Here is a 71,597-nt window from a genome sequence, read left to right on the forward strand (position 1 = left end):
TGGTGAATTTTACCAAACATTTAAAGAAGATTAGAGGGGGAAAAAATGGTATAGATGATAGAGGCTCCATTCATTCCTTTTGTGATCAAATCAAAGTTGTGACAGAAACAAGGAGCATACAGTAAGGAAAGTAGCCTGGAATCTAGAGGAACAGAAACACTACAACTAGGGAGAGAAATAATTAAACAACCTGCAACAGTAGAAGATAGGAGGGGGAGAAGAAGCGAGACTCCCCAGTCCCCAATGCTTGAGTGGAACAGAGGCTGCGTCAGCGAATGCTGGCAGCTCCAGACACCTCTTAAAAGGACCGTGTCTGTGAGCTGACTTTCAGGGTGATGGACCTGCTTTCACTGGGCACCAGTACCAGATTAGCTGCTCTGGGATCACCAGGGACTTATAGGGGTACACTGAGTTGTCGAGTGAGGGCTGGAGCGAGGCTTGCTCTGTACAGAAGTCCATCAGTATCCATTGTTTCTCTGTTGAGCCTTCCCTGCTCCCAGTGTGCTGACACAGTGCAGCCATAGCTGAGATATCAACAAATGGGATAACAGAGGTCGCTCTGCCCAGAGATTCCCTAAAACTCTGCTTCCCCCAACTCGTGGCCCTACCCAAGCCACATCCAGGTGTATCCTTGGCCAGTCAGGTGCTCCTTACTGAGCAGTGCCTAGACTCACATTGGTGGCACCTGATCATGGTTTCTGATGTGGCCTCTTGAGGCAACTATAAGCATACCATCTGTGGATTGCTTGCTGAATCTTAACAGGTATCCCCAGAGAGGCACAGTCTGGGGCTAAACATGACCTACAGCTGAACTTCTCTCAGGACTGTGCCTCTGGACACCTACTACACAAAGCCATGCTAATAAGACCATGAGACTTAGGAGCTTTGCTTAGTACATAGAAACAGAAACGGAAAGGCAGACAAAATGGGAAGACAAAGAAGCAGAAACCATAGGAGAGAACAGAACAGAGATCCAGGAATGATGGAGTCAAGCAATCTAACAGATGCAGAGTTCAAAATACTGGTTATAAAGATGCTAATGAACTTAGGGGAAGTGTAGATGAATTCAAGGAAAACTTTAACAAAGAGATAAAAAACATAACAATGGAAATGGAAATGGAAATTATAAAAGGGAACCAGTCAAAAATAAAGAACACATTATCTAAGATGAAGAGTATATTAAATGGAATGAACAGAGTGGAGAAAGAAGAGGACTGAACGACTGATATACAGGATGGAGAAGCCAAGAACACTCAATTAGAATGGCAAGAAAAAGCAGCCGAAACTATAATAATAATTTAAGGAGCCTATGGGACTCTATTAAATGTACAAATATCCATGTCATAGGTGTACTGGAAGGAAAACAAGAGCTAATTGAAGAAATAATGATGGAAAACTTTCCTCACCTGGTGAAGGAAGTAGACATACAACTTCAGGAAGCTCTGAGAGTCCCAAAAAAGATGACCCCAAAGAGGCCCACACCAAAACACATCAAAATTAAAATTACAAAAGTTAAATACAAAGAAAGAATCTTAAAAGCAGCAAGAGAAAAGCAGTTAGCTACCTACAAGGGAGCACTCATAAGATGGCAACTGATTTCTCAAAAGAAACTATGCAAGGCAGAAGGGCTTGGCATGAAATATTCAATATGATGAAAACCCAGGATACTTTATCCAGCAAAGCTATCATTTAGAGTCGAAGGACAGATAAAGAGCTTCCAAGACAAAAATAAGCTAAAGGAATTTATCATCACCACAAATGTTGGAGAGACTTCTTTAAGAAGAAAAACCATATATCAAAAGCAGGAATAAAGAATGGTAATAACTACATTCCTATCAACAAATACCTCAAATGGAAAAGAATTAAGTGTTCCAACCAAAAAGTAGAGTGGCTGAATGGATAACAAAACAAGACTCCTACATATGCTGCCTTTAAGAGATTCACAGACACACACAGACTAAAAGGAAGGGGATTAGAAGAGATATTACCTTGATGGACCTAGAGGATATTGTGCTGAATGAAATGGGTCAGGTAGAGAAAGACAAATATCGCATGATTTCATGTACATGTGGAATCTAAAGAACAAAATAAACAACAACAACAACAACAAAAAGTGGAAATATATTCATAGATACAGAGAATATTTGGAGGACTACTACATGGGAGGGGAGTTGGGAGGACAGCTAAAAAAGGCAAAAGGATTAAGGGGTACAAATGGATATTTGCAGAATAGTCATGGAGATGTAGAGTGTAACATGGGGAAGATGGTTAATAATGTTGCAATAAACACATAAGGGTGAAGAAGGGTACTAGATTTAGTGGGGTGATTGCTTTGAGAGTCATATGGATCTCTGATCACTAGGCTGTGCAACTGAAACTGGTATGTTATTGCATGCCAACTATAACTGAAAAAAACTCATTGAATTGTACAATGTAAATACGAGCATCTAATTGTCTATTATATTTCAATAAAGCTGGGGGTAAAAAAGCCAAATTTTCTACACATAGTCCAGAAGGCCCTCAATGATCTGCTATCTCTCACCCCACGTATCTGACCTCATTTCCTGCTAATCCTCTCTAGTCACACTGGCCTCTTCTTCAAATACGAGAAACACTTGTGCTTACTGTTCCCTCTGCCTGGGACAGTTTTTCCTCCAGATATCTACATTATTGCTCTTGTCATTTCCTCCAGGTCTGTACACAAAGTCACCTCTTTGGTGATGTCTTCTTCCCTTTTAAAACTTCACCTTTTTCCTGATAGCCCCTATCCTCCTCCCTTGCTTTATTTTTCTCTTTAGTACATTTCACCATTTAATACCATGCCTTTCATTTATTTATCATGGGTCCTCTATTAGATATTAAGCTTCATGAGAGTATGTATTTTTGTCTGTTTGATTCACTGCTCTATTTCCAGGATCTAGAACAGTGCCTGACACATAGCAGGTGCTCAAATAAATATGTTGATTTAATGAATTAAGCGATGGAGGGCACAGGGCTTTGTTAAAGCATTAGGTGTTCCTGCCAACTGAAGATCAGTCAAAACACTGGACCAATCATCCCCAGAATTATGGTGTAGGTCGATGGGAACACATAATTTTATTTAAATATTCAAATACTGTTTAGCCATCTATTTATTCTGCAAAATGAAATGTACCCATATTTTCAGTTTTGATTAAAATTATGAAATGCCCTCAGCTTAATCTCCTTTGATTGAGCCACACTCTGTCAGGCACTGGGTCAATAAAACCATGATTGGAATACAAAAAAAAAAAAAAAAAAAGAATTAATGTCAATCCTTCTCAAACTCTTCAAAAAAAATGAAGAGAGAACACTTCCAAGCTCATTTTACAAGGTCATCATTACCCTGATACCAAAGCCATATAAGGACACTACAGAAAAGGAAACTACAGATTAATATTCCTGATTAATATGGATACAAAAATTCTCAACATAATACTAGCAAACTGAATTCATCAACACATTAATAGGATAATACACCTACAAGTGAGATTCATTCCTGAAATGACAACATATGCAAATCAGTAAGTGTTATACATCATATTAATAGAATGAAAGAGAAAAATCATATTTCAACAGGTAAAGAAAAAGCATTTGGCAAAATTCAACATCTATTTATGATAAAAATAGTCAAGAAATTAGGTAAAATAAGAATGAACCACAACATAATAAGGCTATATATGAGAAGCCCAATAATAACATTATACTCAATGGTGGAAGTTTAAAAGCATTTCTTCTAAAGTAAAGGACAAAACAAAGGTATCTACTTTTACCACTCTTATTCAGTATAGTACGGGAAGTCATAGCCAGAGCAATAAGGCAAGAAAATAAAGTAAAAGGTATCAGAACTAGAAAGAAAAAAGTAAAGTTGGATTTATTTGCAGATGACATAATTTTATACATAGCAAATTCTAAAGACTCCACTAAAAACCTCTGAGAAGTAATAAATAAATTTAGTAAAGTGACAGGGTTCAAAATCAACATACAAAAATCAGAAGCATTTCTATACACTAACAATGTAACAATAACCTGAAAATAAATAAGGAAAACAATCTCACTTATAATAGCATCAGAAACAAAATCCTTAGGAATAAACTTAACCAAGGAGGTGAAAGATCTTTACACTGAAAATTAAAAGATATTTATAAAATAAATTGGACAAGACATAAATAAAAAGAAATCCTATGTTCATTGAATGGAAAAATGTATCTGTGTTAAAATGCCTATGCTACCCAAAGACTTCTATATATTTAGTGCAATCTCTACCAATATTCCAATAACATTTTTCACAGAAATTGAAAAAAACAATCCTAAAATTCAAATGGAACACAAAAGACCCAAAATAGCCAAACCTATCCAAGGAAAGAAGAACAAATCTGCAGGCCTCACTCTTCATGATTTCAAACTTATTATAAAGTTATAGTAATAAAGACAGCATGCTACTGGCACAAACAAAAAATGGACATATATACCATGGAATAAAATTGAGAATCCCAGAAATAAGCCCATGTATATATGATCAAGTAATTTCCCAGAACTATTTATTGACAGTCTTTTTAATAAATTGTTCTGGAAAATTATATATTGTCAATCAAAAGAATGAAACTAGACCCTTTGCTTATATCACTCACAAAAATTAACTGGAAATGGACTCAAGACTTAAATGTAAGACCCAAAACAACGAAATTTCTAGAAAAAAACATAGAGACAAAGATTCTTGATATCACTCTTAGCAATGATTTTTTAGTTACAAAACCTAAGCAACAAAACTAAAAATAAGTTAGAATATATTAAACTAAAAAGGCTTTGCACAGGAAAAGAAATATTAACAAATCAGAATGGTTAAGATGGCAGGCTGAGTAAAGCGAGGTTCACCTCCTTCCAGGATTTCATTAAATTACAACCAAATTATAAAACAATCAACGTGGAGAATCACCTGAAGTCTAGCTGATCATAACACATGCACCTAAGAATATAAAGAAAAAGCCACACTGAGACTGGTAGGAGGGATCAAGATGTGAAGTGGGCTGGTCCTGCACCTAAACATGGCTGTTGAGCAGAGGAGGGCGATTGCAATTTCAGAAGTCCCCTGAAGGAATGAGAAGCCCTAACCCCATGCAGGGGCTCCCCAGCCCAGGGTTCCAGTCCCAGGAAGAGGAGTAGCCACATAATCTGACTATAAAAATCAGTGGGAATTCTGGCTCTCTGGGTGAGATGGAAGGAACTTAAAAACCCAGACATCCCCTTGAAGCTTCATGCACAGACTCACTCACTCATAGACACTCACCCTGGGCCCTGGAGGAAGGTCAGCAGCTCAGAAGGGACAAGAGACCTACGGGGACCTATGGGGAAAGTTGTGTGGGATTGAGGTGAATGCTGGAGAGATAGCCGCCATTGTTCCTTTGTCTGGCTCTTCTCCAGGGCAGTTTACAGATGCATGGCATCTTGCCTGTGTTGAACTCTTCCCCTGAACGGCCAATTCTGAAGCTGCATTGGCTCAGTGAGATTGGCTCACTCCACCTCATGTCTCTCTGAGACCCTTCCCCACCCAACCCACAAATTGCCTGCAGTGGGCCCATTGCCAGGCAGCCAGCCCCATCTTGTTCTTTCCCTGGGCTGTTCATTCATTGCAGGAAATGGCTCTCTACTTGGGGGGTAAGTGTGCGGCCCACACATTTTGGGGGAGACATTTGGTGGTGAGCCACTGGTGCCAGCACAAGCTGCAGTGTCTGTTGGGAGGACTGCAGGGATCTAAGGGCCTGACACAGATGACTGCTGTTCTCATTGTGATCTGTGACTTTTGTGGAAACCCATGGACTCAGCACTGACAACAATTCTGATTCTGCGTTGGCCTGATGGAGTCCGCTACACTCCATGTCTTCCTGAGACCCCACTCCACCCAACCCACAAATTACTCACAGCAGGCCCATTCGCAGGCAGCCAGACCCACCCTGTGCTTTTCCTGGGCAGTGAATTTGACAGCAAATAACATCTTTTAGCTCATGTGGCTCATGCATCCTGGGAGAAACTTTTGGTTGGGGACCATAAACCCTGCCCTAAGCTACAGTATTTCTTGAACAAGTCTTGGGTATCCACAAGCCGGAGGTGGGCAGTGGCTGGCCTTCCTGAGACTTTTAAGGAAAGTCACAGATTCAGCACTGGCACAAAAACTGATTCTGCACTGGCCAGGAGGAAATCTACTCATTTTACCCCAGTGACTCCCTGGGTCCATGTACCACCCACCCCATGTACCACTCAAAGGCTCTTCCAGCTGTGGAGACTGATAGGCAATTGGCAGGTAGCCTCAGGCCTTGAGGTGCACTGGTCCTTTTGCTAAGCCACCCCAGGTCTGGTACTGGGGGTAACCAGACCTTGGTTTGTAGCATTGTCTCTCCTATTTGCCTCCAGATCCAGCACAGGCAGCAATCATCAGTGGACTGCTTGGTATCCCCTACCAGGCAGCCCTGAGCAATCAAAGGTAGTAGCTGGCCTTGACCTACTTGGAAACCCCACCCAAGGGGCCGCAAAACCAACACACCTGGAGTCTGGCATCAGACCACAACAGAGCGAGCACCACCTGACTAGCCTCATAAGCGGAACACCAAAAAGGTAGTCTCAACAGGTACGCAAGCCTGCTGGAGCAATCCCACTCCTAGAGTTCAGCCCTATACAGCAATTCATACACTGTGGGCATGGCCAATCCTCACAGCCAGTTAGCCCAAGAGTCAGTTCCATCCACTGACACACTAACAGCAATCAAGGCTTAGCTACAATAGGGGAACACACACAACACACACAAGGAACACACCCAGAGTCCCCAGTGCAGGAGATTAGGGAGCTTGTACCACTGGGCCTCACAGGGCATCTACTACATAAGGCCATCTGGCCAAGGCTGGAAGATTTAACAAATCTTCCTAATATGTAGAAACACACACAGAGAGGCAACTAAAATGGAAAACAAAGAAACATGCTGTAAATGAAACAACAGGAGAAAAATCTAGAAAAAATCTAGAGGAGAAGTAGCTATGAACCCCATAGAAATTTAAAGGATTATAAGAAAACATTACAAGCAATCATATGCCAACAAATTGGACAATCTTGAAGAAATGGATACATTCTTAGAAGCATAAAGTCTCCCAGGACTGAGACAAGAAGAACCAGACAATCTGAACTGACTGCTTATCGTCAATAAAATCAAACCAGTAATCAAAAAACTTCTAAAAAACAAAATCCTGGACCAGATAGCTTCATGTTGAATTTTATTCAACATTCAAAGAAGAATTAATACCTCTTCTTTCTGAAACTATTCCAAAAATTCATGAGGAGACAAGGCCCTCTAATTTTTTTATGAGGCCACCATTTCCTCAATTCCAAAACTAGACAGACATTACAAAACAAACAAACAAACAAACAAAACTATAGGCTGATATTCCTGATGAACATAAATATAAAAATCTTCAACAAAATATTAGCAAACCAAATTCAGTAATATATTAAAAATATCATGTACTATGATCAAGTTGGTTTTATTCCTGGGATGCAAGGTTTGTTTAATATCTGCAAATCAATTAATGTGATGCACTACGTTAACAAGTTGAAAGATAAAAATTATATGATCATGTCAATAGGTGCAGAAAGTGACAAAATCCAGCATCTATTTATGATAAAAATCCTCAGCAAAGTGGGAATAGATGGAACATATACCTCAACATAATAAGACCATATATGACAAACCTAAAGCTAATGTCATACTCAGTGGGGAAAAGCTAAAAAGCATTTTCCTTACGATTGGGAACAAGACAAGGATGCCTGCTTTCACCCCTTCTATTCAAGATTGTATTGGAAGTCCTAGCTTTAGCAATCAGCCAAGAAAGAAAAATAAAAGGGATCCAAATTGGAAAAAAAATAAAACTGTCATTATTTGCTGATGACATGACACTATGCATAGAGAACACTAAAGATTCCACCAAAAAACTATTAGAACTGATAAATGAATTCAGTAAAGGAGCAGGATACAAAATTATATTTAGAAGTGTTGCATATTTATACACCAAGGATGAACTATCCAAAAGAGAAATTAAGAAAACAATCTCATTTACAATTGCATCAAAAACAATAAAATTCCTAGGAATCAAAATAATCAAGGACTTAAAAGAACCATACAGAGAAAATTATAAATTGTTGAAAAAAAATTGAAGAAGATATAAATAAATAAAAGCATATACAGGTGCTCATGAGTAGGAAGAATCAACATCGTTAAAAAGGTCATACTACCCAAAGCTATCTATAAATTTAATGCAATCTTTATCAAAATATCAATAGCAGTCTTCAGAGAACTAGAACAAATAATCCAAAAATTTATATAGAATCATAAAAGACTCTGAATTGCCATGGCAATCTTGAGTCAGAAGAATGAAGTTGGAGGTATCATACTACCTGATATCAAACTATACTACAAGGCTATAGTAATCAAAACAGCATGGTACTGGCATAAAAACAGATGCATAGATCAATGGAACAGAATGGAGTACCTAGAAATAAATCTACACCTATATGATCATTTAATCTAGGGGTCTCCAACCCCCAGGCTGCAGACCAGTACTGGTCTGTGGCCTGTTAGGAACTGGGCTGTACGGCAGGAGGTGAATGAGTGAAGCTTCATCTATATTTGTAGCTGCTCCCCAGTGCTAGCATCACCACCTCAGCTCCACCCCAGATCATCAGGCATTAGATTCTCTTAGGAGAACAGGTCTCTAGTGCCAAAAAAGTTGGAGACTGCTGATTTAACCTATGACAAAGGAAGCAAGAATATGCAATGGGGGTAAAGACTTCTCTTTAACAAATGATGATGAGAAAACTTGATGGATACATGCAAAGAAAAATGAAACTGGACCACCTTCTTACACCATATGCGAGAATAGGCTTAATATGGATTAAAGACTTAAATGTAAAACCTGAAACCAGAAAACTTCTAGAAGAAAACATAGGGAGCAAACTCTCTGATTTTGCTATTAGTAATGTTTTGTTTTGTTTTGTTTTGTTTTGTTTTTCTTTCTGGCATATATCATTGGACAAAGGAAATAAAAGAAAAAATAAAATGGAACGACAAGAAACTAAAAAGTTTTAGCACATCAAAGGAAACTATGAACAAAATGAAAAGACAACATACTGAATGGGAGAAGATATTTGCTAAAGATATGATACATCTAATAAAAGATTAATATTCAAAATTAAAGAACTTATACAACTCAACAACAAAAAAAAAACAAACAATGCAATTAAAAAATGGGCAGAAGACCTAAATAGGTAGTTCTCCAAAGAGGAAATATAGATAGCCAATAAACATATGAAAAGATGCTCAAGATCCCTAATCATTGGAGAAATGCAAATTAAAACCACTGTGCGATATGACCTCACACCTATCAGAATACTTATCATCAATAAATCAGAAAACAAGTGTTGGCGAGGATGTGGAGTAAAGGGAACCCTTGTACACTGTCGGTGGGATTGCAAAATGGTAGTGCCACTATGGACAGCAGTTTTGGGTTTCCTCAGAAAATTGAAAAATAGAACTACTTTATGACCCAGCAATTGTATTTCTGGGTATTTATCTGAAGAAAACCAAAACACTAATTTGTAAAGATCTATGCATCCCTATGCTCATGACAGCACTATTCACAATATCCAAGATATGGAAGCAACTTAAGTGCCCATTGATAGATGATTGGATAAAGAAGTTATGGTTCTTGTAAACAATGAAATAATACTCAGCCATAAAAAAATAAAATTTTACCATTTGCAACATCATGGGTGGACTTAGAGGGTATTATGTTGAGTGAAATAAGCCAGAGAAAGATAAAGACCATATGATTTCACTTATATGCAGAATCTAAGGAATGAGAGAAATGAACTAAATGAAAACAGAATCACAGATACAGATTCAATCTGATGATGGCCAGAGGGGAGGGGGTTGGGACTGGGTGAAAAGTGTGAAGGAATGAAGAAGTAAAAAGCAGTAGTTGCAAAATAGTCACAGGAACATAGAGTACAACATAGGGAAGAGTCAATAGTATTGTAATAGATATGTGTAGAGCCAAATAGGTGTTAGAGTAATTGGGGGGATCACTGCATAAACTATATGAATGTCTAAACAATATACTGTACACCTGAAACTAATATAAAATAATTTTTTTTGAAATGAAAAGGCAACCTGCAGATTGGCAAAAGCATTTGAAAACATATATCTGATAAGGGGTTCTTATCTAAAATACATAAGCAACTCACAACTCAATTACAAAAAAAAAGTCCAATTAAAAAATAGGTATAGGACCTGAAGACACATTTTTCCAAAGAAGTAATTCAAATAGTCAAAAGTTGCATAAAAAGATGCTCAATATCACTAATCATTAGGGAAATTCAAATCAAAACCACATTGAAATATCACCTCACAACAGGTAGAATGGTTACCATCAGAAAGACCAGAAATAACAAATACTGGTGATGATGTGGGGAAAATCTACCCCATGATTTTGCTCAGAAGCTGGTGGGCTGGGCATGCATACCCCACAAATCATCAGTCTCCAAAGAGAATCAGAGGAATCAGAGGCAGTATATCCTGAAATGTCGGAATGAGGGCAGCACAGACAACCTGAGTCCTGTCATCACTACCAGCTTTTGGGCTACTTTATCCAACATCTAGTATTTGCCCCCTTTCCAGAAGATTGAATATAGAATCACCTTCCCTACTCTACATCCCAGAATTGTTTTGAGGATGACAGAAGTGCAGCGAAAGGGCTATGGAAACTGTAAGTATTTCAACAATAACTATGGACCGTCATGCCACTGTTAGCCATTAAGTACGATTTATTCAGCAGAGGAGTTAAAAATTGAATCAAGGCAATCTTTTAAAGCCTGAAGCCCTGCCCCTTGCCTTCCTTCCTTGAAGGCCAGAAAGTGCCCAATGCACAGCTCAGCTTCCCAGGGACACATTCAGACAGAACAAACTGTTCTGAAAGTGCACACAAACTGTAACGTGGGTCTGTTGAAGAAAGAAGCAAAACACTTATAGTAATAAAGCAAAAGACTTTCACTATTTAGTGAAACATCTCAGAGAAGCACACAACAATCTCTCTGGAGTCCAGTAAAAATGGAAGTCATTTGGGTGAAAAACAAATCAGCACAGCAAAATGAAACCCAAAACCCACAGTGAGCTTCTAATAACTCTTGAGAAGGCAACTCTTAGCAATCACCTGCCCCTCCAGCTGTTTAAGGGGTATGCAGGACACAAATCCTGGCCAACTTTATAGCAAGTTGAGAGCCATCCAGAAACTCTATGGTGTCCTTTTTTCCTTTCCAAATGAGAAAGTCCCAGGGAATAAAATCTTGGGCATTCCTTCTGCCTTAGGAACAAGGAGGCCACAGAGACCTTGTTACTTGGCCCTGTCTCCCCATTCAGAGGCTGCAGTTCCCTTGGATCACTTCCTGCCAGCAGTGACACTGGGGAAAGAGGTACTCTGAGTGGCACCTATGGCCAAGGCAAGAGGGCCACTCACATGTCCACGACAAAGTAGAGATCAAAAGCGCTATCGCAGGATCTTATACTCTCTTCTATGCTCCTATAGTGACTGTCACTGTGGTGGAAGTTCCCAAGTCTTGGCTGAGGTGGTGGTATAAATTTCTCCAGCCCAGAATGCTGTACTGGAAGCCACCTACCCTCAGCAGGGAAAGTGTCATCACCAGCAGCAAAAAGGGCAAGGGTCCCAGCACCCGGGGGGGACCACTTCCCATTTTCATGGCCATCCCTGTGGACCCACTGGATGCCAGGTCACTTCAGTCACCTCCGGTTGCCACTTTTGCTGCCTCTTCTTGTGCCCATGGGTATTGGCCCCTCAGCCCTTTCACCAAGGTGCAATGCAAGCCTCCACCTGGTACTTGCCTAGTGGGCAGAAGAGTCCAGCTCCTGACTCTGGGGCAACGATGCCCACTAATTGCTTGGCCCTTCTCTGGCCCAGCAGAGGCAGAACACCTGCTGTTATGATGGATAGTAAGGTTGGCATGGTGACTTTGTGACTCGTAGCTCTGCTCAGTGTTCTGCATATGACAATCACAGGTAGGAATCATGGGATCTTTGTGGGGTAAGAGGCCTCCATTTATTCCTTATCTCAAACATTCACAGTTGGCCATTAAAGTTCTAGAGAAACCCTGCCTTTTTGTAAACTGAAACTGAAAGAGGGCAGCTGTGGTGAATTAGACAAGGGCATCACTGTGGGTGAGAATGCTAAGGACTTGAGAGACTAGAGTGTTATAATGGTCATTCATATGAAAAGCAAAATCGACCAAGGGATGGAAGGGTCTTGAAGGGAGGAGGTCATGCAAGGATGCCAATATCCTTTGTGCATGAGGAACATTCCAGTTAGCTATTCTTATGAAACAAATGTTCCCAAACTTAGTACCATAAAAGAACCAAATTATTATGCCCACAGGTTCTGTGTATCAGAAATTCAGAAAGGGCTGAGTGAAGATGTCTTGTCTCTTCCCCAAAGAAATACATGGGCATAGAAATTTCGAGTCAAAGTGAATCAAAAACTCAGACTGGTAATGTTAAAAGTATCTAATAATTCCTTAACCAGTTTACTTTATTTTTCCTTTTTTGTATGCACAAATGAAGTGATATGTGCTAAACATCTTTCTTTAATAAGTCTAAACTACATCTTTCAGCGCGTATAACTAAAATTACAAGTGATAAAAAACGTGTGTTGCCTGGGTTTTTCTTTTCCAGTGGTATTTATAATGTAATATTTTAAATAAATGATATATTGGAATTGATGAAATTAGTAAACATCGCTATTAGCATATTTTTTCTTCGCTTCACATCCTTCATGACACTTGGTATCATCGTATTTTTATATACTTGCCTATTAATTAGATATTTCACTGTGGTCTTAATTTGCATTTCCCTATTACTGATAAGATTAGTCTGTTCAAGAACTTTGGAGCCACTCATTTTCTTTTTTGTGAAGTGCCTATTCCTGCCTGTATCCATTCTCTGATTCAGGTGTTTGTCTTTTTCATATTGAAACTTTAACATTCCTTATGAACTCTAAATACTAATCTTTTATTAACTGTTGCTTGTTTTTCACTCCATTTTTTGTCTTTTAATAAACCAGAAATTTCTTATTTTAATTTAGTTGATTTGTCACTTTTAAAAACTTAAGATTTGAACTATTGTGTACCCTATGTAAGAAAAATTTCCTTGTTAAGTTGAAACAGATTATATCTGAAAAGTTTTGCCTTTCGCATTGAATATTTAATACATCTGGAATAAATTTATAAGTGTGGTTTGTACCAGGGATCTGATTTAATACTTTTCCATATAGAGAAGAAATTGCCACAGCACCATTTGTTTACTATTCCACCTGTTTCTCAGTGATATGCATTCCACCTCTGATGTGTTTCGAATTCCATAGGTATGGGTCTGGTTCTGTGGTCTGTTCCATTTCTTTCATCTCTCTTTTGGTTTATTTAGTTAATGTCAATCCCACAGTATCTTGTTATAGTGTGGGTCATTGTATTACTGTTCCTCACTGCCCCTCCCTCTTGTAGGAAAAGATTATGCTCTTCAGCCACATTCATGGCAGACTTGAACTTGATTCCACCAATAAAATGTTAATAGAAGTTACATGTGCTATTTATAGACAGGATGTTTAAGAATTTAGGTATGGTTCAGGTGGACCCAACAGCCTTGTACCTGCAACTATGATATAGAGCATGTTCTTGGGAACCTGGGATGGATAGTGCATATAGTACATACAGGATAATGAGATATATGAATGGGAAATAAAGTTTGTTGCTTTTAAGTGATTGACTTGGGGGTTTTGTTACCATAAGATAACCCAGCAGAATCTGATTCACACAGGGTATCAATTACCTAACCTAACAAACACAGACTTTCACAGCAAGCTTGATAGTGTTGACCATAAGAAAGAAGATACCTACTAAGAAAAGCTCCTGGTAGCTATTGGGCTCAAAGTTAAGATCAGAGCCTAGAACGCATTTCTAAACAGGGGCCTCTCAAGTAAATCACACTTCAAGGAGAAGACTGCAATGACCTGCCTGCTTCTGCATTGAGCTGCCTGCCTGCACTGTGTTCCTGTCATCCAAGCCAACCCTTATAAAGGAGTTTTCAAAATTATATTTTGACCAGTACAATTGAGACTTTCCATGTCCAATCAGAGCTGCACAGCTATATCCACATTAGCATCTTCACTAATCAATCAGAGTGGCTCCATTCTGACCAATCAGGATAGTGCTTATTGGACCAATCAAACTGTGAGTATTTGGAGTCTTCATTTGCATGAAGATGGACCAATAGAAACTAGAGGCAGGGACTTCTCTCCATATAAGTCTGCTTCCCTCTGGCTTGGGGAGTGAACTTTCTCTTTCCACTGAAGACTGACGGATGCATTTCCCAGGCTGAAGCTGAAACACTGAAGATGTCTTATTGGACCAGAGTAGAGCAGATTAGAGTGGAACAGAGCATAGCAGACCAGACAGACCAGACACACCAGACAGACAAGAGCAGAGCAGAGCAGAGCAGAGCAGAGCAGAGCTGTCTCACCCCAAAGCAGGATTGCCCCAGGGCTGCCTCATAGCCCTGCTGTTTCATGACGGTGCTGTTTCATAACTGAACTGTATCACCACTGAGCTGCTCCATAGATGTGATGCTCCACAACTGTGTTGTATCACAGTCGAGCTTTGTGCAACGAATGAAATTTCCTTCTTCACTGCACCCCAAAATGGCCATTCCTATTGGCATTGAATTGGCACGAATGACCAGGTCACAATAGTGTGGGCAAATCATCCACCTCATTTTTCTTACGGAAATTGTGGGACATTTCTTTTTCATGTAAAATTGAGAATCAGCTAAGTCTCCACTCCTCCTAAACCCTCTTAATATTTGATTACAATAGCATTAAATATGTATATACATTTGCGGAGATTTGATATCTCTATTGGGACTCCTCCTGTCAGTGAAAATGGCAATGTCTCCATTTATTTAGGTCTTTTTCAATGCCTTTTATATAAATTTCCCTATGAATATCTTGACTTGTTGTGTCAAGTGCCTTCCCTAAATACCTTGTATTTTTTCAACTATAGTAAGTGGCATTTTAAAAATAAAGTTTTAAAGTGTTTATTGCTGTCATTAAGAAATGTTTATATTTATTGATACATTCACCCAACTTGCTAACTCTTTAATTCTAAAATATCTGCAGAGACATTTGGATTTCTATGTAAAATTAAAAACAAAACTCGAAATCATTGTGGTAACTACTACAATGAGATGTTAACTAGAAGCTATGATGGAGGCATTCTTGATTTTAAAGAGAATACTTCTGACACATCACCGTTAAAATATTTATTGAAGGCTTTTGGTAGAAATCCTTTATTAGATTAGAAAGTTTCCATACTATTTTTTTATTTTTTATTATTGAAGTGTAGTTTATTTGCAATATTACATTAGTTTCTAGTGTACAATATGGTCATTTGATATTTACATACCTTAAAATGGATCATCACAGTAAGTCTAGCAACTATCTGCCACCATACAACATTATTATAATATTATTAACTATCTTCGCTGTGAATTATTTATTTTATAACTGGAAGTTTGTAGTTCTTATTCCCCTTCACCCTTGCCATTCATTTCCCCACCCTCCTCCTCCCCCTTGAAAACCATCAGTTTATTCTCTGCATTTATGAGTGTCTTCCTGTGTTTTTTTTTGTTGTTGTTCATTTGTTTTGCTTTTTTAGATTTCACAGGTAAGTGGAATATGTCTTTCTGACTTATTTCACTTAGTATAATAGTCTCTAGCTCCTTTCATGTTGTTGTTAATGACGAGATTTAATTTTTTTATGACTGAGTAATATTCCATTGTATGTAGGTATGACATCTTCTTTATCCATTCTTCTATTGATGGACACTTAGGTTGCTTCCATATCTTGGCTATTGTAAATAATGCAGCAGTGAACATAAGAGTGCATATATCTTTTCAAATTAGGGTTTTTGTTTTCTTCAGATAAATACACACAAGTAGAATTGCTAGGTCATATGATAGTTTAAAAAAACTTTTTTTGAAGTACCTCTATATTATTTTCCATAATGACTACATGAATTTACAGTCCCACTTAACAGTATAGGAGGGCTCCCTTTATTCCACATCCTCACCAACATGTATTATTTGCTGACTTTTTATAATAGCCATTCTGACAGGTATGAAGTGTTATATCATTATGGTTTCAATTTGCATTTTTCTGGTGATTAGTGATATTGAGCACCCTTTCATACTTTTGGCTATTTGTATTTCTTCTTTGGAGAAATAACCATTCAGATCCTCTGCCCATTGTTAAATTGGACTTTTTGAGATGTATGAGTAGTTTATATATTCTGAATATTAACCCCTTATTGGATATATCATTTAAAATATCTTCTCCCATTAAGTAGGTTGTCTTTTTGTTATGTTGATGGTTTTCTTTGCTATGAAAAACTTTCTAGTTTGATGTAGTCCCATTTGTTTATTTTTGCTTTTTTTGCACTTGCCCAAGAAGTCATATCCCAAAAAAAATATATATTGCTAAGACTAATGTCAAAGAGTTTACTATATTTTCTTCTAAGTGTTTTATGGTTTCAGGTCTTACATTTAAATCTTTAATACACCTTGAGTTTATTATTTTTCTATAGTGTAAGAAAGTGGTCCAGTTTTATTTATCTGTCCAGTTTTCTGAAACCCATTTATTGGAGACTTTTACTCCATTGTATATTCTAGTTATGCAAAAAATTCCATTGGTATTTTGATAGGGATTGAATTAAATCTGTAGATTGCTTTGGGTAGTACGAACATATTAACAATGTTAATCATTCCAATCCATGAGCACAGTATGTCCTTCCACTTATTTATGCTGTCTTTAACTTCTTTCATCATGTTTTATAGTTGTCAGACTACAAATTTTTCACCTCCTTGTTCAAATTTATTCTTAAATATTTTATTCTTTTTAATGCAATTGTAAGTGGGATTATTTTCTTAGTTTCTCTTTCTGATAGTTTGTTATTAGTGTATAGAAATGCAACAAATTTCTGAATATTAATTTTGTATCCTGAAATTTTACTAAACTCATTTATTGTTCTCATAGTTTTTCGTGGAATATTTAGGGTTTTCTATATATAGAATGTCATCTGCAAATAGTGACAGTTTTACTTCTTCCTTTCAAATTTGCATGTATTTTTATTTCTTTTTCTTATCTGATTGCTGTGGCTAGAACTTCCAATACTATATTGAATAAAAGTGGTGGGAGTGGGCATCCTTGTCTTGTTCTTGATCTTAGAAGAAAAGATTTCAGCTTTTCACTGTTGAGCATAATGTTATCTGTGGGTTTATCATATATAGCCTTTATTATATTGAAGTATATTTCTCCTATACTCTCTTTGTTGAGAGTTTTTTTTTTATCATAAATGGATGTTGAATTTACTCCAATGCTTTTTCTGTATGTATTGAGATGATCATAAGATTTTTATCCTTGGTTTTAATAATGTAGTATATCACATTGATTGATTTATAGATATTAAACTATTTTTGCATCTCTGGAATAAATACCACTTGATCATGGTATATGATGTTTTAATGTATCATTGAATTCAGTTTGCCAGTACAGTCATGTACCATATAACAACATTTCAGTCAGTGATGGACCACATATATGACAATGGTTCTATAAGATTATAATGCAGCTGAAAAATTCCAATGACCCATGATGTCACTGCTGTCATAATATCATTGTGCAATGCATTACTCACATGTTTGTGGTGATGCTGGTATAAACACATCTACTCTATTGCCAGTTGCATAAAAGTATAGCACACATAATTAAAGTAGTAGGCTTTACCATTTAGGTTTATGTAATTTCACTCTATGATGTTTGCTCTATGATAAATTTTCCTAATAATGCATTTCTCAGAATGTATCCTTGTAATTAAGTGGTGCATAATTATTTTTTTGCTGAGAATTTTTGCCTATGTTCATTAGGGATATTGGCCTCTAATTTTCTTTTTTTGTAGTGTCTTTGTCTGGTTTTGATATTAAGGTAATGCTGGTCTCATAAAATAAGTTTAGAAGCATTCTTTTCAATTTTTTTTGAAATAATTTGAAAAAAATATGTATTCTTTAAATATTTGATAGAATTCACCTTTGAAGCTGTCTGCCTCTGAAATTTAGTTTGTCGGGAGTTGTGTGATGATGATTTAATTTTGTTACTAGTAATCACTCTGTTCAGATTTTCTATTTATTCCTGTCTAAGACTTAGAAGATTATATGTTTCTAGAAGTTGAATATTTCTGCTAGGTTGTCCAACTTGGTGTATAATTGTTCATAGTATTCTTTTATGAGCCTTTATATTTCTGTGGTGTCAGTTGTAACTTTCATTTTTGATTTTACTTTTACTTAGTTCTCTCTCTCTCTCTCTCTCTCTCTCTCACTCTCTTTCTCTCCCGCTTCCTCTCCCACTCCATCTCCCTCCCTCCCTCTCTCAATATATCTGTCTACATGTTCATTGATGTTGCTTATCTTTTCAGAGAATAAGCTCTTAGTTTCATTGGTCTTTTCTATTATTTTTTTTAGCCCTTATTTTGTTTATTTCCACTCTGATCTTTATTATTCCCTTCCTTCTACTCTGAATTTTATTTGTTCTTTTTCTAGTTTCTTTAGGTGTAATGTTATATTGTTCATTTGGGAATTTTCTTGTTTCTCAAGGTCGGCCTGTATCACCATGAACTTTCTTCTTAGAACTGCTTTTGTTGCATCCCCTAGATTTTGGAAAGTTATGTTTCCGTTTTCATTTGTCTCAAGATATCTTTTCATTTTCTCTTTGATTTTTTTACTAACTCATTTGTTGTTTAGTAACCTGTTGTTCAATCTCCATGTGTTTGTGTTTTTCTTAGTTTTCCTCTTGCAATTGATTTCTAGTTTCATTTCATTATGTTTGGAGAAGATGCTTGATAACATTTTGATCTTAAATTTATTGAGATTTGTTTTGTGGCCTAACATATGACCTATTCTAGAGAATGTTTTATGTGCACTTGAAACATTCTGCTGGGTTGGGATTTAATGTTCTATCTCTGTTGTAATAAGTCTAACACTTAAGGCTAAAATTTTATGTCATTTTAGGCTAATGTTACCTTACTGATTTTCTATCTGGATGATCTATCCATTGATGTAACTGGAGTATTAAAATCATCAACTCTTATTGTAAACTCTTCCTTTATGTCTGTTAATATTTGTTTTAAAATATATTTAGGGGCCCCTATGTTGGGTACACAAAATTTACGAATGTTATATCCTCCTCTTGGATCGATACCTTTATTATTATGTAGTGCCCTTCTTTGTCTCTTTTTATAGCTTTTGTTTAAAAGTCTATTTTGTCTGATATAACTATTGCTAACTCAGCTTTATTTTTTCAATTTTTATTTGCATGGAATATGTTTCGCATCTCTTCTCTTTCAGTCTGTGTGTTTTTAGATTTGAATTGAGTCTTTTGTAGGTAGCATATAGATGGTTCTTGTTTTAAAAATCCATTCAGCCACTTTATGTCCTTTGAGACTGAAACATTTTGTCCATTTATAGTTAAAATAATTATCACTATGTATTTATTGACATTTTGTTCATTGTTTTGGTTGTTTTTGTAGTTCTTCTCTGTTCCTTTTTTCTTTTCTTGGCTCTTGCCTTTGGTTTGATGATTTTTATTAATGTTGTCTTTGGGTTTTTTTCTCTATTTTTGTGTATCTTGTAGGTTTTCGGTTTGTGGTTACTATGAGGTATAATATATATATTTTAAGCTGACAGGCATTTAAGTTCCAACATATTCTAAAAGTGCTACATTTTTACTCCCCTTTCTATGCTTTAAATTTTTGACATATCCCCTACTTATTGTAGTTACAATTGATTTTGCTAGTTTTGTTTTTTATCTTCACACTAATTTTTTATTTGGTTTATTCACTACCTTTACTATATATTCCTCTTTACTAATGTGAGTTTTCTTTCATATATATATATTTATTTCTGGTTTTGGTCTTTCGTTCTCTGCTTATAGAAGATCCTTTAACACTTCTTGTGAAGCCAGTGTAGTGGTGATGAACTTCTTTAGTTTTTGCTTGTCTGGGGAAACTCTTAATCTCTCCTACGATTTTAAATGTTAATCTTGCCAGGCAGAGTATTCTAGGTTGTAAGTTCTTTCTTTTGAGCACTTTAAATATATCTTGCCATTCCCTTCTAGCCTTCGAAGTTTCTACTGAGAAATCAGTTGATAGCCTTATGGAGTTTTCTTCGTATGTGAGTAGGTGTTTGCTGTTGTTGTTGTTTTCTTTCTTTCTTTGTTTTTTGGCCTTTGCTTCTTTCAAGATTCTTTCTTTATCTTTAACTTTTGCCATTTTAATTATAATATGTCTCATTGCGTATCTCTTTGGATTCAATTTATTTGGGACTCTCTGTGCTTCTTGGTTCTGGATATCTGTTTCCTTCCCGTTTATGAAAGTTGTTAACCATTATTTCTTCAAATATGTTTTCTCTTTCTTCTCTCTCTTTTCTCCTTCTGGAACCCCTATAATGTGAACTTTAGTATGCATGAAGTTGTCTCAGAAGTCTCTTAAACTCTCATTTTTTTAAAAAAATTATTTTTAATTCTTGCTGCTCTGATTAGGTAATTTCCATTATTCTGTCTTCCAGGTCGCTAATTCATTCTATCTTCTCTAATTTGTCCCTCTATTGTATTTTTCATTTTAGTTGTTGTATTCCTCAGCTCTAATTTTTTTTTTATATATATTTCTAAGTTTTTGTTAAAGTTCTCACTGTGTTCCTTTATTCTTCTCCTGTTTGGTAAGCATCCTTACCAAAAATTCTTTATCAGGAAAATTAGTTATCTCTGTTTTACTAGGTTTCCCCGCCCCCTTGTGATTTTCATGTTCTTTCATTTGGAATACATTTCTTTGTTTCCTCAGTTTATTTGACTTTCTTTATTGGTTTCTATGAATTGGACAAAAGAGCTACCTCACCAAATCTTGAAGGTATGTGTTTGCTAAAAGTAATCTCTATGTAGACTGCATGTTTAGAGTGGCTTTGGCAGGCCAGCTGGAATCAAAGCAAGTCTATGGTGCCTAGGGTTCCCTCATGGGCTGGCTGGCTGGGTCTAGGGTGGGCACAGGTCCAGATGCCCTGGGTGCACAGCTCCTGGGGTCCTCTGGTGAGCTGACTGGCTGGATCAACAGCAAGTACAGGTTGATGTACCTCCTGTCTGTGTCTCCGGGGGTGCCTTGGTGGGCTAGCTGGCTGGGTTAGGCACTGGCCAAGAGAGGGCACTGTGGTGATCTTGCAAGGCTGGATGGAGCACTTGAACTGAATTCCGGCCTGTGTTATCTAGGTGTAGGGGGAATGTAAAAATGGCACTCACTGGCACCTTCAATTTTGGAAAGTTCCTGTAGATTCCAGAAAGTTCCTGCAGTTCCCCACACATTTGACAGGTTCCTTGGGGACAATAAATGGATTTTTTTCATGTATAGTATATGTGCCCTTTAAATTGCTATTTTATCACTGTGCCCCTGGGCAAATAAGTCTGAGTATGGGCCTCTCAGTGATATCTCTCCCATTGTAGGTGGCCCCTTAAAGGTAGGGTTCCCGTGGTTACCACATCTCCAACTCTTTTACCATTCTCTGTGTAGTCTCTCTGTTGTTTGTTGTGAAGAAGCTGTCAATCAACCTTCAATTGTTTTCCAGGATAAATTGCTTATATGTAGGTGTATAATCAGTGTGTCTGTGAGAGGAGGTGAGCTCAGGGTTTTCCTATGCTACCGTCTTCTACAACCAGATCGCTACTATTCTTGGTTTGCTACAAATCATGGAATGCGTGTTGAATTTATCTAAATCCTTCTTCTGCTTATAGTGATTAATACGTATTTTACTTTTTAAAATTTATAGTACATATATTTCCAGTAATATATTAAAATGATTAATTACATTAATGCATGTAAAACCAATTTTAATATTTTATATTAAATCCAACTTGGCCATGATAATTTTTTGAACACTGATGGATTAAGTTTACTATTAGTTTAGTTCTTTTTTTTTAACATGATTGTGAGGGAGGTTAGCCTATAATTCTCTATTTTTGTAATGTCCTTAACTGTTTTTGACATTAGGTAATAATAGCCTCACAAAATGCATTTAGTGCTTTTCTTTAGTTTCTCCTTGGAAAGACTTTGAACATGACCCCAATAATCTGCTTCTTGACTATTTGGTATATCATCTGTGCCTGATTTTCTTTGTTGAAAATCTTTAAACTACTGATATTATTTATTAGATATTCACTGAATAGTATAGGCAATTCATATTTTGAAGCTTTAACTCTTAATGTGGCTGTATTTGGAGATAGGGCCTTTAAGGAGGTGATTAAGGTTAAATGAAGTCATAAAAGTGAAGCCTTAATCCTATAGGTCTGGTGTCCTCATAAGAAGAGGAAGAGATGCCAGAGCTCTCTTTCCATGCAGGCATAGAAAAGGCCAAGTAAGGACACCGTGAGAAGGCAACTTTCTACAATCCAAGAGGAGAGGCCTCAATAGAAACCAACTCTGCTGACACCTTGATCTCGGACTTTCAGTCTCTAGAACTATGAGAAAATAAATTTCTATTGTTTAAGCCACCCAGCCTGTGGTTCTTTGTTATGCCAGCCTGAGCAGACTAACACACTGGATTATTTAGTGCTTCTATTTCTTTGATCAGTCATTTTAAGTAACATATTTTTCTAGGAATTTGAACATGTATTCACATATAGCAGTATAAAGTTGTTCAGAATAATTTTGACTTTTATATTTATGCTCTATCTATAGTACTATCTTCTTTTTAATTCTTATTACTACTTATTTCTTTTCTTATTCTTTGCATTCACAACAGGAAAGATATTGCCTTCAGGGGATGATAATTATACTTATTGTTTTAATTATAAAGCACAGTACATGAAGAGATGTACAGTAAAACTGTGGTATTAAAATTTCATGAGGTAACTATAAGTAAAAAAGTATTTTAAAAAGATCTTAGGGCAGGTTATATACATATTTTTAAAGTTGGGAAGCACTGTCTTATTTAATCAATTTCATGAGAGTATTATCTACAATAGTAAACTTTTCAAGTAATTTTTGGTTTGTTTTCACTTGATTTTAATTTTTGTATTCTATTTATTCTTTCTCTAAAATGTTCCTTTCATTTTTGTTGGGTTTATTTTATTATTATTTTTCTAATATTTTTAGATAAATTATTAAATCATTGACTTTCACTCTTTCTTTTCTGTAACATAAGCCTATTGGGCCATGAATTTTTCTCTAAGTTTCTCTTTCATTGTACCTCATAAGTTTTCATGTCATATTTTATTGCCATTTGATTTAAGTATATTTTAATTTAGTTTTATCTTTTGATCCATAATTACTTACTTGTAAAATTTTAAATTTTCAATTGTACATATTTTTTCAAATATTATTTTTGTCATTAATTTCCACCCTAATTGCATATGATATGAGAACATGGTCTGTATTGTACTATTTCTCTGAATTTTATTGAGATTTGTTTCAGTACATGATTGGGTAGAAGATTACTTACAAAACCATTAAACCAAGTTTATTTTGTTGTTCAAATCTATGTTTTAAGTAATACTTTGTCTTCTTGAGAGATGAGTATTGAAATTTTTCACCGTAGTAATGGATTTGACAAATTTCTCTGTCTTTATTTCTCATTTATGTTTATCATTTTTACTTTATTAGGTGTATATCAGTTTAAAATTTTTATAGTTTTCTGGAAAATTTACCCTCTTTAATCCTAACATTGTTTTTACTGTACTGTAGACTTCAGCCTTTTAGTTTGCCCAACATATCTGGCATATGTATTTTCATTCCTTTATAGTCAATTGTCTTATGTCCTTATGTATTAGATGTGTCTTCTTTAAAAAGTATATAACTAGATTACAAACAAACAAACTCGACAAACTCTGTCTTTGTCTTGTAAGTCAAGTCTGTTTACATTGTAGGGGCCATGGAAATGCACCACTCAGATCTCTGACAGTAGGAAATATAATTGAGGCTGCTCTGAGCCTACCACCTACCACCACAATCCACCCCAAATTGACAGAGGAAATACTCTTGCTGCCAGCTAATGACTGACCCCAGCAGGGACACTGATGCCCATGCCTAGGAGAGCTTAGGCTCCTTTGATGGCTTCAGGACTCTCCAGGTGAATGGCTGAAACTTTCTTGGAAGTGCTCTACCCTCTGAGACTCTACCTACCTAACTCTACTTCATTCTCGCTAACCTTTTCAAAACAAGAAGTATTCTCTAAATTGGTGATTGTCTCTATGATTTTCAGTATATAGATATTCCCAGTAATCTTCAGGTTTTTTCAGCTCCTTTGCTCACCCTGTTTCTTAAAACTCTCCTTTCATCTGAGTTCTATTTCCTTAATTCTGAAGCAAATTCTTTAGTAGTTCTACTAAGGTTGTGTGGGTGATAACCTTAGGCTTTGTACACCTGAAAAGATCTCTTTTGTGCTCACTTTTGAGTAACAGTTCAGTTAGATACAGAATTCTAAATGCACAGATTATTTTCAAGGTTGTCCTGGATGTTCTGTGATTTCATCGAGGCTGCGTGAGGTATCACATTTAGGATTTGATGCCTTATTTCCATCTTCATCAGTGGTTTCTCTTCATAAAAGTTTTGCTTTGGGGATCGTCCCCCAAAGTACTAATGTATTTTCTGAATCCTGTTTTCCGCACCTCAGACTTGTCATTTTTGTCCTTTACAATCTAATCTTTGTAATAGATTGTAATAGATCGTGGAAAGCACAGAGCCTGTCCCTTCATGTCCCCACAACTCCTCCTCCCATCGGAATCCAGAACATTTATTGAGAGACTGAATGAAGTAAAGAGCAGGGACTCAAAGCTGGTTTTCTTGTTAGTCCCTCAAGGATTCTCTTCCACAATCTAACATGATCTGCACCCCCTCTGGGACCACATAACACGACCCACACACCTGGATACGATTGCCACAATTCTGGTTACCTTAGGCTATACTCCCATTCCCTCTCAACTCTCACTACAGGGCAAAGCTCTAGGTAGTCTAAGCCCGGGCATGAATGTCATCCACTCAGAAGCCATCCCTCACCCTCCTTTCAGCCCTAGCCTGTCCCACCCTCCCTGGGTAGTTAACTTCCCAACACCTTTACATTCTGTGAGGTCTCAGAACTCACCATTATTTCGCTATCATTTCACAACTGAGGTGGCTGAGAAAGGCAGAGAGGCAGAGGGTCAGTTACACCGAAATCTGGGTACCGCAAAGATGCTGCTTGCGCGGCTGCTGAGAGAGGAGAGGGAAGGAAAGTCCGGAGCGCTGATCCGGTCTCTGGGCAGCATGTGGAGGATCTGCAGCCGCGGGGCGTGGACCACCTGGACTGACTTCCTGGCTCTAGCCTGGGTCCCACAGATACAAGAGAGAAGTCGCGACGCACAGGGCAGGTGAACAGCAGCAAGCGAAGCCTTGGCCATGGCTGGGCACCACTTCCAGAGGCAGCGGGGGTTGATGGTACCGTGGGGCAACTGGAGCCAGAACTTTTCCTCAGCCCCGCAGTTGCGAGGCGCAGGGCAAAAGCCGAGGCAGCTGGGGAGTCTGGCGGGGATTGTGTTGTTGAGCCCTCCAGGAGGGCCCTGCCAAGCCGAGCGGCCAGAGTGCAGACGTGCGCTTGGCCTCCGGAGATCGGGCCAGCAGTGCCCGGGAAGCAAGTCCGCTTTGCGCCCTCCTCGGAGAGTTCTGTCGCCAGGCAGGAGCCTTCCTGAAGGCCTGTGGGCCCCTTGGGTAGGGCGTGGCTCGAGGACCCGCCCCTGAGGCGGGAGGAGTCAGAAGGCGGGATACCTCCACCCCCAGGGCTCATGAGCCAAGTTCTCACACGGGTGGCGTGGCGCTAGACTTGGAGGCGGCCGAACTGCAAACGCGTCCCTAGCACAGCAGAGAACCGAGGTGAGACGCGCTGTTCTGCTCCCCGGGACGGAGCTGCGAGTGGGCATGGAGGGTTGGGATTCGTCTCACTTCTACTGGTCTTTCCCAGGGGCAGAGTTTTAGTCTTGCCTTTGACTGCCGGTTCTTCCCTTCCCTCTGACACCGGCTTTCTCCATCCTCTCCTTTTTCTCCCAGTGCAACGCTGTCCTCGCCCTCTGCCTCAGTCTTTTGTCTCATTGTCTCTTCCAGTTTTTCTCTCTCATCTATTTCACTTTTTATGGTCTATCTCTTCTTTACTGCCTATTCCCCCTGTCCTACGCCTAAACCAGATCCACCTCCCCCGCCTTCTTTCTCTCCCCTCCCTTCTTCTCCAGATTTCCCACAAGAAATCTGCCTTGCATTCCCCCCTCCCCCCACACACATCCCCCAGGTTGATTTTTGTTGTTTTGTTTTTTATTTTTTTAATTAAATTTATTGGGGTGACATTGGTTAATAAAATTATATAGGTTTCAAATGTACAATTCAATAATGCATCATATGTATATTGCATTCTGTATGTTCATCACCCAAAGTTAAATTTCCTTCTGTCATCATGTATTTGACCCTCTTTACCCTTTATCTACTTCCCCCCTCCCCACTTTCCTTCTGGTAACCACTAAACTGTTGTTCAAGTCCACCAGTCTCTGTTTGTCTTGTTCATTTGTTGCTTTTAGTTTATAAAATTAAGTTGATTTTTTGGGCTGCAGTTATTTTCATCCATCCACCTATCTTCTCATTCACTGATCCTATGTTGCTCCATTATTCTCAGCCAGGACTTGTGCAAGGCTCTAGACTAATAAAGGTGCATCTGCCCTAGATCCTTTCTCTGACAGATTCTATCTCAAGATCTGGGCATATAACCTGTTCAGTCCTGTTGTGGGGGGAAATACATAAATGAACAAGTTATAAATCCCTGAGTTTTCAGGGCGAGGTAAAAGAAAATACTTGGATTTAGAGACAAGGCAGAAATTGAATCCTTTTCTTGACATTTACCTTTAGTAATAGGCATAGACAGCACCTAAGGAAGCTAAACCTTGCCAGAATATTTAGGGGACAGAGGGGCCCATACTATCCTTGTGTGGTAGCAGTGCCAAGGCCAGGCTGTTGGGGAGAGAGACAATGGGAAAGCCAGGACTTTGCATGTGAAGCATTTGGGTCAGAGTTGAAATAAGAAATTCACTATATATTTCCAAAATATGTACTTGTCGATGCTGCTGATGTGCAGAAATTAAATTACGTCATTACAGTTGAATGAGACAGACATTTTATAGCAATTATTGTAGCATTTGAAATTAATGTTTTTGTATACATTAAGTAGAACCATGGTGCAAATATTTTATTCTAATATCAAAGATCGTCTTAGACACATTCTAAGGGAAGAAGTCTAGATAAATCTGAATGATTTTTGAGGAATAAAATAGAAGTATTGTATATCAAAGCAATTTTTTGCTTTTTGTTAAAAATTTATTTTTGTCAGAGTTACATGATTTCATTATTTAGTGATATTTTATAATATATATAGCTATATGTTCAAACACGCGATACTAAAACTATATTTTATACACACACACACTAAATTGTAAAAAAAACCCAAAAAACAAAAAACCTTGTTTTTAAAGCTATTAATTACCACCTAACAATTGAAGCTTTGGGTTCTTATAAATAATTTAGCTTGCTTTTTTAGTTTATTGTGATATTTAATGATAATTCAGCATATTTAACTGTTCAGTTGATATGTCAGTAGATAAATCACACAGAAGAAGTAAACAAAAATTAAATATGATGGAAGAGGATTGCAGTGTGTTTATTGAAAGAATTTTTCATTTTAGATCAAAGTATATTGGACAAATTCTAAGGTATATGCTTGGAACTTTGAGTCAGAAGACTGTTTTCTTGATTGAAGAGTTAAATTGTCTTTTAAGTCATTTTAACCACTGACTTCCAATGTATTAGAGTTCTGGGGTAGGCTGAGGGGAAAGGGTTGGTTTTCAAATGACTTAGAATTATGTGTGCTTTGCTTGGAAGATTTCTTTTTCAGAAACCCAGGAGGTGACAAATTTTCTTTAAAACAGGTAATCATACCATTTTTAAAATTCTGGGTTAAGTCTCAAACTTCAATGCTTTTAAATTTTTTTCCCCCTTTAAATAGGCTATATCTCTCTAGCAGATGACACTATTGATGACATCAGGCAGAGGCTGGCCGGGAAGTCTGATGTACAAACTTGGTCCACGTGGCCAAGTTGTGTTAGGACTCCAGCTGACCTCCTTGTGAGCCTGGTGGCTGGCTGCATTCTGAGAATCTTGCATTTGGTTTTGCTTGAACACAGCAAGCATTAGTGCTGGAGGGGTCTAGGCATAGTTGGACATGAAGCCTATGGGGGCTGGCTGGGAAGACCTCTTCTCCCTCAGCTCCATGTCACCATCAGTCAGCCTTCAGAGAAGCTTGTGTAACTCTTCAGTTTTTAATTTTCTTAGAGTTCCAGAGTTAAGAGTATGACTAGAAAAATGTGTGTTTCTCTTTTCAGGAAAACCAAGAACCTCACAGTGTATATGCAGAAGAGGTGGATAGATGATTATCTTTTGGAATCTTCCAAAAGGGTCTGAGAAGCATCTCCAGAGTTTAGAGAAACTAAAGGATTGGAGCACAGGAGGTATTTTCTGTGCTTGTTTATTCTAACTGAAGAGAAAGGCAGACACAGGAAGCCACTGGCTGGAGGTATAGATGGTGTCATTGAATATGATCTAGTTTCTGAGCTGTAGCTTGGAACTACTGGAGGCTGGCCAGCTGAGTTGGAGTAGAGAATATCTTCAGATATCTCAGGAAAATGAGGTCTCATAGTTGTTTGCTAAGAGCTCTTTTCTCTCTAAGTGTGTGTGGGTGGGGGAGGGGAGTGCTGAGGAAATTTCCTGGCTGTTTGGTCATTCATTAAACAGTATTGTGCACTGGTCCCTGGGAACATACGAGTAGAAGAAAGGTGGCCATGATTCTGACCCTTTGTACCAGTGTGATAATAAGTTGATAAATTGATATAACCTAACATTTATTGAACCAGTCTCTTTAGCACTTTATTTATTTTTTTAGGCAAGGCAACCCTTGGTTGACCTCACAGATTGCAAGGACCTTGTCAGCTTACAGTCCCTTATTTTTCATTTTTTATGCTTGCAGCACCTAGTCTTCCTAAGTGGTCTCCCATCCAAATACTAACCAAGCCCGACCCTGCTTAGCTTCTGAGATCAGACGGGATCAGGCTTGTTCAGGGTGGCATGGCCGTAGACCCTTTTTAGCACTTTAGATATATTACTCCATCTAATCTTTATAATCACCTGATGAAGCGGGCACCAAGATGATCCTTTTTTTAAAAAAATGAGAAAATAGAGGTAGGAGAAGATCAGCACCTTGTCCAGGGTCACAGGTTCGGTAAGAGGAGAGTTAGGTTTGATCCAGGCATCTGACCTGAGAGCCTGTGTACTTAAATCTATGTGACATGACTTGATGATTACATGGGACGGCCTGGTTATGGCTTCCTTTTTCATGAGGGATAGGAGGCAGGGCAAGAGGAAGGAGCTGACATGAGTCCAGGTGGTATTTATGCATAACAAGCCTGTGGAAGTTCCTGTGAAGAAGCAGTTCAGCTGCCCACGTCCTCCTGAGCCTGGGATAAATATTTTCTAATGATGAAAAATTGGAGCACTCGGTGGAGTGCAGCCTAGCAGTACTGCTCACCAGCTGAGCAAGGTGCTTGAAGATTGGTTTCCCAAGGTGCTTGGAGATTGGTTTCCCACTGATGGAGCTGATTATGGAAAGGCAGAGATGAATGCTTCCCTGGCAGGGATGATGGCACCCTCTCCTCCTCAGTGCCACCCTCATACATGGCCACTATATGTCTCCACTCAAAGCCTCGAGAGGCTTGTCCATTTGAGTATGCCCAGCAGGCGGACACAAAAGGACAATTGGCAGTCACCAGGTCAACAGAAGAAAAACAAGTGGATTAATGTGGTAGGAGAACAAAGTGTCTACCCTTCCGGTGAGTAGAGATGGAAGAGAGATGGCTGACCCCTAGGTGTAGGAGCAGAAGCCAAGCAAGCTCCAGACCCACCCCATCATGCCTAGGTATTTATTGCTTCAGCTTTTATCTCTCTGGACACCTGTGCCTTCAGGAGCTCCTATCCCTAAGTGCTTAAAGTTCTTGGCACTTTGGATGTTTTGGGGGAAAATCGGCAAGGAATGAAAACTGCCCTAAATTAGAGTACAAGCATGTTAGAACTGTCAACAAAGTCATAACTGTCTGGTGGACACCTTGTGTGCTCTGTTAACACCAGTGGCTACTGTCTGGATGCTGACAGGTGAGCCATGCCTCTGGGTGGCATCATTGTGCAGTGTGGTTCATCCTCCCTAAGAGAGTCCTGGAGGTGAAAGCAGGTGGCATAGAACTCTGAGACAGGGTGAGTGTGGCATCTATAGTAGTCAGGGTTTTTTGGATGCAAACAACTAGTGAAGAGCACCTCTTCTTAATGCCTGTTGCTTCCTCTCTCTGCAGAGTCCTGTAGTCCAAGTGTGGCTGGCCCAGCCATTAGGGGAGCTCTCCAATTTCATAGCTCTTCCTTGGTCCAAGCCCTCCAGACCAGCAAAACCCTGAAGATGACAGCCGTTGGAGTGTCTACCTTGCTAAGCTGTCTCAGGCCCTGCTAGTCAACATGGCTGCTGGGAAGGGGGATCTGCAGAGCCCTTCAGCTGAAAACAGATGTCAGCTTAGTGAACCTGAGCAGGGCCAGGGCTGCAAGCCAGTGCTGCTGGAGAAAATGAACCACCTGGACTCTGAGGCTTCTATGGATGGTGGTAGTCAGGATGAGTCCTTTGCTGAGCCAGTAATGTCAGAAACCTCAGGCAAGCTCAGATTGGGAAAGCCACTGGCTCAGAAAGTGTGCTGGGAACAGGCTCAGAGTGCCTTTACTGAGGTGACTCGGCTCAAGAAAAGGCTGGAGGACAGGCAGGCCAAGGATAGGGAGAATGGTGACCTCACAGGCCAGCATAGTCCCCAACAGCTGACCCAGGACATCCCCAGGGAACTATCTAGCAGCACAGTCTTTTCTGTGTGGTCCAGCAGAACCCGAATGGAGCAGAGAAGCGCCTTCAGTAAACCAGCCCGGTATCCATTAGGGAGACCTGGGTCTACCTCTTTCTTCCAGGAAGGCAGACCTGCAGATGCCCTCGGGGAACTGTTGGGACTCATTAAAACGATAGATGGCCCTTGTTGGGATCAACTTTCAAATTCCAAGCTTTTGGTGGGTAATTTCTGGAACTTGCAAACGTTGCCACAGAATGCTCCTCTCTGTGGTGCTTTCTTGGGTGCCCCCACACTGTGGCTAAAGCATGCCATGGCCCAGATACCTACACCCTCCTCATCCTCGTCTATTGCCTCTTGGGCCCTCTTGCCACCCACATTCACCTCCCTGGGCTTGTCCACCCAGAACCGGTGTGCAAAGTGCAACCTCTCCTTTCGCATGACCTCTGACTTGGTTTTCCATATGCGGTCCCACCACAAAAAGGAATATGCTGGGCCTGACCTACATTCTAAGAATCTGAGAGAAGAGGCCCTCTCATGCCCCATTTGCCATGAGTACTTCCGGGAGCGCCACCATCTCTCCCGACACATGAGTTCTCACAGTTAACAGGTGGCTATGGAACAAATCTCTAGGTGCAGTGTTCAGCATTTGGCAATGAGGCAGAGATGACTCACCGGAGCTTCCTTTGAAGAGGCTGTTTGCATTTGTCTTCAGAACCGTCTACATTGGAGTGTGTAAATGAACAGATCAGTCATAATTTGAAAAAGAAAGCCCTTGGCTGTGATGAGTTTTAAAGTAAATAATGTCATGAAATAAAACGATGTGCTTTGCTAATTCAGGGTATCAGGACTACTTAGCACAAAGTGTTTATCACATCTTCAAGAGTGGAGGCCCTGTTTCTCTCACTATTCCTTTTGCTCCATATGAAGTCAAGTTTGGCACACAGCATGGGCTTTGGGGGCAGACAAACCTGCATTTGAATATTGGTCCTTTTACATACTAGACTTGACAGTTAAATTGCTTTAACTGTCTGAGCTCCAGTTTTCTTATCTGTAAAATGGAAATCATAACACCTCTGTTTTAGGGATGTTGCTAAGGTTACATGGAAATATGTGTGGAAAATGGCCAGCATTGCACCTGGCACAGTGTGATCACTGAGTAAACACTGTTTATTATCATTGTCTGGATTAATCAGCTGTTATTAAAAAATCAAAGTGGCAAACAACCCAAAGTATCTGTTTTTCACTCATGGATATGTGAGTTTTCTGGGGTTGAGCTGGTCTTGGCAGATCTTAGCTGAGTTTGGCTCCAGGTCACGTATTTCAGTCCATGCTTATTTTTTTTCTCTAGGACTGTTGGGCTACCCGGATCATGCTTCTTTCATGGTTATGCCAAGAGCACAAGAGAGCAAGTCTAAATACACAAATATGGCCTAGACCTCTACGTGGGTCACTTTTGCTGATGTTTACTTGGCTAAAGCAAGTTAATGGCCAAGCCCAAAGTTAAAGAGTGAAATATGCATGCTGCCCTCGGTGAAGCTATGACAGAGAGTAAGTGTTATCATCCTACTACAGGAGCATAAAGACTTGGGATCAATTCAACCATGGTTCTTTATATTCTGAATACGTACGAAAGGAAAAATGGAACAACACACTTCCCCACCCACCATGCACCCCTTAGCTCTCAGGAAGGGAGGATGTGCAAAAGTTTAAGGCTTAAAATATTGTGAGAATTGGGAGAGTTTTGGGTCCCATTATTATATATTCTGCTTATCTATGTTGTCCTTCCAAATCTTAGGTTATAAATTTTGATGTCATGCAGACCAGTTTGTGTGAAAGACATTTGTTGGGAGTTCTTTTGAGTCAATGCAGTTCTTTTGACTAGTCTCCACTTCATTCTCAGGATTTGTTCATTTGACCTGCAGTTTGCAGCCCTCTGGTGGGGCATTCTCACAGAGCTCAGGTTTATGGTTGGGAAGGAGCTGATGGGGGTACCATGGGGGAGGCCCAAGTCAGACCTGTGGGGAGGGGAGTGCAGTACCCGTGGAGACCTCCTGAAGAGCAGGGACATGAGCTGAACTTCTGAGCCTCAAAGTCCAGCAGGGGCTGGTGATTCAGACAGGTAGGACAGTGGCTGGGAAGAAGGGGTGACCCAGAGCTATAGAAATCCTAGGGTGCTGCAACGTCAGTGTGAGGAAAACTGAGTGGGGGAGGTGGCCCTCAAGAGGAGATGGAGACACAGGAAAGCCTCAAAGGGGAGGAGTGGACTAGGGCACAGGAGGGGTGGCTCCAAGAAGCACTTCAAGGGGGCCTTTGCTGCAGTGGGAAAGGTGGGTTGGAGGAGAGGAGATGACCACCTGAGCCATTTTCCTTTGTATCTGGAAGAAGCCAGAGGTGCTCCCTGCAGACATCAATGGAGCACTTCCATTCTCACAGGGAAGTTTGGAGGCCCTGCACTGCTAGAGAGGGACGAGGAATGGTCTGCAAGCCGGCCTCTTTGGGAACTGCGCAGGGGCAAATTTGCTCACAAAGAGGCTGTGCCCAAATTGGCTGAAGCTGTAGGGATCCTCCCTCTCCTTCTGTCCTATGTGGGACAGAAAAGGGCACCTCACGGGTTTTGAACCTGAGGCTCCACACTATGCACTAACATATATCATTTAATTCATCCATGAGATGATATTTAATTCCCATTTTACTGCAGAACTAAACTCCAAGAGGTTAACTGACTTTCTTAAGACCGTGGGTATAAGAACAAGACCCCAGGAACTTCCCACTCTGAGCTCGCATTCTTCCCAGCCTATCACACATTTCTTCAGCATGTGCTCACATGGTATTGTGTATGATTTAAAAACTGAGACTTAGAACCAGGTCTTAACTTCAACTTGTACCATGCCCACCCTCCCATACACACACACATTTCCTATTGCCCTTTTCTTTAGCACTCTTTAATATCTTGCATACTGTGTTATTTTATTGATTTGTCCTATTTACTGCCTCCCATTACAAGAACTTAAGCTCCATTTTTGCTGTTTTGTGCACTGCTGTATTCCCAGCAGCCAGAACAATGTAGGCACGTAGCAGATGTTCAACAGGCATTTGTTGAAGGAATGAATGAAATGCCTAGTTCTAGTCTCCTTGCTGACAAACCTGAATCAGCTTATCACAGGGTTTTATCATCTGTCAAATTATGTGCACAGCCATTCAACTCTGGCTTATTGGATTGGTTCATAATTTATGACTTTGAAAGGCATAAATGTACTGTACTAAGACAAAATAGAAATTTAGAATTGAAAGAGACTGTAAAGTTCTAGTTCATTTTCTCACTTTACAGTAGTGAGCACTGAGGTCCACTGATGAGCTGATCTGCAAAGTGATACAAGACAAGTGGTGGTGAGTCAAGGCCTTAGATCCATGAGATATCTAGATCTGTGCGTCTTCCCTGGCCTGTCTCGACTCCTCAAGGAACCATGCATCATACGGAATTATCACTAACTATGAGCACATCATTTACAAACAAGGAAAATATTTTGAAAAATAATAAAGTTAATTAAATTAATTAAATTTATAAAGAAGCACAACAAAACATCTTCCCCCAACTCAATTTTTAAGATGGAGTTTATTTTGGTAAAAAGTGATATAGATGCGAGTTGCTTTGCAGTCATTTAAAATGACTGAAATATGATTTTTAGAGGTGATGACACACAGCTTATAAATGTGGCAGTTCCTGCTTGTCACTAGGCTGGATTCCCAAAGTCCCCTTGGCAGTCAAATCCTGTCTCATCCGTTCTTCTCTCCTGCCCTCCTGTATCTACCGGAGAATAGTCTCTTTTAATCATGACTTTTCCCAAGCTCTCTTAGCCACCTTCCATACCAGTTAAAGTTTGGCTGGTGATTTTGCCATAAAACATCACATCAGCAGGTATGAATTTTCTCTACAATTCTGGGATGAGAATTGCCACATTTCTTAAATTCTCTGTATCAAATTTAATCTTCTCTGTACCTCAATCCCGTGGTTTTGGTAGGATATGCAATCTGTCATTCTGAAATTCCTCTCCTGCCTCTCAAGTTCAGAGAAAGTTCTCTCCCACCTAAGAAGGCACCCTCTCTTAGCATCATACCATCTCCCCATGCTGTTTTGGTGTCTTTGCTTTTATTCTCCAATGTGCTCTATCTTCTCTCCTCCGCCTCTTGCAGGATCTTAGTCCTTTGCATTTTTCTGGCAATGCTGTCATTAGGTGGGGGATGTAGAAGCCACCGAGTCAGTGAACAGAAAGGCTTGGCTAACTTCTTAGACAAAGGAAGTAGAAATACCTGTAGTGACTGCAAAAATGGCTAATTGTATCTCAATAAATTATCTCCCAGCATTCATTCAATTAATATTTATAAAAGTCCACAAGATGTCCTAATGAGGCTAAAATAATGCATTCTGAATTCACATCCATTTTAGTTCTTAATTTTAATCAAGATATGCTTTTCTTTCTGTTTTTATCTGGAAGAGAATTAAAACCTCGATAAGGCTGGGATCCTGGATTTCAACTTCTGACCTGAATCTTAGACCATGGATTCTGCTCAAATGATCATATAATTGGGTAAATGAAAGTGAGTAAATCCCGCTCAGTTTCGGGGGAGAGAAGAGAAAAGAGAGGAAAGGTGGTCCTGACACCTGGAGCTCATGTTCTGGATGAAGGTTCCTCAGTGCCAGGCTGAACACAGGTTTAAAAGAGGCCAGAAATCAGGACTGTATGTGGAATTAAGGGTCAACTGACTTAATTGTTTTTTAAACACTAAGCCAAAATGGCATGGACTTAAGGAAGCACGTTAGTGATGGTGGTGATGGAGAGGGGCAGGTACCACCAGCTGGAGACCGCTAACTCTATTATGGTCCCACTTTCTGAATAGGCTGGGTGCTGGGCCTTGCACTGCTAGCCTCAGCATACTGCCCTATTCCTCTGGGCACATAAAGAGAATTCTCCGTAGGGTGAAAGTCTGTAGATATTGTCTCAGGGTGAACTTTGCATCCTTCCTTATTTTGGTAGGTGCTCACACCCCCTGGAGGCAGCAGGCCTCCACTGCAGGCCACTTATCTTCAGAGCAATGGTTAAAACGCCCTGGCTATTTGCATAATATTTTTATTTTTTGTAGTACAAGTCATGTACTACATGTACTAAAGATCACATAGCAAGATATGAATCTCATAGAAAATAAACCTTTTATTTTAAAAAATAAACCATTCTCCGGTGTGTTTTGATTTTTGCTACTTCTAGAAAAGAATTTTTGGAAACCAGTTTTGAATAGGGACTGAGAAGACAGTGCATGATGGGTGGAGGGCTGTGGTTATTTAAATTTAACTTTTCTCTTCCCTGACCATCCCGTTTTCCTAGGTAGAATACAAGGAAGTCAGTGGCCTCTGATACCCTTGCTATTCTAAGATACTTGGATTAGGAGACTATTTTCAGAGTCAGCTGCCTTGCTCAGCAAGGCAATGAATAGGTCCTTAGGCCAGGTAGCACTAATCCTATAGGGACCAGGATGTGCGAGATGAGTGCCCTCCAGTGGGGACCTCAGAGGCAGGTTTCCTTGCAGTGTGCTTCCGGCTGCGTCATTTTTCTGAGCCATGTTTTCTTGCATTAAGGCCGTGTGGGTCCTCCATTAAAACTGTGAAGCCAGGGCCCTCATTGACATGCAAACGTGGTCACTGGTTGTGTGTTGGGCTGTGTGGGCAGATGCAGGAAGCAAGAGAGTAAGATGGGGAAAGAGCTGATTTTCTCCTCTGGTGCTCCAGTACAGCTTAAAGAAAGAGAACCCATGGGGTCCCACAGGTGCCCCCTTCACAACCCTTCTTGAATAAGTGCCTGGCCCCTATTGGGGGTGTGGATCAAGTTTCCAGCAAGGATTTGATGATGAAGTTCACCTTTTCTTTCTTATCCTAACTACATAGAGTTTGGCAGAGGCATGGTTTGTTCTATTGGAATACACCGGCATGGGGCCTCTAGCACCCAGAGCCACTTTCTTCCATCTCGCCCACCCTGGCCCTGTGCTGTCAGCCCCTGGTCAGGAAGCAGGTGTGCTCCACTGCACCTACCCACTGAGGCTCACATCTGGTCTCCTGAATCTTCTCTGCCTCTATCACTTGCTGTGGCTGGCCTGACACCCTCAGTATCTGTCCCAAGGTGGGGGCAGGAGGAGGATATGGGCCCAGCACATCACTGTATTCCTTTCTCCATATAATGACTCTGTAGTTTGGCTGCCCAGAGTGTGGTCTGGGTTTGATGAATGATAGGGAAGCCCCTAGTCCTCTCCTGGCCCACAGAGCCAGCTTTGAAACTCTTTCAAGTCCTTTATAATCCATTTGTCACTCTTGTTATTACAACACAGCCTAGCTGGAGTCTTCTGGCCACTCCAACACCCCTGGATGAAGCCAAAGGGGGGCACCCTCAGCCCTTTCTGCTCACTCTTGACTGACTTCCCTTCTCACCATGTTCCAGGAGGGCTAGAGAAATAAAACCCCTTGAGTGTCTACATCATATAATAATGTCCTTTCAGTAGAGAGGGGCCTCATTTGTTCATTCATTCATTCATTCATTCATTCATTCATCATCAATGGTATGCTGAGCTCTCCTTACCAGATGCCAGGCTTGTTTAGGGCTGGAGGAGCTGAGGCAAACAGATTAAGTTCCCATCCCTGACTGCCCCACAGGACTGGGGAGACTGATAATGCAAGAGAGACAAGCACTGTGGCGGGGTTCGCAGGAGATTGAGGAAGCGCACAGAGAAATCAAGGAACTTTATCTGACCAGATGACATCTGAGCATGTCCTGGACAATAATAGTTCTAATGAAGAAAAAAATGAGATTGCAGGATATATAATACTACTAAAATTCAATCATGCAGTTAATTTTACTTGAATTTAGCAGAAGGAAAAGGAACTTGAGTGAAATCTTCCCTTCTATCCGGGCTTTCCTATTTAGATAGGGTTGTTTCAAAGTTTTCCAGGGGGGAAATGCCTTGGTATAGGTAATAACCCAGCAGTGTGCCCAGATTCCACAGCTCTCTGGATTTTAGGCGCAGAAGGGCTGGTGAAATCAGCGTTGTATGGTTAAGTCAGCCCAATGCCCTGGGGGAAGTGGCCTGTGGCAGTTGCAGCCTGGTCTCACCAGACAGCAAGGCCAGGAGGGACTAGTACTTAATCTTCACTCAGACATCTTGGAGCCTGGGGCTCCAGAAGCACTAAATGGGGGCTGGGGTCCCCTCCTGCTCTTCTAGCCTCACCCTCACTGTTACTTTGGGCAGGGTCCTAGAAGTCTCTCACTTTTAGGTCCCCAATGACTCCAGTAGAGCAGGGTTTCATGGCTCCCAGGGCACTAGCCAGGGGCACTCGGGTCCCTTGGGCTCCCTGTCTCCTTCTGGGGTTTGCTCATTTCTGGAGGAGGTCGTGGGATCTGCATGCTACAAGCTTCTCACCCTGTAAGGAATGGGCTTGGTCACTAAAGCCAGCACAGTTACAGGCTGCACTTGAATGAGTAGGGCCACTCAGACTACCACCTAGGACTGCTCTCCTTTCTGGTAGCAATATGGCATGTTGGGACACCGCATGGCTTTTGGGGCCCTGGCAAAAGCTGGAGAACAGGGGTGTGGGAATAACATGTGAAGGAAAAATAGACTTGCTATGTAGAATTGGATTGAGAGGGTTTGGGATAGGGAAGAGAAGATTCTAAGTAAGCATGGACTTGCCTTCAAGTGTCCGAGGGCTGCTACCTGAGGAAAACTTGCAGCCCAATATTCACATGTGTTCACAGGGCATCCATTACCTGGGGTAGATCTGGACTTCTCTTCCCCCAAAATAACTACCTACTGTGGAGAAGGCTAGCTCCCTGTCCCTAGATGTTCAAACAGAAAGGACTCTGGCAGTGGCAGAGATGGGATGGATGAGCTCCAAGGGTACTTCCAACACAAAGCCTAACCAGAGCTCAGCAGGGCCCTTTTCTGTCCCTTGTGGGACTCATGCAGGACCACGTGCCTGAGGTGCCTTAGCGTCCATGATGTGTGGCCCAGAGATCCCGCTCACCCTGGGGCTCTGCCCACGGAGGCCCTCTTGGGGGCCCTGCTGGCCTGGACTCCGCCGGACCCTCATCAGAGTGTGCTGGAGCATCTCCTTGGCTCTGGTGAGGGCTGCTTCTGCAGGGACAGCCACGTGGGGCACCACGCCCACCCCTTCCCAGGAGCTGCCGTCTGCAGCCCCTACTGAGCGAGCTGTGGGGATGGTGATGTAGAGGTGGGTATCATCCACATGGTAGGTTTGTGGAGGCTGGCAGCCCCCACTGGTCACTTCCCCAACAACTAGTGCCCGGCCCAGCCTCTTCATGATGTATGTAAATTCCTCCGCAGCGCCGGCTGTCACACCACTGGTCAGTATGACCATGCTCTTCTTGGAGCCATAGCGTTCACCTGCAAGAGAGAAGGCCTTTCAAGATGGGGAGTCAAGTCACCTCCCTGGGGAACCTGCCTTCTCGAACTGCCTGGACCCAAGAGATGAGGGCCTGAAATTTAGTTCTGCATGCTTGTGTCCACATGCAAGTCACTTCACCTTTCTGAATCCCCGGTATCTGCATCTGTAAAATGCAGATAAGAACATGTACCCAATCCTAAGCATGTAAGTGCTTTAGAGCCCCCTGGGCCCCCATACAGGTTCTTTTATTACCAAATAGTGGGGAAAGACTTGACTTTTTTTCAGAAAAGGGCATACTTCTTTTTTATGAATAATGAGAACAATTAAACTGACCAGATTTTCTTTTCACTTTAGATTCTCAGAGGAGCCAAATTTGTGACTTAACAAGTCTCTAGGACAATGATGTCTAACAGAAATGCAATATGAGCCACAGATGTCATTTTGTTTTCTAGTAGGCACATTAAACAAGCATAAAGAAACAGATGAAATGAATTTTAATAATGTTTTATTTAACTCACTATATCTAAAATATGTTCTAAAAAATATAATTAATAAATTATTGATGTGATATTTTAAATCTTTTCCATAAAATATGTTCAAAAGCTGGCATTCACTTTACACTTTACACATCATAATTCATATGTGCCACATTTCCTTGCTCAGTGGCTCTCATATTGGACATCACAATTCTAGGACACCATGACCTACAGAGCTGAGTCTATTTTAATCCCCTACTCTTGAATGTCTATTTGAATTTAGAATTCACCTTGTTCTGATTTTTATTTACATTTTGCAATATTATTGAATATGTGTCTTGAAAGTTCCCCCCAAATGCTCGTGTGATAAGGAAAATTGTAGGGTGCTTTTTTGGTTATAGCCATACCTCTTTTGGTCTCCCAGTTCCCTTTTGTTGATGGGAGTGCAGGTTCTTTGGTTTTGTGCACTGGGCAAGGGTGATGGAGTGAGGCTGTCCACCAGGAACAGGGCTGGGAAAGTCGTGGCTCTATAAAGCATGGGGCTTGCACTGCTTCAGCCTCTGCTCTGGGCCCAGGGCAGGTAACGAAAGCCCCACCAGCATCAGAACTTTCTTTTGGCAGGTATGCTGAGCTGCTGCTGAGTGTTCAGGTAAGATGAGCACTGGAAACCCAATGAGGTTTGGCAATGGGCAGGGGAGGGGGATCCTTCTAGTTCTGCATTTGTCTTGTAGGCTGATGGTTATAGTGGGGAGAATGGGAGGCATTTGGGTTTTAGACAAGCCAGTGTTTAAGTTTTGGTACTTTCACTTACTAGCTAAGTGATGTTAGACAGGATAGTCTACGTAGTTGAGACTCATTTTTCTCCTCTAGGAAATGGGCATAATTGTACTAATTTTGCGGGGATTAAAGATCATACGTGCAAGTGCATGGCATAAGACAGGGACTTTATTCCACTTATTATTACTTTAACCTGAACCCAAATGTCTTTCTCTAATTTTCCAGAAGTTTCTAGAATAAGAACAGGAAATGGAAGACTTCTGCACGCACCTGCAAGTTGAGAGTGAGTCCAGAGCTCACTGACAGAGTCATTGGGCCGGCTGTAGATTTTGTCCAGCAGAATGGGAGGGCCTTCCTCAAAGAAGTAGGAGCACAGGGCAGAGATAGAGGAGGTGGGGCCACCAATGTTGAACCTGTGAGAAGGGAGTGGAGGCCACTGAGGGCAGAGCTCACAGTGAGACCCTTGATGCCCCTATGGGAGGCCCAGATCTTTGTCCTGTGGAAAGTTCTAATTCCAGGCAGCCTCGGTCTAGTGCCCCTTCCTCTTCCTACAGAATTATTTGGTTGGCGTTCCCCAGAGTATAAGTATTTTGAGAACAAGAGACTTTGTGGTCAAATTTATTTAGAATATACTGCATATCATACTCAGCCTTTCTAATCACATATTTATTGTGTGATACATATTGTATACATTATATTAAAGGCTCTGACAAGTCCTGTAGTCAGGAACTCAATAAATTTCCCCTGCTTACTGACCACAGACTGCTCCTCTGCACCCATGCTGCCTATGAGAGGAACACATTTTGGTAACAGGGTCCTCCCCAGTTGCATTCTTGATAATTTCACAAAACCCACTAGGTGTCTTAGTTGAGGTATCCTAATGTAGCACTTAGTGTTGTGGAGTGCTCAGAGTTGCATGCATCGAAAGTGGAGTTTGCACTTGTACCGAGCCATTTAGATTTAGCTCATTTTGTGACCTCCCTGGGCCTATCTCCTCATCTTGGAAATGAAGAGTGCAAGGCTGGCAGTGTGTTAGGAGCCTCTTCTGGTTGATGATTTAGGATGGCCCAGCTGGGATCAGGGACCATGACCTCAGTGTCTGAACATCCATACCTCAGGCTGGAAAGGGCTTTAAGCAAAGCACACCTGTAGGCTATTCAAAAAATGTGGCTGGTACAGTTAAGCAGATAGGGACTTAGCATGAGGATAGTTTGGCTGTTTAATAGCATTTGAAGAGTAAAGAAATCAGAGGTACACACAAGAGACCCGAAGCTCAAGTTTTGGACACACACCATAGAGCCCTGGGAGACGGTTTCTCTTCTAGGAAGGAGAACAAGTCTCTGGGATCCAGAGCCACCTAGTGATGACTAAGAACCATGGGAATGCTGCAGGCCAACTACAAGACCTGGAAACTCCATCTCAGCCAATCCTAGCTGTATCTCTAGTAATGAGAGTAGGTAGGGGTGGGAACTGTCTGCATCCCGGGGGAGCATCCTGCCCTTCCCTTGTGCAATGAAAGGTGCCCATGGCGAGCCTGCCTATGGACCTGGGAGTCACAGGGGGCCTGAGTCTGGCCACTGCCCCAGGGCATTCTTTGACCTCCCCCCTGTTATAAGACAGAAACCCACCCTATGGGGCACACCTTTACAGAAGCAGAAGGGAGGTGGCTAGCTGAAAGCATCCTTTCAATAATCATTTTGTGAAGCAAAAAATTCTTTTTGCAACGACAGTGGCTAATTTGCACATTCTCTCTGAGACTCTGGCTTTATGATTCTCATGACCAGGGTAGTCATGGGCTGATTTTATATGATGTGAGCCACAACCACAGGTGGAGACCTAGCTGTCTCAAACATGACTGACCATTAGAATCACCTGGGATGATACCTATCAAACACACAGATCATTTGATGTCACCCCTAGAGCTTTTAACTCAGCAGGGCTGGTATAGGGCACTGGAATCAGTGTTATTCATGTCTATCTTCCTCCTCCCCACTCCCTTTCCAAGGACTCCTATGACCAGGCACATGTGGGGACAACAGAATTGGTCCAGTGATTTTTTTAGCCTGGAATGCACATTGAGATCATAAGAGGAGCTTTAAAAATCCACCAGTGCTGGGATCTTGCCCAGCAAATTTAACCAGAACCCCTAAACTACCTGGCCAGAGTCCTGATAGTCAGGTGACCTAGTCCCTTTTAGCTCCAGTCCTGTGTCGCAGGGTCCTTTTTTCCCCCTGAATAGACTCGTAGCTTTTACTGTTCTGGCAACTTCCCTGGTTTGGCCAAGAACCACTGACCCCTAGTCCACTGACCTCATGTCAATAATCATGGCATCCGTGTGTACAATCTTCTTCCAGACATGTTCCACCAGCAGCTCTGAGACCTGGGTGAGTAGCTCACAGTCTCCAAACATGTCAAACCTCAAGTAGCCAATGTTGTCCTCGAGCACGTTAGTGTGGAAGGAAAACTTAATCAGGTCTTCAAAAACTTCAGGGGAAGGGATCTGAAAGATTAACAATCCATCTACAAAAACAATCCATCTACAAAAACTGTGGACCCCTGAGGTAGGCAAGTATTAAGCATTAACACAAACCCCACATTACCAGAAGAGGAAATTGTAGTAATCTCATGCAACTTATTGATCCCTTTCACGAAACTGACAATGAGAAGCCCTGCAAACACTTGCTTTCCACCAGCCAAGAGTGAAGCTCCTTTTATACCAAGGGTTTTCAAACTGAGTTCTTGTGGGCACCAATGTTCCACAGAAGTGCTCAGAAATACCATGGGCATAGGGAGCAACTAAGATGACAAGATGAGAGAGAGAAAAAGATGTGACTAATGAAAACTTAAGCATGAAAACAAGTCTGGAAGCCATTGTCTTGTACCATGCACAAAGCCCTGGATGTGTGGACAATTGGTCAACTCTCCCCAGGACTATGCTGGGCCAAGTCTCCCTTGTATCTCACCTGCATGGGTACAATCCCAGGAATGCGGTCCTTGGCATCCTCAGGGATATGAGCTGTCTTCAGATGTGGATCCCCAGACAGCACCTGCAGGTCAGCACCCAGCATCTCAGCCAGGGCGCTTTCTGAGGTCACCCTCGAGTAGCGGCTCTGCAGACGGCTCAGTTTGGCAGCCATCTTGGCCCCCAGCTCAGGAGAGGCATAGTTGTCGGCGACCAGCTTCCCAGTTGTCTGCAGCACAGTGGGCACCTTGGCGCGCAGGGCTACTATGTCCCGTGCTGTGGAGAGGGCCTCACTCATGGGCACAGTGATGTCAGGCTCCACCCCTGCTAGGTCCCAGGCCTCGCCAGTGCTGGCACTCAGGGCCATCTGTGTGGGCATGGAGGCATATAAGGGGCTGCTGCCCACCTGGTAGATGCCCACAGAGAGCGCTCCCCCAGCTGTGGGCTCCCCAATGACGGTGGCTCGCTGCAGGTCCTGCATGGTGTGAGCAAAAGCCTCAGCGGCTGACCCACTGGTGTGGCTTATCAGGATGTAGAGGTCCTTGTGGGGGCCGTAGCGCTGGCCAGCCACCTGGGGCAGGGTCCACACCTCTGTGACCCTCGAGGTTGCCCTGTCAAAAACAGAATAAAGGTGCTGGCGGGGCTCTGCCTCAAAAAAATAGGAGCAGAGTAGGGGCACAGCTGTGGAGTAGCTGCCAAGATTGTAGCGCAGGTCGACAACCAGTGCAGCTGTGTCCACCAGCTTCTGCCACACCAGCTGTACCAGCTGTGGCCCAATGGCCTTCACTGTCTCCAGCTCGGCCATGGCATCAAAACGCAGATAACCCAGCTGGCCAGGCAGCACCTCTGTCTTAAAAAGGGCCTCGATGAGGTAGGAGAGCTCCTCTGGGGAAAAAATGGCGGGGGGTGGTGGAGGCACCTCCTCTGCTGCCAGATCACCGGGGCTATGGAACACCAGCAGACGATGGTCCCCAGACATCTCCTGCAAGTCGGCTGTGAGCTGAGAGGCCAGGGAGTCCAGGTCCACAGCTGTGCGGTAGGCCCCCTGGGCCAGCTTGGCTCTAAGCAGGTCTCCTGTCTGCCCTACAACCTCTGGGCGTGCATAGTGAGCTTCCAGCAGGCGTCCTGTGCCTTCTACCAAGGCCCCCAGGCTGCGGTGAAACTCTAGCACCTCCTGAGCTTTGTCCAGAGCCTCCTCAGCCAGCACGATGGCATCGGGCACCACTCCACCACCCAGCCAGCACTCGCCGTGGTTGTCGATGAAGGTGAGTACGGGCACAGTGAGCACCAGGCCACTCTCCGGCGTCTCCAGCAGGGGCACCGTGTGGGTGTGCAGTAGGCTGCCCGCCGTGATCTCACCTACCAGCGTAGCCCAGCCCAGTGACTGCATGAGGAAGGCTAGCTCCTCAGCAGCAGTCGCGGTGCGGTGGCTGGTGAGCAGGTACACCCCACGCTGGGAGCCATAGCGCTGGCCTAGCAGCTCCGTGCGGCTGAAGTGCTCCTGTGTGACATTGGTGCGGCGGTCGTAGGTGGTAAAAAGGCGCACCGGGCCGGAGTCAGGACCCTGAAAGTAGGACAGAAGCAGAGGAACAGCAGAGGACGGCCCCCCAGGGTTCTGGCGCAAGTCCATAATAAGGTGCTCCGTGTCCTGCAGGGGCTCCCATACCTGGTGCAGGATGTATGGGCCCAATGCCCCTAGCACAGAGGCATCTGCAAACCTGTCGAAGCGCAGGTAGCCCACGTTTCCTGGAAGCACCGACACCTGGAAAACGGAGTCCACTAGGGCCTGCCGGGCAATCTCATCCTCTGGCACTGCTGGGACCACCTCTGGGGGGTAGTCAGCTCCAGCCTCGGGCCCAGAAGAGGTTTCCCTGGGCCTAATGGCTCGCACCAGGAGCCTGGGGTCCTCGGACACAGCCTGCAGACCAGCGTTGAGCTTAGTGACCAGATCGTCCTCAGAGACCACTGCGGCAAAGTCCATGCTGGCCAGGTGATGTAGTAGGGCCGGCACGCGGTCCACCAGTGTGTAGTAGTCCTGCAGGGCCTCCTGTAGGCGCCGCATGACTCCCGGCAGGGCTCTGCGCAGGGTGAGAATGGCCAGGGCCTTCTCTAGGGCCTGTTCTGCTGGTGTCCCAACACAGGGCAGCACCCCACTGCCCTCCCATGTCTGGCTGCCCCCGCCCAGGGGCCCCAGGGACCTGGACACAGGCACAGTGAGGAAGAAGTCAGACTGGCCTATCCTCAGCTTCTGGAGGTCTAAGGCCCCCCCAACGGTCCGCTCACCCACCACAATGGCCCTGCGCATCTGTTTGAGAATGTATGCTATGTCTTCAGCCACTCCTCCAGTGTGGCCACTGGTGAGAACCACCACATCCTTGTCAGCACTGTACCTCTCCCCCAAGACCTGGGGCAAGGTCCAGATCTCAGTGGTCGTATTGGAGGGGCGGTCGTAGATGGTATCCACATGCAGAATCGTGTTTCCTGGGTGCAGGTAGGAGATGACATAGGGGATGCCGGAAACGTGGCCCCCAGTGCAGTGTCGGAGGTCCAGCACCAAGGCAGAGGTGCCCATAAGCTTTCTCCAGATATTTTCCACTAAGAAGCCCCCCAGCTTGCTCACTACTTCCTGATTCGGGATGTCGTCCACTCGCAGGTAGCCCACATTGCCCTCCAGAACATCGTGGCGGATGCCTTTCTGCAGTTGAGCAAGCAGTTCTTCTTGTGTGAGGTGGGTGAGTGCTGGCACCTGCTGGGGAGCCATGAGGGCACTGGGCTCATAGGAGATGACCAGGCGAGGGTCATTCAAAGAACTCTGTACCCCGGCCGTCAGGACATGGGCCAGTGTCTGAGGGTCTGAGATACCTAAGATCTCGCGACTCTTGATGGCCTGCTCGATGGCTTCCTGCATCCCCATCAGGTTCTCCGGGAAGCAGTAGTTATCCAGGAGGACCTTGGCCATGTCTAGCACCAAGCTCGGCTGGAAGAGGTGTGTGGGGCCAGCCAGGCCACAGAGCAGTGTGGACAAGAGCAGGGCCCATTCTCTTGTCATGGAGAATCAGAAGGAGGGCTGGCTCCTGCACAGAAATTTTCTTGATTGTGTTCAAGGCCACAGCGCTGCCCTGTGCGGCTGCCCTCCTTCCTTGTCCTTCTCAGCTGGCAGACAGAAGGTCTGAGGCTAAATGCGGGAGTAGGGGTGTGGTTTCCACCTTCAGTAAGCCTTTAATCCTGTCTAATTTGAGCTCATCAGCCCTAGGGACTGGGCAGAAGGGGACAAGGTGGTTTAACCCAGAAGGTATACTAAATGTCATTTTGCTGTGTCATCTCTGTACATAATAGTTTGAATAATTACCATTTATTTTTGATTTCCTGCCACATACAGGAACTATGCTCTATGCTTTACAAGCTGATAGTCTTCTTTGCAAGTAGAGTTATTAACCTGCAAGTAAATAACTTTTCCCCACTACACTGGGTGGTCGATGCTTCTCAAATTTGGTAGAAATCATTGGAGGCATGGTTCTGTCATTCTTTATTCCATGGTCTTAGGGAAGTGTCTCACTTATTGTGTAATAATGTGAGAAAATATGTGTAAAGTACTTCACAGTGTCAAGCAAGAAGGAAACACTCAACTACTAAGTTTTCCCTGTTAGATATTATCTCTGTTTCATAGCTGAAGAAACAGTTTAGTAGGTGGGGTATGTGAGGGTGGAGAGAAAAAACTTGTGGGGTCACTGGCTCAGACAGTGCAGAGTTTGAGTCTGAGGTTCCTATCAATTTCAAGGTTTAAAGTTTATTCCTATGTTTTGCTAATGACTCCAGGGAACCTGTGTGGTCCTCCCGACAGCTTTCAAATGATGGTAATGACATGTCTGGACCTGGTGAGTGAGGAGGGAACCTGCCTTCCAGACATAATGGAACCAATGACTCTAGGTCAGATGAAATTAGCTCTGAGATATAGGGAGTGCCCATTCTCCTGCTGATTGAGGGCTCAGCCCACTGCCTGCTGCTCTCAGGGAGAACTAAGTAGTAGAACTTGGGTCTCTGTGGTCCCAGGCCCCACAGGTACCAAGATCAGTCTCCTTATCTGCACGGAGCATATGAGACAATCCCAGGTGAACCAATTGCTGGACTCTCTGTTTCCTAGTTTCTGCTCCTTCACATGAAAGTCATGTGAGTCCTTCCTAGATCCTAGAACCCCTGCTTCTTCTCTGCATCCCTCCAGGGGTGGACATTTCCCTCACTCAACAAGTGAGACAACTATGGTTCAAAGCATGGTCATGCAGCTGAGGAAGAACACTGGGAGAGAGGCCTGGCTCTACTCCTCTCACTTTGCCCTATTATTTCCAGCACACACTTCATGGGCTGTGCAGACAGCAGGCAGGCACTCATGGGTGTCTCAGCAGGCAGCCAGAGGAGATAGACTTGGGGACAGGGGGTGCTTTTTCAGCACACTTGAGAGCCACAATCTGCTCTCTGGAAATCATTATCTGAGGATGTTTACCAAGTGGTTTATGAAGGCCAAAGAGGTCAATTAGCTAAAAGAAACATATTTTTAGCTCATTAGGATTTGTTTAATGCCCAGTGACATATGGTCACATCACTCCACCGTTTGCAGCCAATGAAGTGAGCCTGATTTAGTATAATAATAAGGCCTCCTAAGTGCCTGCTGGGAACACTGGGCCTTTCGCTGTGCCTCTACTTGGGGGAATCAGAACTCTGAGCATACATCCTGGTCCTCTGAGGATACTTTTCCATCATTGCTTGAGCCCAGGCAGAGTCTCTGGACCAAGAAGGGCAGGGATGAAGATGAACCAGAATAAGACTGTTTTAGGGAAAGTGCTTCCCCTATACTCTTATCAAAATGCAGTCTCAGGATGGGATGCCTGGAGCTGCTGCTGTGCATTGATTTAGGTGGATGGCCCAGAGTGTCACAGAGGAGAAAGTGAACTGCAGTCTGTTGCAAGTCACTGGCGTGCCTGAGTTAGACAGTACGTGTGAGGAGAGACAATCTGTCCTTCTTGGGTGTGGCCTAAGCACAGTGGGAGGAAACTCTCCATACTCTCCAGGAGCCAGGGATGCCCTGGCCCCCAAATGAGGGAGAACATAACAGGTGTTCTGGGCAAGTCCCAGAGTGGGAGCCAGGGGATGCTCTCTATCCTCCCATCTGGCCTGCTGGCCATTGGCCCATGGGCTACAGAGAGTCCCATTGCAATCTTGGAGTTTGAGTTTGGAGTTGGGTTGGAGTCAAGAGCCCCAGCCTCCTCCCCCTTGTATAAACAGCCATAGCCATGTGAGTAGAAGTGTCAGGATTGTGGGCGTAGGAGCCCACAGCCAAACTCTACTGCTTCCTAGAGTAGAGCATTAGATTAGGTGACATGATTGCTCTGTGCTTTGACTTCCTCAAAAAGAGAAAAGCCTCACAGTATTGTTTTAACAATGTTAGTGGGTATAACAAAGAAGTCAAGGACTCAGTAGGAGTTGGTGAGAGGCAGATTATGATCAGACCTCCTCTGTGAGGTTGGGAAGAGATATACCTAGGGGCAGGGGTTGCCCTTAAGACCATTAAGACTCGAGGGCTTCTGAGGCCCTGAAGCTTCCACAGGCCTCTGTATGTCTGGAGAGTCTATACATCTGAGAGATATCCAGACTTGATGTTCACTTCAGAGCATACTCCACAGTGACTCCAGCATAAAATTAAATGACTCAAAAGGTATGCTGGTGGGTTGATCAAAAGGAACATGCCTGGAGCTTGGACAATCCAGGAAGGAGTGAGTTATCTGTTACATTGTGGATTCGCTTTTTTCAGTGACCAGAGGCCTTGTCAGTCTGGCTATTTATCCACCTATCTACCCACCCACCTCAGTCTCTCTCTCTCTCTCTCTCTCCCTCTCTCCCGCACACCCCCCACTCTCCATTCCATGTAAGTTTTCCCCTCAAAGCTCATTATGGACATTTTCAAATAGTACGGCAAATATCCATGTATTATTTACCTGGATTCTACCAATGACATTTTATTACACTTTCTTTATCTTACCTCGCCCTCTTCGGCTCCCTCCCTAACCCTCAACCCAACATATTTTTTGGAATGCATTTCAAAGCAAGACGAATATTGTCTTTATTTTATTTTTTGCTTTTTAAAAAATAAAAGTAAAATGTACTCATTTTTATAAGTTAAATGATTCATAAATGTGTGAAAAATCTTTTTCCAAAGCCTTTCTAGCTCAGCCAATAGTAACGGTTTAACGTGTAGCTGTCTTATCCATTTGTCCATTTATCTTGTGTCATCTCATAATAGTATGCACAATAATTTGAACTTTTTCACTTAAACATCCTTCCAAGTTGAAGCATGTATATAAAGTTTATCCTTTGAATAGCTGCTTAATAGTCTTTTATACTGTAATGTAGTGAGGTATATTTTAAGTTGTTTCTGGTTTTGATTCTATAAATAATGTTGTGATAAATGTTCTCAAACACACGTTCTTAAGGATTGGTGCTTCATGTTTCCGTAGAATAAATTTTTCAAACCTAGGCTTGCTGAAACATAGGGAATGTACACTCATTTATTTGATTGTTTTATTTATTATATTTTTAGTAAATCCTAAATTATATAATAAATGCATGTTTTCTTTGTTTTGTTTTTTGTTTTTTTTACAACTTGATGTATAATGACATACAATAAGCTGCATATTTGAAGAGTAGAATCTGATGAGTTTTGACACGTGTATACACCCATAAAACTATCACCACAATCAGGATAACGTATACTGTCCTCACCCCTAAATTTTCCTCATGCACCTTTGCATCTCCATCTCCAGACAAACACTGTAGGTTAGTTTACATTTTCTAAAATTTCATATAAATGGAATTATGCCATATGTACTATTTTTTGTTTGCTTTTACTCACTTTTTATGCTTTAATGATTTTTGAGATTCATCCATCATGTTCAGTGAACCATTAATTAATTTATTTTATTGCTGAGTTATAGTCCATTCTATAGATAGACGACAATTTGTTATGCACTCACATTTTGGTAGACCTGCAGGTTGCTTCCAGTGTATGACTCTTACAAATAAGCTGCTGTGGAAGTTTGAGTATAGATCTTTGTGTGTGGACATATGTTTTTATTTTTGCTAGGACAGGAATGCATGTTAAATGTCTTAATGTTTTCCAAAATTTAAATTTTTACCAGCAATGTATGAGACTTCCAATTCCTCCAAATTAATACGAACAATTTACCAATTGTCAGACTTTTTAATTTTAGTCATTCAAAGGGACATATAGTGGCTTCTCATTGTAATTTTAATTTGGATTTTCTTGAGGACTAATGGTGTTGAGACTCATTTCATATATTTATTGGCCATATATTCTATGGTAAAATGTCTGTTTAAAACTTTTGCTCATTTGTTGGGGGTGGGGAGAAGGAAAAGATTGTTTGTCTTATTATCGATAAGGAGTTATTTTTAAATTCTGGATATGAGTCTTTTGCTTGACACATGTGTTGCAGATATTCCAATCTGTGGCTTGTCTTGTCACGCTCTTAACAATGAATTTTGAAGATCAAGGGTTTTTTTTTTTTTTGGTTAAATTCTAATTTGTCAATTTTTCTTTTATGATTCATATTTTTGGTGCCATATCTAAGAAATCTTTGTCTATCTCAAGGTCACAAAGCTTATCTTTAATGTTTTGTTCTAGATGTTCTATAGTTTTAAGTTTTACATCTATAATCCATTTTGAGTTAATTTTCATGTATGATGTGAAGTAGAATGTCAAGGTTTATTTTTTTTCCATGTGAATATCCAGATGATCCAGCACTAGTTTTGAAAAGAATTCCATTGAATTCTCTTGGCATTTTGTCAAAAAGTGATTTACCACATATGTGTGGGTCTATTTCTGTACTTTGTGTTCTGATATATTCTTCTACTTGGACTGTCTCTTCACCAGTGCCATACTGTCTTGGTTACTATAGTTTATAGTATATCTTGAAATCATGTAGTGTGAGTCTTTCAACTTTGTTATTCTTCATCAAAATTATTTTGGAGTTTCTAGTTCCTTTGATTATCCATATAAATTTTAGATTCAGATAATTGATTTTAGAATCAAACAGTTGACTGGGATTGAGTTGAATCTATAGATCAGTTTGAAAAACAATTGACATCTTTACAATACCAAGTCTTTCAATTGCTAAATATGGCATATTTCTTTATGTAGGTCTTCTTTGATTTATTTGATCAGTTTTGTATGGTTTCAGCCTACAGATTATGTAAATATTTTGTTAAATTTATACCTAAGTATTTCTTATATTTTGGGGTGCTATTGTAAGTGATAGTTTTTTTTCTTTAAACTTTCATTTCTAGTTATTTATTGAGTATTGATCTTAGATTCTGCAATGGGGTTAAATTCATTTATTCATCCTAGTATGTTTTTGGAGATTCCTTGGACTTTTCTAAGAGTTTATTCATGTTATATTTTTTTCTTTCACATCTCTTGTTATTGTTTTATTGCATTCTTTGGGACCTCCAGTGCCTTGATACTGATTTTAGGGTGAGAACATTCAGTTTTCACAATTAAACACCATTAAGTATGATGTTAGCTGTAGATTGTTTTTTGTAGATGCTCTTTATCAGTTTAAGAAAATTCTTGTCTATTTCTAGTATTTTGAGAGCTTTTTAAAAAATTATGAATGAATATATGATATTGTCAAATCCATCTTTTGAGATGATCATATGTTTTCTCTTCTTTAGTTTGTTAATATGATTGATTGCATTGATTAGTTTTCTAATTTTTAACCAGCCTTGCATGTGTGGGATAAATCTTACTTGGTCATGATGTATTATACTTTTTATATGTTGTTGGATTCGATTGACTACTGTTTTGCTGAGGATTTTGCATGCTCATGAGGGAGAGCCATCTGTAGTCTGCCTTTTTTTTTTTTTTTTTGGTTTTGGTATCAAGGCAATAATGAACTTGAGTTAGGAAGTATTTTATCCTCTTCCTATTTCTTCATTTTTATATTTTATGAGACAGTTCATGTAAAATTGATATTATTTCAAATATTTGAAGAGCTGAAAAGTACTGTTTTAGGCAAGGAAGGAGAGCTGATTCTGTTTATTTCTTATTCTTACTTCTCAACTGGGCATGTTAGCAATTTTGTGCTATAAAAGGAAAACAATAACTAAAGTTTGAGAATATAGATTATTCCAGCTGTTAATCACTTGTGTTGGGAAATGTTCACAGCCCCAAAGATGACATCATATTCCAGAAGGGAACTGGAGCAATTGCAGGTACAGCTCCCACCGGTACCTCCAAGGGGCACTGTGTATCAGGCAATGAGCCCAGCAAGGTCAGGGGCCTTTGAACTCGAATCAGTTCTGAGGTGTGTCACAGGCTGACTCAAGGTTCTATCTCATGACCAAGGTTCTATCATCAGTGGGAATATGACCCACATGCTTTCTCTACAATGTGGAAACCTCTTGAAGAATATGGTTGTCCTGTCCCTTCCCTGTACCAAATATTTTCTGTGCAGTGGAGCAGCAGTTCAAGGTTACAGACAGTAAGAGTAAATTTTGGCTAGAGCCACCCTAGAGATGAAGCATGGGAGTGCAAGGTCTAAGGAGGCTGTGAGAATGCATGAGTTTCTCAAATAGATGAGAAAGACATTTTGAATCTGAAGAGAATTCATGACTAAGAAATCATTTTTACCAGGAAGTTAATACGGTAAGAATGATAACCAAGGTCAAGTCAGTTTCCTGCTGCCCCAGATCCATAGGGCCTAGTGCAATATTTTTTCATAGGTGATACCTTCAGTCATAGGCCTCATTTGCACACCTCATCTGAGGTGATTTCTCTGAAACCGCTGTGCCTCCTGCTTTGTGGATGAGGAAGCTGACGCTTGAGAGGTTTACAGAACTTGCCCAAGTTCACGGAGCTGAGGAGTAATGGACCAGCTGAAGGAAGGGAGGACATCACCACCCTCTAGGGATTCTGTACCCATTTATCTGGGCTTAGGTTCCTGTCTCTATGTCACAATCCCAAGCATGCACTTGCAGTGGGAAGTTGGGGCAGCATGAACAGAAACTAGAGTCTCTATGACTTTAGTAACCCCAGCAATGTCATGTCTCTGATAACTCCAGGGCAGATAGTCTGCTGCATGCTCAGGTGAAGCCACCACTTCCTGTTCCCTGGGAACTCAGGTGATAAGACGGGATTGTACATGGGGCAGAGGTGAGTGGTAGGAGTGGTTAGTGGATCACTGTCTTGGAAATCTAATAGCGGGGGCCACCTGGGAGCAGGTAGTGGGGAACTCTGGAGGCCCTGGGGCCTAGGGATGGTTCAAGTCCAGGAAATGAGGCTGGGACCACTCACCAGGATGCAGGCCCAGCATAAGGACTGGCTCTGGGATAAGAGGGGTAGGGAGCAGATAAAAGCAGGGACTGGGCCAGGAAGCAGCAGGAAGCAAGCCTTCTCCACCTCTCTTGTCCAAGGTACCTGTTGTGGAACTGATCCTAGGAGTTAGGTATGCTGGTTCAGGGGCAAGGAGGTGAGCACTCCTAAGAGTCCCTTTCCTTCCATGTGTCCTACTGCATCAGCACTCCCATGAGCTTCTGGCGGCTGAGTAGAGATTCCTGTACTGGAGGCACTCAGGTTGTATGTCCTGAGCTAGTTTGCAGAGAGGGCATCTGGTCCTTATTGGATGGCCAGCCTGGCTTGGGCTTCTGAGGACAGCCTAATAAGGAGAGGTTGGAAAAGATGCTTAGAATCACAAAAAGAAAATAATGCACGTCATAGAGACACGTGGCTTCTGAAGAAAGAATGGATTTGAAAAATAACCACTCATTTCATTTGTACCATGTTGTACTACTTTTCTGAACACAGTCTTATTTAATCTTTATTTTAAAAACATCTTTATTGAGATATAATTCACATGCATACAATTCACTCATTTAAAGTGCAGAATTCAATATTTTTTAGTATATTCACAGAAATGAACTGCTGCCATTACAATAATTTGAGAACATTTTCATCACCTCAGAAGAAACCCTGCACCTTTCAACTGTTATCCTCTATCTGCCATCCCCCATCCCTGCTTCCTAGGCTGAAGAAATCACTCATCTACTTTCTGTCTCTATAAATTTCCCTGTTCTGGACTTTTATATGTGTGAACTCATATAATATATGGTCTCTTGTGACTGACTCTTTCACTTAAAATAATGTTTTCAAGATTCATCTATGCTGTATCATGTGTCAGTACTTTATTCTTTTTTATGTCTGAATAATATTCTATTGTATGTATGTAGCACTTGTTTATCCACTCATCGGTGAGGGGCATTTGGGTTGTTTTCATCTTTGGCTATCATGAATTACGATGCTTTAAACATTGGTGTACAGTTTTTCATTTCTCTTAGGGTACAGTTTTTCATTTCTCTTGGGTATATAGAATTGTTGGGTCATATAGTAGTAACTCTATGTTTAACTTTTTGAGGAACTGCCTGAATGTTTTCCAAAGCAGACTCACCATTTTATGTTCTCACCAGCAGTGTATAAGAATCTCAGTTTCTCCATATCCTCGGCATCACTCATTATCATCTCTCTGTTTGATTCTAGTCATCCTAGTGAGTATGGAGTGTTTTGATTTGCAAGTCACTAATGACTAAAGATGTCAAATATATTTTCATGTTCTTATTGGCCATTTATATATCTTCCCTGGGCAAACATCTATTCAGATCCTTTACCTATTTTTAAATTGGGTCATTTGTCATTTTATTATTAAGCTGTAGCATTCTTTATATATTTTAGATATAAGTCCCTTGTCAGATATATTATTTACAAATATTCCCTACCATTCTGTGGGTTGTCTTTTCATTTTCTTGACGATGTCCTTTGAAACACATCATTTTTAATTTTGATGATGTCCATTTAATCTAATTTTTATTTTGTTGCTCTTGCTTTGGTTTCATACCTAAGAATCTTTTGCCAAATCCAGGGTCATGAAGGGACATCCATGATGTTCTCTGAGCATCTGCTCTCCAGGGGGCTTCCTCCTGCTTCCTCTTTCTTCTTCATCTTCCCTTTTCCCTTCTCCTCCTCCTTCCCCTCCTCCTCCTTCTTCTCTTTCTTCCTTCTCTCCCCAGCCTCCTCCTCCCTTTCTCAAGGCACTAAAAAAAGGGATTCCTTCTCTAGTGCCCAGACCTCTTCTGGAAGATCAGGGAACAAGTGTCCTTCCTGCTATAAGTCTATTAGTTCTCCCTCTCAATGGTGCTCTCAAACCCTTCTTCAGCCTGGTTTATCCATAGTCTTCTTTTCTCTGGCCTGTCTTGTCTGGGGTGGTCTCACCCCATGTCTCAGGTCACCAACATGCTACTGCTTAAAAGCCCTGCCTGCCAGAAGCCATCCTCACTTATGATAATTTTCCCTCAAGACTTAGCCGTTCTTATTGCATTTTTTCTGCCATTTTCCCCAGGTTCACCAGATATATCTGTATATGTCTGAACCCCCATAATTAACAGGCTTCAGGATCTTCTCTGTGAGGCCCCAGGACTTAGGCAAATCAGGGAAGTGGAGAGTTGTCTCTATGGGCCCCAAGCATTTAGTTAAATTTCAGGTTTGGGTGCCAAGCACACAGAGGACCTCTGGTGTGTGTGTATGGAAAGGACACATGCTGGCAGGCGGGACACTCATTTCCAACCCAGGTACAAGGAAGAAGGCCAAAGGTACTAGGACACATGAGAGAGACAATAAAGAGGATGGAAATGAAGGCTTCAGAGTAAAAGAGTGTAATAGAAGTAAAGTATAATAGAAGGTAATAAAGTGGCTCTAACATTTTCCTAAGCATTGCTCAGAAAAGCAAGAGCCCAGATGAACTTTTCCTAAGTAGCTGAGAAGCATTGTATGTCATTTTGGGGGTGATAAGCAAGGACGTCAAGACTCAGTGAGCCTGTTCCCATGATGTGATCATAAGCTAATAGTGACCTGGTCAGGATCTGAGCTCAGACTGGGCTAACCCCTCACCCCATGCCCTTCCGACCACCCTGCTGTCTCTGACTGACCGCTGCTATTGGCCTCTGAGCTGCCTCTGACTATGGACACCACATAACATGCTGTCCAAACAAGGCATCTAATATTAATTATATAAGGACACATGGCATAAACCAGGACCGTCCCTGGCAAACCAGGATGATGGTCACTGAACCAGAGGAAGAGAATGGCCAAACATTTCCCAGTGGGAACATAGATCAGTCAAAAGAAGGACAGTTCGGGCACTGACATGGATGATCCTGATGGTGCTGGAGGGTGAGACCCAGCATGGCTTCCACATCCAACTGTGATACTGAAGTCCTCAGAAAGCACAGAACTCACATACTCACTGTCCAGTTCCACAGACCCAGGAATGCTTTCCAGTTCCCACAAGGATGTTTTCAGGAATTCAAACAATGTTTACAGCTTCATGCTTTTTTGAGCAGGGTCTCTCCTTCTCTTCTGTGCTATTGCAAGTCAGAGGTGCAAAGTCCAGTTTTGCCTGTACAGTGGTAGCCTTTGTTTATCTAGTGCTGATGCCTCCGATTGCCCTTGGTACTAAGAATGTCATTTCTCCTCCACTGAGGACAGTGAGTAATGTGTGCAAGGGAGTTCAGAATACTGAGAGACTGAAAGTTCAAGCTGACTTTGAAATCTGTCTTTCCTACCTTCCCACCTCATCAGTCTTATAGTGCTAGCAGGTGAGTAATAAGAGATCACAGATATGTACCTGCACAGCATATACAGGTAGAAGGGTGGAAGGAATAGACATTCACTTAACTATATGCTAGATCCAGCCCTGGCTCAGTGTTGGAGACCCAAAGACAAACCAAGCTCACAGGTGGGAAGACAAATACATTAAGAAATTGCTGCAAGGATGATTCCAGAGACATTGCCAAATGCTATGGAGACCCTGTGGAGGGCCCAATGGACACTCCCTTCCAGGAGAAGAAAGGAGAGACAGGGTGAGGATCAACAGAGCTATGGGCCTGCATGTGGGTCTTGGACAAGATATGTGTGCAGTGGGAGCTGCTCTCAGCTAGAGACCCTAGTGACCATGCCTATCTCCTTTCCCTAGGTTTCTGCTATCACAGAGGCTGGGAAAGTGGACTTCTTCCATTTGAAACCTCTGGTGCAGCTAGGGTCGGCCAGTAGGCCCCAGTCTAGTCAATGAGATGTAGCAAAAGCTTTCTAGGGATCTCTGAATGAGCATTTCCTGTGGGTGTTCCTTCTCCTTCTTCCTGTTGGGAATATAAATGTAATGTTTGGTGTTGAGGCAGCCATATTGTGGCCATGAGGAGAGAAACATGAGCTAAAGGCTGAGATGCTGACTCTCATCTAGCTCTCGATCAATACTAGGTAGCTATCCATCTTCAGGTGTTGTGTGAGAAAAGCAAATTTCCTAGCAACTGAGCCATGTTTTCTAAAGCCTGCAGCTGAAAGCATTCCTAACTGATACATGCATTAGGGAAATGAAGGCCTTCTTAAGGCCTAGTCTTTAGAGCTTGGGCAAACCTATGTGGAGTATTCATTATGGGGAAGCTAGAGGCTTCAGGATTTAGGCACCTTAAAGAGAGGAGAAATCAAGTCTGTGCGAGTCCACCAAGGATGTCCCAATTCAGAGGGTAACAGTGTGACTGCATAATGTTTTTTCTTGTTTTTGAAATTTTAAAAATATTTAACATTACCCAAAACCCTAAACAAAACATTCATTCACCCCAAATTAATAGTTTCAACACCAGTTTACTTCCATTCTTGTTTCAGTATATGTATTCTTTTTTTAAAATCACATAAATAAGAAAAAAAAGAACTTTATAAGTAAATAAGATGTCTTTTTGACATTCCTCACCTTCCTGCTATTTGCTATTTGTCTTTCTATAAGCTTCCTTATATGCAAGCATATTCCTAGGATACATGTAGACTTTGTATAGGTTTTTATTTATGTAACTAATATCATACTGTACATTTCCTCTGCTGCTTGCTTTTTTCATTCAGCGTTATATTTTTGGTATTTAGACATTAGATTTTTTTATTTGAGCTACATTATTCTACCTAATGAATGTGCCACCCTTTAGTCAACTATTTGCCTACTGTCAGATATTTGGTTCATCACAGGTCAGGTTTCCAGAGAAATAGACTGAGACAGGACTGGAAGCACTCCAGGAGCTGTACCTGTCAGCGGGGAGGACATTGGACTGGACAAGGGAAGAAATTTAGTACGATACAGCTGCAACAGGGGCCTCAGCCAATTCCAGAGGGCTCTGGAGTGAATGGCCCTTCAGAATTACCCCATGTTGAAGTCAGTGGCTAGGCCTTCATGCCCCCACACCTCATTGAATGGAGATTGTCCCTGGGGAAGGGAAATAAACTGGGCAAGTTACTCCCTGTAGGTAACTGGGGACAATTCCTGGGGAGAGGCAGGCTGTGAGCTATCAGCAGACGGTCCTGAAGGGGGATCTGGGTGGATACCTGGTACCCACTGCAAGGCTATCCCCAGTTTTTTGTTGTTGTTTTTTTGATTATCCAACTCTGAGTATGCCTCTGCTCATGTGCCCTAGAGTGTATATAAAGAAATGGAGTTTCTGGATCTCTCAGCTCTAACTGATGTTACTTGTAACCCAGCGTGACCAAACCCACTGGCAGTCCCTCCAGGCACCTATAACAGTGCTCATTTTCCCCCTAGCCAGCGCCCATCTTTTATAATCTCACATGGTTTCATTTACACACATCTAATAAGTATGGATGGACTGGAACCTCATTATCATTTCCATGATTATGAATAAGACTGAACACAAAAGATGGTTTGTGGCTAATTCTCGTTTACATCTTACTTTGGCCCTGATAATAAACTAGATTATCCTTAGCTTCTTTTCCTTTCTTTCTGCCTTTCTCAGTTCTGTCAAGAAGGGGTTATCTCCTCTGAATCTTTTTGTAGTGTCAGAAGTTACCTAACACATCAGCAAGTCCTGGTGATTTTGCTTACCTTTGAGTCAAAGGCACATACGCATGGGTGCATATGTGCAATGTGTGCAAGTGTGTGATGCACACACATGTATGGTGTATTATATGAATGCAAATGTGTGTGTAGTGTGTGCATGGGTATGTGTGGGTGCATGAACATGTGTACCCACATATCCATCCATGTACATTTGGGTAAGAGGGCTATTACTCCTTGTCTGGCCCTGTTTGTATTCAAACCTGTGTCATGTTAAGCTTAACCAGAGGCTGGTCTCCAGGTGTGATCTGAGGCTATTCACTCTGCCATGTCTTTCTTTCTGAGCTCAGCGGGCAGGCAAGTATCCTCCTGTTGCCACTCAGCTGTTGTTCCAATGACTTCTGGAGAAAAATTTGATTCTTATCATCAGTCGGGCCCAGGAAAAAATGAACAAGGAATTAACCATAGTTCATTAAATTATTTTCTTATTTGTTGGTCATTTTAAATAGTTTCCTGTTTTTCACTATGAAAAGCAATGTTCAGTGAACATCAAGATTTCTCCATATTTAAGAGTTTTTGAAGATGGAGACTTAAAGTCAAGATTCCTATATCAAAGAGTATGAGCATCTTGAGGCTCTTTAATAGAACTTCCTTGTTCTTATCTGCATTCCTTTGATTAATAGTGATAATATCCACCTTTACTGAGGCCTTGCGGAGTGTCTGAACTCTAAGTCTCAGAGACCTTAGACTGGGGACCCAGGAACCATTTCCCAGGCCCCTTCTGGAGGGGATGCCTCAATGGCTCTAGGTCTGTGTTCTGCACAAGTGAGCATGTGTTCTTATTGTTTTGGGGGCTGGCCTTGCCTGCTGCATCTTGTTGATACGGGTGTTTTCCTGAAGTTTTGGACACAGTTGGCCCCACCTGTTTCCATCCCAAACAAGGTGTCAGGTGGGCAGATGGGTGGCTTGTGTGGGCTGGGCAGGAGGCAGAGCATGCCTGGCCATGTGAGGACACATAGGTTATGTCCCAAGTCATATTTGAGAATGAGAGCTATGGCAAAAATCAGGTAAAAAGCCATGGTAAAAAGTTAGGAATGAGCAGATGGGCATTACATATGTATCTGTGATGCGCAGATGCTGGGAGCAGGTATAAAAACCAAGGATTCGCAAAGCCTAAAGGAGGAGGACCAGGAAAGAGAGGCACAGTGGGAGCTTGGGGTGATCTGGCCAGACCTGGAGACCACGGTTGCAGCCTGGCCCAGAGGGCGACAAGTCCTGGATAGAAGTTGGGTGAGGCTGGTTCCTCTCATGGATGCGGTGACATCAATAGGCACACCTCCTCGTGTGGCTCCCAGGCGCGTCCGTGGGGACCAAACCTAGGAGGAGTCAGTGGCATGGGATTTCAAAAACCTATAATCATTCAAAAATCATTTTGCAAAGCAATGCAAAGTTGTCAGTATTTTATTTTGACAAACATGACCACGATAAAAAACAAAAGCCTATCACCTATGTTCTCCATCATTTCTTTAAAAAGAGGGAGATATTTGAACACCCCACAAACTACATTTGACTTTTGTGAATGATATTTCATTGTCTTTATTCTGTTCACTTTGACCTAAACTAGGAAAAGCCCCTGGGTCTCTGGAGGCCCACACTAGCCATACCTGACACAGCAGAGGCCCTGCAGAGATGGCATATGTGTTAGGGCTTACCCAAAGGAAGGGGATCCTCAGTCAGAACAGAGCTCAAGGTGGGGTGGGGGGAGCTGCAGAGAAGCAGACTTTGGCTGCAGCTCAGGGACCCCTACCTGAGTCATACACTAATGAAACAGGCTCCCTCAGGGAGGAGTAGTCATCTATGTGAGAAATGTTCAGGGAAACTGAGGCCAGTGGTGAGGGATCTCTGCCTGGAGGGAATGCTCTTATTTGAAAAAGAAAAGAGCTCCGAAAAATTTATTCAGCCTCATCCAACATATTTGCCCAGCCCACACAAGCCACCCATCTGCCCACCTGACACCTTGTTTGGGATGGAAACAGGTGGGGCCAACTGTGTCCAAAACTTCAGGAAAACACCCGTATCAACAAGATGCAGCAGGCAAGGCCAGCCCCCAAAACAATAAGAACACATGCTCACTTGTGCAGAACACAGACCTAGAGCCATTGAGGCATCCCCTCCAGAAGGGGCCTGGGAAATGGTTCCTGGGTCCCCAGTCTAAGGTCTCTGAGACTTAGAGTTCAGACACTCCGCAAGGCCTCAGTAAAGGTGGATATTATCACTATTAATCAAAGGAATGCAGATAAGAACAAGGAAGTTCTATTAAAGAGCCTCAAGATGCTCATACTCTTTGATATAGGAATCTTGACTTTAAGTCTCCATCTTCAAAAACTCTTAAATATGGAGAAATCTTGATGTTCACTGAACATTGCTTTTCATAGTGAAAAACAGGAAACTATTTAAAATGACCAACAAATAAGAAAATAATTTAATGAACTATGGTTAATTCCTTGTTCATTTTTTCCTGGGCCCGACTGATGATAAGAATCAAATTTTTCTCCAGAAGTCATTGGAACAACAGCTGAGTGGCCCCACCCATCTGCCCACCTGACACCTTGTTTGGGATGGAAACAGGTGGGGCCAACTGTGTAGTCTCGTTTCCTTGTTAAGGAGAGTCTGGGGAAAGCGAGACCCTTCGGAAAGCGAGACCCTTCAAACAGACTGATCTGACTTTCCCAGGAATCTGGATCCCCCTAAGGAGCTTCCATATGTATGTAAGAAGCCAGCCTTTGAGATCTGAACCATGTTGCTGCCATTGGTCACAAATTAGAGAAGTCTCTGGGGAAGAGGAATGGTGGTCCTCTAGCTCAGACCCTGGGGCAAGCTCTCAGCAGCAAATCTTAGGCTCCCTGTCCCATCAGAATCAAGTCAGTGCTGAAGACTGAAATGGCCTCCAGAGTATCCCTGATATGTGGGAAAACACACATGCATACAGGATCAGCTACATCAGCTACATGAGGGACCCTTATTCAAAATCTGTTATGAATTTCAGAATGGTGACAGCAGAACATGAAACCAAGTGGGCCCTGTGCAGTTGACTGCCCAGGCCACACACCTGTACCTGTGTGCATTCAAGAGCACCGGTCCTCTGTGGGTAAGAGGCCAGTATAGCCTGGCTGGCTCTCTTCATGTCAGTTATTGCCATCAAAGCTAAAGACTGGGATCTGTTGCAGGAGCTGTCTAGGTAGATGGAGCACCCACAGAGGTGGGCTTGGCCTGGGCTCCCCATTACATGCCTTGCGCCCTTTGGGCCTCTGCTTCCTCCACCTACTACTATAAAGACCACCCAAGGTGATGATATAGGAGATTCCTGGAGCCTCTGAGATGCGACCAGATACAGAGGCCCCATTGTCAGGCATTGCAGATTTCTAAGGGACACTGGGAAGGAACTTATGTCCATGACAGAGGAAGCTGGTCAGACAAGCTGGATATGGAACCAAAGTTTTGGTGTATGGGAGAAAAAGAGTTTCGGAGTGATGTGAACTCCCACTCTCACCTGCATTAGCCCAGCTCACATGGGAATTAAGACAGGCTTAGAAAAGTGAAGGCTGCAATCAAAATTGAATTTGATCCAGGAATTCCTTTCTACCAATTTTGGCAAAATTCGGGAAGAGGTACAAGCCACAATATTTAGTGAACATGTTAACAGAGCATTAACCAAAGGAGAGAGGGGCGTCCTTCTCTTCCTTCTCCAGTAAATAGTGCCCTATGGGTGTCTAGCTGACTAGAGGACCCTACATAAGCAGAGACAGAGTCCAGGGAAGGGCAATGCCTGTCCAGGAGAGCATAGGTTTTATCTGGTTCATTTGGTTCATGCTGTAGCTTTGATTCTTCCTGCTAGTGTGACTGTAACCTTGACCTTAAGGAAGGCTTTGGGGTAGAGGCCAGTGCAACAGAGAGTATATGGGCTTGGTGTCACAACTGGGGTTAAAATCCTGGCTTTAGCAGTTCCTGGCTAGTAGTGGCTCTGAGCAAAATGTGAGACCTTTGTATGCCTCCATCTCCCCTTCATTTGTAAAAATAAATATAAATGTTTATTATCTTATAGTTGTTGTCTGAGCCACTGAGTGCAAATTCCAATCCCAGCTAAGTGCTCGGAGCACCTCCAGCCTTCCTCTGTGGCTGTCCTCACAGTCTCTCTGCTCTACTCCCATCTCACTGTTTCTCTGTGTCTGCCTGTGCCTTCTGCTTGGCATCCCTGAGTCTCTCTCTCCCCTTGCTCCCAAGGGTAGGTTACACGAGGGGCAGGGGACAGCCATCAATCCTGACAACTCATCACTTTGCTGGGTTTCAGCTTCATACATGCGATAGTGATAACATCACTACCCTGATATGAAAAAAAGAACATGCTTTAGGAAGCATTACAAATGAAGCAGTAAAAGTGATGGTTTTTAGGTGGAGGCCTAACTTGCTGCATAACTGTGTCCAGAGGATGGTGCTGTTGCATTTCATGCTTTGATTGGGGTGGACCAGTGCTGGGAAAGCTGGTGGAATAATACTGCCATGAAATGGGAGCCAGAGCACATTTCTTGGGGTCACTTCTTCATGTCCTGTCCCAGCATATCTGTCCACATTGGTTTGTCCTGAGCCGCAGGTCATGCCAGCCCTCCAGGAGTGACAGAGGCTGGAAGCTCTTGTGCCTTGTCTACAGGGGACTTGGTGCCACAGGTGGCTCAAGACAAGAGGCCATTGGGTCCTCATGTCAAGCCAGTGACAACTGTGTAGTGCTCCTCAGAGCCAGGAAGATCAGAATCAGAGTGTCGAGAGAGGGACCAGAGCGGGTGGCACTAGAGCTGGGTCCCAGAAGGTGGACTTGGGCTGTGGAGCCGGGAGTGGGGCAGCCAGGACAGTCACCTAAAGGCTTAGAACAGGGAGTGTGTTTGAGGGTGTTTGATTATTGTCAGGCAGCTGAGCAGGAGTATAGTGAAGGCAGATGCTGGTAGAGTTGTGTGGGCACCGGGTGCAGATGACTTAGGGCCGATGTGTCTCTTAGCAAGAGTCAGGGCCTCTCTTCTGATGTATGGAGGTCAATGATGGCATGGTGATTAACTATCCTTGTCCACCTACAGTTATCTATACTCACACATGCTCATGCCCACACCCACATACCCACATACATGCCCTCATACAGATACATCCATTCCCCCCCCACATGCAAGGACACTGCCCACATGTGTCCATCGCCCCATGGTAGCTCATCTCCATGCTTTCTCCTCCACCCATGTAGTAAAGAAAGGGCCTACAGGGAGGGGTGGGCAGGGTGTGGGGCTGGGAGATCATCAGGCCTAGGACTCACATGCACAAAAGACCACAGAAGAGACGTTTGACTTTATTTCCAAGTAAAACTTCGATGCAGGCACAGAAATACACCACCAGGGCTAAAAGATATCACTCATTTTATGATTGAACAACATTGTTGTACCAGGAATTATTATTTTCTATAACTCCAGTAATTAAACAATGTTTTATTGCATTTTTATGTTAAAGCTGTTCATTGGTTCCATGTAAACATTTAGCACAAATCATTTTTTAATAAACTGGGAGCTTCCACCGGTGGAAATGGCTCAGGTCTCTCTAGACCTCCTATAGGCTTTGCTTTGGCCAGTGGTCAGAAGGGCCATGGAGTGAAATTGTCACCACTTCCAGACTTTTCTTCACTCCACCCCATTCTGTGTGTGCCTCAAGAATCAGAGGAGAGAATGAAATGCAGAGGAAACAGAACTCTGTCTTCTCTTAGGATCAGTGAGGTCTGAGTCTGGTTCTGGGGCTCAAGCCTAGGACAGGGGCTGAATGCACACTACTTAAGAAAGCCAGCAATGCAGGCAGAGCTGGCTGTGGCCTATAAGAACCTGAATTCTCCTGAGATCCCTGTCTCCTATGTGAAGTCCCTGTGGATGGAAGCCCACTGCAGTTGAGTTGGTTATGCTGAGTAAGTAACTGCAGAGATGCAGGCCATAGGCCACCCCATCCCTCTGGGTAAGTTGTGCCCACCTCTCCCAAACCATCACACAGTTTGAGTCCACAGGAAAGAAGTGGCCTTGTGTGAACCTGATGGCCATACAAGTACTGTGCCAGCAGGTCAAAATAGCTCCAGCCACAATGCATGCTGTGGCCTGAGTGCTGCTGTCCTGCACTTTCTCCATCCTGCAGTTGGTTTAAGGAGCAGCTTTTCAGTGACTCAGGGGTGATCTTAAAAAAGCATTTGGCTATTGAATCAGTACAGACACTGAGCAGTTAGAATGAGTCCTAGATATGACAGGCAGTCCAGTCACACTGGTGAGAACCGGCCAATCTCTGCCCAATGCCCCACACTCCCCACCTCCCAACTTCTAATTTTTTTTAGCTACAAGAAGATCTGCTAAACTGCAGTGGGGCACATGGGAAGGTCCTGGACTTTGGCGATGGACAGACTTACGTAAACCTGTGAGATGGAATCAGACCATTGACTAGTGCTACTTGACCTGCCTGAGTTTTGGATTCTGCATGTAAAGATTTGGGAGTCATAACGCCCATCTCACTGGATTTTGGGAATATGTGAAATGATAGATGTAGAGCATATAGCCTTGTTCCTTTCCTCTGCACTCCCTGAGGTTATTGGAATAAGCCCTATCCTCCTCAACTCCTTTAATTTCTCTAAGTCTCTGCACATCTTCTACCTGTCTATACCCCTCTGGCTCACCTTTGCTCAGTGTTCTACTGATTCTGGATTATTTTTCTCTTTTTCCCCTTTCGTCATATCCCTTTCCACTCCAACAACCCTTCCAGGCTTCCCTCTTCTCCCCAGATCCATACCTCCCCTTGACATCACTTTCCCTTGCAGTTAAACCCAGTGGTGTGCATGGGTTGAGCCATGAGAGGGAGAGCAGGCCTTTACCTTGAGGATGTGACAGCTCCCTTTCCTTCCAGGCTGGCATGCAGATGGACTTAATCTCTGTTGTTCAGGGGGACATAAGACCTCTCACTAGCACTCCCTCCCCAGCTGGCCTCCCCCACATGCAGGCTGACACTACCTGCACCCACATTCTGCCACACTCATCCCTTCATAGTGGTACTTGAGAGTGGGGACACCCATGTCATCCTTGTAGAGGATGGAGATGGGGCTCAGTTTGGTAGGCACACAGCAGGCCTTACCCACCTTCATGGGAAACTTGAGATGCACCAGGGTCTGGACAATGGCATGTTTTGTTGGGGTCACATCATCAGCCAGGGGGAAGAAACAGCCACCTTTGCACTCGTAAGCATCGTACTCTTTGGGTGCAATGATCCAGCTGTCCCAGCCAATGTCCTCAAAGTTCACCCGGAGGGAGGTCTTCTGACAGTGGTTGTTGGCCCCAGCACTCCTCTTCCGTCTGGCTAAGGACGACCCCACAGCCATGTGGCTTTCCACATCCTCCACCCCATCCTTGTTCTCACCTGCACCCACTGGGCTATTGCTGGACAACTTCTTTAGCACAGTCTCCTGCTCATGGCCGATCATCTCCCTGAGCTCCAGTCTGGTCTCCTTGGTCCCATTGCTGCGGTCATTTGAGAAGACAACGAAGAAGGGCAGGGTTTTGGAGGCTGGGGGAACACTGATATCCAGCTTATCACAGCCTTTTCTGTGACTCTCTACAGTCACTTCCAGTTTATTTTTGCTCTTTGTGGAGTCTGCTCTGACCCACCGCTTCACAGCGCTGGAGACCTCAAAGGTCTCCCAGCCCTCGTCCCGAATGTCCTGGGACACCAGGAAGGTCTTGGTTCCTGCAGAAATGTCCCATGTGTCTGCTCCATCCAGAACATCATAAATGACCATGTTTCCTTTCAGCTCATGAGAGGAGTCCTTGTGACTTTGACAGGAGATGTAGAGTCGGAGCTCTGCCCTGGTGATCTGCTCATGCCTAGGAATGGAGATGTTGAAAAGCAAGATGTGTTTCTGGAAGGGGAAGTCTTCTGTGGCAGATATAGACATGGCATCTGAAATGCAAATACATATTGATGAGCATCTGCTGGGAGGGTCTGGTTTATGACAACAAGACTGAGACTCATAGCTTAGATGAAAGGACATTCAAGATGACATTATCAAATCTCTATTTTGTTTCATTCGAGCTCTTAATGTAGAAGAGTATTCTGAAAGGTACATTTGGGATCTTCCAAAAAAAAAGGAAAATGCAGGAAATGCCTTTCATTGGAGTGAGCAGGTCCAGGTGTTTATTGAACATCTACTACATGCCCAGCATTGCACTAAGGGCTTTGCTATATTTCACTTGACTCTTCACACTGACACTGAAAAGATCTAATGCTATTCTGCTTTTACAGATGTGGAACCTGGGATTAGTGCATTTGAATGAGAAAGTACCCACATTCTGTAAAGATCCTCACTTAAAAAATTACCAAATTAAAAAAAAAAACAATAAAATACACTGTCAGGTTCTGAGTGCCAATTTTAAAGGAGAGATCCTGAGAGGGAAGGTAAGATTTTAACATTAAAACAATATTAAAAATCTCTGCATTTAAATAGTGGAACAATCATTCAGAATTGTAACTTTTGAGCAAAGTGAAAGTAGATGACTTTTTTAATGTTTATGGTAAAAATATATATTAGCCTCAACTGCTTTGTCATGTCAGACAAAAATGGGACTTGCCTTTTAGCCACACAACTGTCCAGTTTTTCACTTCTGGCTAGCACATGGCCATTAGCATGTCTCTTATACCATGGCTTGGTCACAAAGAGGGAAGAGAAGTTGCATTTCATGAGAACTTACCATGTGCTAACTGAAGGCAGACCATATCTGTCCTGAAAACCAGCAGATTTTGGTGTCTGATAGACTAAAGTGCCAATTGTGACTCTGTCTCTTCCTTTGCTTATGATCTTAGAGAAGTCTTGAGTCCCTCTGTGCCTCAGTTTCCTCATCTACAGACTGGGGCTCATCCTTCCTGCCTCCCAGGGTTAGTCTGAGGCTTCAACAAGATGGGGCATGGAACTTACCCAATACTGTCACTGACTCATAGTAGATACTCAATTAATATTTCCGTGTCCTCTCCCGACCATCCTTCCCACTAGAGCATGCCACCCATCCAAAGCACATGACTTTTCACACATTTCTCTGTGGCCCCCTCACAGCTATTCCAGCTCCTACAGAATGTGCTGAGCTTTTGTGGTATATCTGTAATGAGGAGTGTCTGTGAGAGGTGCATCAGTGACCTAATATGCTCTTACTGTGGCATGCCTTGATAATGGCTGTGGAACTGCAGTCAGACATCCTCCCTCCTGAGCCACATTCAGACCGGCTGTGAAATCTGTGAAGGGAAGCATAATTGGCTGCCACAAGAGTGCTGGCCACAGGCAGAGCTAGGATCAGATCAGAGCACTCATTTCCAGGACATGGACAATGCTGGAGGGTAAGGGGAGGAGTGTTATCGAGATGGCTCTAAACACTGGATTCCCAGACTATGGGATCTGGTGATTAGGTCCAGCCAAATAAGCCCAGCCTTCCCCAAATACAGAACTTACAGACATGCCCCATGGGCCTGGTGAGATGCTGGCAGATTGCATTAAAAATAAATAAATAAAGCTCATGTTTTAAAAATCAGGCAAGTTTACATAAAAACTAGATTTCTTTTTCTGTTGGGCAATCGGAAAATCTGGCACTGCTGGGCATGTATTGTGACCACAGGGTTCTTTAGACAGGGCATACACTCTGCAGACCAGGCAGGTCTGGATTGCCCTGGCACTGAGCAAGGCCTGCTAGAGTTTACAAGGATCCAGCCCAGGAGCAGAGAGGCCTGGTGCTGTTGGCTCTTTAGAGGGAGACTGAAGCAGCAGGGAAGACTAGACAGGTGGGCCTGGGTCAGAATCCAGCTGCTTAACCAATAGGTGACCTAGGCAAGTTCCCACAGCATCTGTGAGCCTTGTTTCTCTGCTTACAAAATCAGTCACCTACATTGTGGGCGGAAATAAGCCCTAAGGTTAACACTCGTTATCTTCTAGTCCTCCTAAATCAGTAAAATTATTTTTTATTTATAAAATAATTAAGTACTCCTCCAACATTTATCTCTCAGAGGAATTTATCTGGTTGATTGGAGGCTGAGTCATCTGTTTCTAAGTGGGAAGGGGATGGTAAGGAAAGGGGGACAAAAGGAAGGGATGGAAGAAAGAGAGCTGGCATTCCCCCAGCTCCGGCTGAATTAAACGTGGCACCGGGCCCAGGGCAGGAGAATCTTCTAGAGCAGAGCTGCCCAGTAGAATTTTCTGCGATGAGGGAAATATTCCATTATCTGCACTGTCCTGTAGGGTAGTCGTATGACTGTCAGACATTTGAATTTACGCTAGTGAAACTAAAGGATATTAACTTTACTTCATTTTAATTAATTTAAATTGAAACTTAAAGAGCCTCGTGTGGCCAGTGGCTAACGTACTGGACAGCGCAGCTGCGGACCCCTGAGCCCTTCCCCCAACCCCCAGGTGCCGAGGTGGAGCCAACTCTACCTTCCACGCTGAAACTGCGCACGATGTTGGACGCGGGGGTGGACGTCTTGTCGGTGGTGTATCTGTTGTACAGGTCGATCATGTACTGAGGTGGCTCCGCTTGGGTTTTGTCCTGGGAAGGAACCCCGCTCAGGTTGAGGCTGCGCAGAAAATCCACCTTCATGTTCTCCAGGAACATCCTTAGGTCGAAGGTGCCTCCCTCATGCTCATCTCCAGGCCCCCCTAGCAGGTGGTGGACATCGCCCCCTGCCAACGCCCGACCCCGGCTCTCCAGAGGCTTCCCCTGCCCGGAGCAGCTCAGCAGGGAGAGCACAGGCAGGGCCACCCACAGTGCCCTGTGGCACATCTTGGGACGGCGAGTTTGCCCTGGACAGGAGACTGCCGGCAGCCACCTTGTGTTAGCGGGCGTTGAGAGGAGCCCAGGAGGAGCTGGCCTGCATTGTCCTGCCCGCCACTCTGCACCAAGCGCCCTGGCCAGTTCCCAGGCTCTCACCCGCCGTCCTGGAGCGTCCTCCACTTGTTCTTATCTGGCCCTCGATGTCGAGCTCCAACCTCTTATCTAAGGGAGCTCTCCTTTAATGAAGGCTCTATAAACATCTGACAAACACACAGGGCTTGTGGGAAGGACACGGCCTACTGCAAAGAATCCTAATTTCTCCACGGGGTTATTGCCCCCTAATTAGGATCCTTTCTCATTTCCTTGCCAGCTCTATTCGAAAGAATCTCAAGACAGGGTGACATATGCTCCGTCTTCTGGGCCACAGAAACAAAGAATTCAGGAAACAAACAAGACCAAAAAGTCTTCCAGATATAGAAACAACACGGAACTCCTAGAAGACCTACAAACCACAGGCTGGAGCGGGTGGGTGGTGTGGGGACAGCACCAAGGCCAGTAAGAGGGATGCTCACAGTGGAATCAAAACCTTAAGGTGTGGCTCCAGTGTGCTCTTTGCTTCAGTTTCTCATCTGTCAAACAAGAGAGTTTCCAGCATTAGAGATTACGCGTTAATTTGCCACAAAGTTCAGTGAGGTGATGAAGACTTCAGAGTCAGACAAGAAGAGGATTCAAATTCCATCTCCTTCTCTGCAAGTGGGATCTGGAGCAAGTCACTTCTGGTTCAGAAGAGAGTTGTAAGGATTTAGATGATTATGTGCTAAATGTCATGGCAGTCACAGTTAGTCCGGGTCAATTGTTTGGCTGCATTCTGGCTGCCACTTCTCTGTCCCAGGTCTGAGTAAGCTGGGAGTTGAGGAGGAAGCCCTGTGCCTCCCAGGCTGCTCTTTAGGG

General features: G+C 42.7%; 3 protein-coding genes and 1 pseudogene across 3 annotated transcripts; 1 reads left to right on the forward strand and 3 right to left on the reverse strand.

Annotated features, from left to right (window-relative positions):
• Nucleotides 1-10,789: 10,789 nt before the first annotated feature.
• On the forward strand, nt 10,790-31,792 carry ZNF488 (zinc finger protein 488). The gene is made up of 6 exons (XM_015593243.1): nt 10,790-10,823; nt 11,640-11,945; nt 15,829-15,837; nt 20,338-20,397; nt 28,272-28,336; nt 30,719-31,792. Exons 1-6 carry the CDS (start codon nt 10,790-10,792, stop codon nt 31,790-31,792), a joined length of 1,548 nt encoding a protein of 515 aa, XP_015448729.1.
• LOC112483912 lies at nt 29,280-29,398 on the reverse strand (annotated as a pseudogene).
• A 7,392-nt stretch (nt 31,793-39,184) lies between the features above and the next one.
• Nucleotides 39,185-46,895, reverse strand: RBP3 (retinol binding protein 3). The gene is made up of 4 exons (XM_006916945.2): nt 43,848-46,895; nt 43,194-43,384; nt 41,155-41,297; nt 39,185-39,630 (listed from the first exon to the last, which is right to left on the reverse strand). The coding sequence occupies exons 1-4, from the start codon at nt 46,893-46,895 to the stop codon at nt 39,185-39,187; spliced, it is 3,828 nt and encodes a 1,275-aa protein (XP_006917007.2).
• Nucleotides 46,896-66,850: 19,955 nt separating this feature from the next.
• Nucleotides 66,851-70,655, reverse strand: GDF2 (growth differentiation factor 2). Its single transcript, XM_006916916.1, has 2 exons — nt 70,310-70,655; nt 66,851-67,797 (listed from the first exon to the last, which is right to left on the reverse strand). The coding sequence occupies exons 1-2, from the start codon at nt 70,653-70,655 to the stop codon at nt 66,851-66,853; spliced, it is 1,293 nt and encodes a 430-aa protein (XP_006916978.1).
• Between the last annotated feature and the right edge of the window lie 942 nt (nt 70,656-71,597).

Source organism: Pteropus alecto, unplaced genomic scaffold (genome assembly GCF_000325575.1).
Source record: "Pteropus alecto unplaced genomic scaffold, ASM32557v1 scaffold287, whole genome shotgun sequence".
NCBI classification, from domain to species: Eukaryota; Metazoa; Chordata; class Mammalia; order Chiroptera; family Pteropodidae; genus Pteropus; species Pteropus alecto.

What these genes read in the sequence shown, in the direction of transcription:
- ZNF488 (XM_015593243.1), top strand. Translation starts at nt 10,790, where the DNA reads ATGACAGAAGTGCAGCGAAAGGGCTATGGAAACT. An exon ending in GCGAAAGGGCTATGGAAACT is followed by an intron (nt 10,824 to 11,639) that starts GTAAGTATTTCA and finishes ATGCTCCTATAG; the next exon opens with TGACTGTCACTGTGGTGGAA. An exon ending in GGAGTTTTCTTCGTATGTGA is followed by an intron (nt 20,398 to 28,271) that starts GTAGGTGTTTGC and finishes CCCTTTAAATAG; the next exon opens with GCTATATCTCTCTAGCAGAT.
- RBP3 (XM_006916945.2), bottom strand. Translation starts at nt 46,895, where the DNA reads ATGACAAGAGAATGGGCCCTGCTCTTGTCCACACTGCTCTGTGGCCTG. An exon ending in CTGGGATTGTACCCATGCAG is followed by an intron (nt 43,385 to 43,847) that starts GTGAGATACAAG and finishes TTAATCTTTCAG; the next exon opens with ATCCCTTCCCCTGAAGTTTT. An exon ending in GACTCACTCTCAACTTGCAG is followed by an intron (nt 39,631 to 41,154) that starts GTGCGTGCAGAA and finishes TCTCTCTTGCAG; the next exon opens with GTGAACGCTATGGCTCCAAG.
- GDF2 (XM_006916916.1), bottom strand. Translation starts at nt 70,655, where the DNA reads ATGTGCCACAGGGCACTGTGGGTGGCCCTGCCTGTGCTCTCCCTGCTG. An exon ending in GCGCAGTTTCAGCGTGGAAG is followed by an intron (nt 67,798 to 70,309) that starts GTAGAGTTGGCT and finishes TTTGCATTTCAG; the next exon opens with ATGCCATGTCTATATCTGCC.